The sequence below is a fragment of the Leopardus geoffroyi genome, chromosome B2 (assembly GCF_018350155.1).
Source record: "Leopardus geoffroyi isolate Oge1 chromosome B2, O.geoffroyi_Oge1_pat1.0, whole genome shotgun sequence".
Classification (NCBI taxonomy): Eukaryota; Metazoa; Chordata; class Mammalia; order Carnivora; family Felidae; genus Leopardus; species Leopardus geoffroyi.
In genome coordinates this window covers 20,048,698-20,120,786 of record NC_059332.1, presented here as the reverse complement: position 1 = coordinate 20,120,786, position 72,089 = coordinate 20,048,698, and the positions used below count along the sequence as shown (strand labels likewise).

General features: G+C 36.7%; 1 long non-coding RNA gene across 2 annotated transcripts; it reads left to right on the top strand.

Annotated features, from left to right (window-relative positions):
- Positions 1-36,666: 36,666 nt before the first annotated feature.
- On the top strand, positions 36,667-70,386 carry LOC123609702. 2 transcript variants are annotated; one of them, XR_006717912.1, is made up of 3 exons: positions 36,667-36,875; positions 38,079-38,213; positions 69,960-70,386. It is a non-coding gene; the product is annotated as an uncharacterized LOC123609702 (long non-coding RNA). The 2 variants fall into 2 exon arrangements; XR_006717913.1 differs by lacking the exon at positions 69,960-70,386 and adding an exon at positions 39,498-39,905.
- Positions 70,387-72,089: the final 1,703 nt, after the last annotated feature.

The following is a 72,089-nucleotide window of genomic DNA, read 5'->3' as shown; positions in this document are numbered from 1 at the left end:
AGACTTTCTTTCCAGTAGCAGTCTAAAAAATAATGCTGGATTTCTAATATATTATTGTAATTACCATTTCCAAAGAGGAAAGAGTGAGAAAACTCAGGCAAGCAAGCATTAAGGCATCTATTCTCCATATAGCTGATGAAATCCCACAAGTTCTGGACCTAGAACAATGCAAAAAAATCATTCTTTCTGAATCACAAGATTTTTGGTCACAACAAGAAGTAATAGATAAATTTATAAGACATATACTAAAAAAAAAGATTGTGTTCATAAACATCCTAAATAATTTTCGTTAATTTATTGTTTGATATTGAACTTTGTTTCTGAGGCCTTGAAAGAGTCTTCCAGTTTTAGAAATACTAATTTCTAGCATTTATTGTTGGGCACCATGATAAGTACTTTATGTATGTTATTTATTTAAATCTTATAGGGGCGCCTGGGTGGCGCAGTCGGTTAAGCGTCCGACTTCAGCCAGGTCACGATCTCGCGGTCCGTGAGTTCGAGCCCCACGTCAGGCTCTGGGCTGATGGCTCAGAGCCTGGAGCCTGTTTCCGACTCTGTGTCTCCCTCTCTCTCTGCCCCTCCCCCGTTCATGCTCTGTCTCTCTCTGTCCCAAAAATAAATAAACGTTGAAAAAAAAAATTTAAATCTTATATATGCTTTCATGGAGATTGGGAAATGAAGCTTAGAGAGATTAAATAATAGCTATTCAGTGGAAGAGGTTAGGTTCAAACCTAACTCTATTTACTCTTTATATCAGAGGGATATTAAAAGCAGATATTTACTTCTGATGAATTTGGAGTAACAAGGACCTTTCACCTAAAAAAAAAATCTTGCTAACCCATCAAAAGAAAAAAAAAAGACAAAATATATGAAAGAAAAATCTAAAACATTGGACATAAGGCCAATCAGAACAGCGATCCCTGAGAGAAGGGGGAAAAAAAAGAAAGTAAGTCCTACAATTGCCCTGGTGTACTACTTGGGGAGAGTGTTTAGGCCACAACACAGTTAGGCAGCAGGCCCAGTGGTCAGACTTGGCTCTGTCTCCCTTGAAAGGTCAAAGTTGGGAGGAAGGAGAAGCAATAACAGGTAGCAGAGAAGATATACCAGGCTGATGACAGCTGCCAGGAGAAAGAGATACAGACATCTTCACAGGTTTCCTCTTTAGAGGACAACTGCTATATCCAGGTGGAGAACTTCTTTGAGGCCAGTGAAAGAACCACCTGAAAAGATTAGAGGCAACAATCTCCGGCACTTATACAGGTTCAGTAATAGTACCTGTTCCCACCAGCCAGAGTGGTAAGAAAACAACAACAACAACAACAACAAAAGCCACAAAAACAAAACAAAACAAAAAGTATAGTAGATGGGACATCAAATAGGGTGCTTGGAAGGGTGTTACCTCTTCCATAAGAAAAGTTAGTCCTAGACTAAATGCTGCTTCCGTCTCGTCTTACAAAGCTTAAAAGTGTGCCTCAGGGGGCGCCTGGGTGGCGCAGTCGGTTAAGCGTCCGACTTCAGCCAGGTCATGATCTCTCGGCCCGTGAGTTCGAGCCCCGCGTCAGGCTCTGGGCTGATGGCTCAGAGCCTGGAGCCTGTTTCCGATTCTGTGTCTCCCTCTCTCTCTGCCCCTCCCCCGTTCATGCTCTGTCTCTCTCTGTCCCAAAAATAAATAAAAAAAAGGTTGAAAAAAAAATTAAAAAAAAAAAAAAAGAGCAAGACCCAACTATACGTTGTTTATAAGAAATAAATAAATTAAAGGGAAAAGAATGGAAAAGATATATCAAGGTAGCGCTAATCAGAAGGATGAAGTAGCTATATTAATCTCATACAAAGTAGATTTCAGAATGCATAACAATCCAAAATATTTATGCACTGCATAACAGAGTAAATAAAGAAAATGAAGGAAAAGCTTACAGAAAAGCAAGAAGAAATAGAAAATCCACAATTAGATTCAGAGATTTTAACACCCCTTCTCAATAATTATAGAGATGGAGAAACAATTAGAAGAAAAATTCATAGGGCATAGAATATTTGAACAATAGTATCAACCAATTTGATCTTACATTTATAAAACACTACACCCAACAAGTGTAAGATATACAATGTACTTAGCACATTGATCGACACAAACCATATTTTAGACTGTAAAACAAGTTTCATTAAGTTTGAAAGAATTCAACTCTTATAAAGTATGTTTTATGAAAATAGAATTAAATTGGAAATCAATAACCAAAGAATGTTAGAAAATTACCAAAATTTGAAAACTAAATAACATAATTCTACATATTCCATGGGTTAAAGAAAAAAATCAAAAGTAAAATTAGGATGAAAATAAAAATACCATATATTAAATTTTGTGTGACATAGCTAAAGTAGTTCTGAGGGAAAAAATTATAGCCATAAATGCCCATTAAAAATAAGAAAAGTCAAAATCCTAGGGGCATCTGAGTGGCTCAGTCTGTTCAGCATCCGGATTCAGCTTGGGTCATGATCTCATGGTTTGTGGGTTCGAGCCCTATGTCCAGCTCTGTGCTGAAAGTTCAGAGCCTGGAACCTGCTTCGGATTCTGTGTTTCCTTCTCTTTGTGCTCCTCCCCTAATCATGCTCTGCTTCTCTCCTTTCTCAAAAATAAATAAACATAAAAAAAAAAATTAAAAAAAAAAAGAAAAGTAAAAATCCTTGACCTCTGCTTCTGTTTTCAGAGACTAAAAGAAGTGCAAACTAAAACCAGTATTTGCAGATGTAAGGAAGTAATAAATATAGGGACAGAAATCAATAAAATAAAATAAAAAACTCAAAGAACAAATTAATAAGACCAAAAGCTGTTTCTCTGAGTAGGTTTAAAAAAAATGATTGATTAAAAAAAAGATATAACACCAATTATCAATATTAGGAGTTATACAACTGACAGGTATAGATTCTACCTATGTTTTTAAAAAGAATGAATATTATGAACAACTTTTTGCCAAAAATTTGACAGTTTAGAGTAAATTGACAAATTTTGTAAAAACCATAAACCACCAAAAGTCACTCCAGAATAGAGAACTAGAATAGCGTTATATCTATAAAAGAAATTGACTTAGTAGTTTAAAATCTTTCTACCAAGCTGGGACACCTGAATGGCTCAGTCAGTTAAGCGTCCAATGCTTGCTTTTGGCTCAGGTCATGATCTCATGGTTGAGAGATCAGCATGGAGTGTGGAGTCTGATTGGGATTCTCTCTGTCTTCCTCTCTCTCTCCCCCTGTCTCTATCCCTCTGCCCCTCTGCTGCTCATGTTCTATCTATTTATCTGTGAAAATAAAATAAAATAAAATAAAATAAAATAAAATAAACTTTAGAAAAAATAAAATCTTTCCGGGGCCCCTGGGTGGCTCAGTCAGTTGAGCGTCCGACTTCAGCTCAGGTCATGATCTCATGGTTTGTGAGTTCGAGCCCTGCGTCGGGCTCTGTGCTGACAGTTCAGAGCCTGGAACCTGCTTCGGATTCTGTGTCTACCTCTCTCTCTTCCCCTCCCCCGCTCATGCTGTGTCTCTGTCTCTCCGTCAAAAATAAATAAACATTAAAAAAAATAATAATAAAATCTTTTCACAAAGCTTCAGGTTGAGTTAACTTCACTAGGGTATTTTCCAAATTTTTGAAGAAGAAAAAATACCAAGTCTACACAAACACTTCCAGAAAATTGAACAGGATAAAACACTCAAAAATTCATTCTATGAGAGCAGTGTTAACCAAATACCAAAGCCAGAAAAAGATATTAGAAGAAAAAAAGTATAGACCATTAATCTTCATAAACACAGATGCAAAAATAATAAAAAAAAAATCTTATAGAATCCATTAGTATTTAAAAAATGATAATATGACATGACCAAGTGGAGTCAATTCTGGGAATTCAAGACTGGTTTGACAATTGAAAATCAATTGATGTAATTCATCATATTCACATACCAAAACAAAACAAAAGAACATGATCATCTGAGTAGATGCTGGAAAAGTCATTGCCCAAATTAAATATTTATTCCTGATAACATTTCTCAGCAAACTATGAATAAAAGGGAAATTCCTCAATCTGATAAAAAAAAAAGTCTGTTAAAAACCTGCAGTTAACACATAGATCAGTGGAATAGAATAGAAAATCCAGAAGTAAATTATATGGTCAATTAATCTTCAACAAAGCAGGAAAGAATATCCAATGGGAAAAAGATAGTCTCTGAACAAATCGTATTAGGAAAATAGGACAGCAACATGCAAAAGAATGAAACTGGACCACTTTCGTACACCAGACACAAAAATAAATTCAAAATGGATTAAAGACCTAAATATGAGACCTGAAACCATAAAAATCCTAAAAGAGAACACAGGCAGCAACTTCTTTGACATTGGCCATAGCAACTTCTTTCTCGATATGCCTTTTCAGGCAAGGGAAATAAAAGCAAAAATAAACTATTGGCACATCATCAAAAAGAACATTTCTGCACAGCAAAGGAAACAATAACAAGACTAAAAGGCAACCTATGGAATGGGAGAAGATATTTGCAAATGACATATCCAATAAAGGAAGAGTATCCAACAGATTTAAAGAATTGATACAACTCAACATCCAAAACCAAATAATCCAATTCAAAAATGGTCAGAAGAGAGACACAAACATTTTTCCAAAAAAGACATATAGATGACTGTCAGTCACATGAACAGATGTTCATCATTTATCATCAGAGAAATGCAGATCAAAAGTACAATGAGATACCACCTCATATCTGTCAGAATGGCTAAAATCAACAACAAAAGAAACAACAAGTGTTGGCGAGGATGTGAAGAAAAAGGAATTCTTGTGCACTGTTGGTGCAAATGCAAACTGGTGTAGCTACTGTGGAAAACAGTATGAATGTTCTTCAAAAAGTTAAAAATAGAACTACCTTATGATCCAGCAATGGCACTACTGGGTATTTCCCCAAAGAATACAACAACACTAATTCAAAGGGATATATGCACCCCTATGTTCATAGGGTTCATTATTTACAATGGCCAAGCTATGAAAGCAGCCTGTGTCCATTAATTGGTGAATGGATAAAGAAGGTGTGGTAGTTAAACACAATGGAATATTATTCAGCCATAAAAAAGAATGGAATTTTGCCATTTGCAGTGACACGAATGGAGCTAGAGAGGAAAATGCCAGGCAAAATAAGTCAGAGAAAGACAAATACAATACGATTTCAGTCATATGTGGAATTAAAGAAACAAAACAAATGCTCCGAGGGAAAAAGAGAAATAGACTCTTAACTTTAGACAACAAATGGATAATTGCCAGAGGGAAGGTGGGTGTGGGGAATGAGTGAAACAGGTAGTGGAGATTAAGGAGGGCATTTGCTGTGATGAGCGTGCATTGGTGTATGGAAGTGTGGAATCACTATATTGCACACCCACAACTAATAACACACTGTATGCTAACTAAGTGGAATTCAAATGAAAACTGGAATGAATGAATGAAGGAAGGAAGGAATGAAAGAAAAAGCCCTACAGCTAACATCATCCTTAATGAGGAAAGTCCAAAAGATGAAGATAAAAATAGCCTTTTAGTATTTTTATTCAGCATAGTGCTGGAATTGCAGCACTGCTGTAAGGTGAGGCAAAATAAAAGACATCAGAGTTGGAACGGAAGTAAGTAAATGCTATTAGTATTCACAGATAACAAGACTGTCTATGTGGAACATCCTCCAGAATCTACAGAAAATTTTCTAGAAACAAAAAGTGAGGTTAACAGTGTGGTAGGATAAAAGCCAATAATCAACATTCAGCTTTAGCACTGGGTGTCATACGGAAGGGATGAATCACTGGGTTCTACTCCTGAGGCCAAGACTACCCTGTATGTTAATTAACTTGGAAATAAAAAAAAATTAAAAATCAGCTTTATTTTCATATACTAGCAGTGAGCAAATCGAAGTTGAGATGAAAATAATACCATTTTAAAAAGCATCAGAAATGAAATATTTAGAGCAAATTTCATGACAAATGTGTAAGATGTACATAAAAAGCCATCACACATTGTTGATACAAACTTTACAAACGTAAAAGGTTTGGGAAAGTTGAACATCCTTTTCTTGGTTAGGAAAATTCAATATTCTTAAGATGACACTTTAAATTGATCTATAGTTTCAATTAAATCTCAACGAAAATCCCAGTGAGTATTTTGATAGAATTAAACAAACTGACTTTTAAATTTATGTAGAAACAAAAATGACCTAGAATAGTCACAAGTAACTAAGAAAAGAGAGAACGAACTTGGAGGATTTACAGTATCTGTTTTTAGATGGTTGTTTTGTTGTTGTATTACTCATTACATGAGTCAAACAATGTGGCATTGGCACAAAGATAGAGAAATAAATCAAGGGAAAAGAATAAAGAAACCAGAAATAAGCTCAAACATACACAACCAAATGATTTTCAACAAGGACAATTCAATGGAGAGAGAATCGTCATTCCAAAAAAAAAAAAAAAAAAAAAAAAAAAATGGCACTGGAACAATTAGTTCTACCCAAAGTAGTGAAACTTGACCCATATGCTGAGACATATACAAATTAACTGAAAATGGTCCATAGACCCACATATAAAACCTATAAAATGACTGGAAGCAAATTTAGAATCTTTGTGATCTTGGGTTAAGCAATGATTTCTTAAACACAGAATCAACAATATAATCCCCCCCTCCAAAAAAAAAAAAAAAAAAAAAAAAGAAGAAAAAATATACTGGTCTTTACTGAAATTAAGAAATTCATTTATTTTGGGGCACCTGGGTGGCTCAGTTGGTTAGGCGACCAACTTCGACCCAGGTCATGATCTCGCAGTTTGTGAGTTCGAGCCATGCGTCAGGCTCTGTGCTGATAGCTCTGAGCCTGGAGCCTAGTTCGGATTCTGTGTCTCCCCCTGTCTCTACCCCTCTCCTGCTCACGCTCTGTGTCTCTCTGTCTCTCAATAATAAATAAATGTTAACAAAAAAAAAGAAATTCATTTATTTGAAAGGCACTATGAAAATAAAGCAAAATCAAGCCATAGATTGGGCAAATGTATTCTCTAAAAAGAAAAAAAATTAAAACGTTTATATCCAGAATATGGAAAGAACTCTCAAAATATAATAACACAACACATGACTCAATTACAAATGGGCAAAAGATTTGAACAAAATCGTTCACCAAAAAGATATACGGATGGCAAATAAGCATACAGAAAGATGCTCGATGTCTTTAATCATTAGGGTACATGGAAACCCACAATGAGAAACTACTACCTTCTACTGGAATAGAGTTGGTAAGTATACGGTATACTGGTATCCTGGTATACTGCTCGTGGGATTGGAAGTGGGAAAACAGTTTGGCAGTTTCCTGCAAGTTTAAACATTCACTTAGAATAAGTTTCAGATATTCCACTGAGAGAAGTAAAGGTCTCTGCACAAGGACTTTTACATGAATATTTGGAGCAACTTTATTTGGAACAGGTAAAAACTGGAAACAACACACGTATTCATCTCCAGGTAAATGGCTAACCAATTCGTGGCATATCCTTATAATGAAATACTACTCAGCAGCAACAGTATGGATAAATATCAGAATCGTTATGTTAAATGGGAGAAGATAGGCTGATAAAAGTAGTACACACGGGATGATTCCGTGTGTTATATAACATTGTAGAAAATTCCAGTCTACTGACAGAAAGCAGTTCAACGGGTGCCTCTCTATAGGCAATGCAGTGGGCCACCAGGAAACTCTGGGGGTGGTGGCCGTGTTCACTGCCTTGATATGGTGCGTGTACAAGGATTAAAGTATTAAATTATAGTATTAAATTAACGTATAAATTACACTTCAAATTTGTGATGTTTATTGTACATTAATTATATCAAATAAATCTACCAATCAACATGTAAGAAACAAATATGTGTTATTCTAATTTGAGAATCTCGAATTATAACCTTGGTCTGTCTAACTTGACTTCTCTTGTGTCATTAACCACCACTGTTTGAAATGTTATTAAAAACACTAGACTGACCAATCAGCTAACAATAACCCTCACGACTATCAGTACAAAGGTAAGGATGTTTAAGAACATATTCAGTTGTTTAGGTAGCTGTTTTTTAGTTTATTAAAGTTATTAGTGCCTGTCCTTATGCAAAATTATGCTTTGGATCATAATTATCATTTATTAATAATTAAGGAACCTAAGATATCTTTTAAATAACACTTCAGGAAGTACCCTATGTTTTACAGTCATAGTTACTCACTCAATATGGACATGATACAAATTTGAGCTCTCATTCTATAAAAATTTTTTTTTAAAGAATCTTCTCAGGGAGGATAAGAATTGTAAGATGATTTTTTTTTCTTCTGTCAGAGAGGATGAATTTTGCTTCTGGTACTCATGGTAGTTCGGCTTCTCCCTCTGACTTGAGGTATGACCATGGGCAAGTTTGTTTGATCTCTGCAAAACACACTAAGCCCTTGTATTGCCTCCATCCTGAACAAATTAACCACGGTGGATGGAAAAACTGCAGACTGTGATTGAGAAATGTGCTTCTGGATCTACTGAACCCATTTTTTGCAAAGGACTATTACACAATGGCAAAAATTACAAAAAAAAAAAAAACTAAAAAAGGGACTAACATGTTCTTACGTTAAAACTGAGTATGGGGCTGTCTTGTTCCCAGGATTTCCTGAGATGAGGGAAAAATCAGATTCACAATTGCTTTTTGATGATTATTAAATTTAAAATGTAGAGCCTCAGCTGATACCTGTCGCCACTATAATACTTGAATGTGAGGAACTTGCCGGAGACCACGCTGTTGGTTGGTCTCAGCAGAAAGGTCCTGCAGTAAAATTGCCTACACCCACGAGGCTCCTATCAACTGCCGTGGGTGAGTATGACAGCAGTGGTGTTATCTTAGAGCGCTGCTTCTCAAAACTTCCATGTGCACATTTCAGGAATCATCATTCAGGAATCCTGATTATATGCAGAATCAGGTTTGGTAGGGAGAGCCCTGAGATTTGGGGTTTTGATTGGTTGCTGCCATTGCTCGTGGTCAGTGAGTCGCGCGTTGGTAACAAGGTCTTAGACTCTCATTGGGCCTGTGACTGGGGTGTGACGATTTGCTATTCTATCTCAGAATAGCTGCTAGAAAATTCGTGGACCTGAAATTTTCCGAACCAGTTAGGATTAGGATTGAGTACACGTGCCTAATAGTGGCTTACACAAGATAATTTCTTTTTCATGTAGAAGTCCTGAGGTAAGCTGTCTAAGGCTGGTATTGCGGCTCCACTGTGTCAAAGACCAATGTTTCTTCCATCTTGTTACTCGACCGTCTTTAGTACATCACTTCAGGGTCCAAGATGGCTACACGAGTTGCAACTGTTTAGGTTGGAACCAGCCAGAAATAGCAAGATCCTAGAAAAGGCTATGCCTTATGCCTCTAATAGTATTTCTTGGCATTCACATGAAATTTTTCCATTTACATAGTAGAAACTTCGTTTACATAGGCCAAACGGTCTCATTGTCCCACTCAGGTGCAAGGGAGTCTGGGCAGGAATGTGCCTGTCGAAAATGGGATTCTGGGTTAAGACAGGGGAAGCTGGGTTTGGGAAGCAACTAGCAGTTCCTGCCACAGTATCACTGTACTGATTTTGATTGGAGGAGTTGCATTTCTCAGTGCATTAAAGTTCAGCCCATCAATTAGCTATGTCACCTAGAACTTAACCTATACAGATCTTAGGGTTTTTTTTTGCCTGTAAAATGAGAGGCGGGGACCAGGTGACTGAAATAGCAGGAATGTCCTAGAAGGAGGGGTTAAGTGGAACTGCCACCCGTGGTGAAGACATACTGGATGAACTCACTGGCCTGTTCGGCAGGCCACAGTAACATCAACTTCCACATACACTCAGGTAGAGCTTGCTCTTTTGTAATACAGCCCTCTCGTATTCTTCCATCCAGCCTGCCCTCAACACGCCATGTGGTTAACTGTGGGAATGACACCCCATTATTCCCCTCTGTCCCTTCCTCCATAGGGATAGCACTTTCACAGTCTTTACTAGGTAGTCGTGAAAGAGTAACATCTAAAATTTGAAATAAAATGCTATTTACTTAGAAGTTATTGCTGATGTTTAAAGTAGGGTCCTTGTTTCCAATCCCAACTTTAATATTTTCCTCAGAAAGAATGAAGGTCATATGTGCACAGCTTTGGAGGAATATAGCAGTGTGCATATGTGTTTTTGTCCGATGGCATTATCTCTTCTGGTAAAGTAGAAGAAAAAAGTTGACACGTACTGAAGATCACATTTAACTCTGGAAACTTAGAGGGGGTTTTGTAAGAATATATGTGTTGTACAATTTAAAGAGCTCTTTTAAGAATAGAAAAAATCACAGGCCTATGAAGATGTATTGTATGTTTTGCATTAAACCATATAATATTCCATAAGATTCATGTGGTTTATGAAATACCATATTCTAACTAGAAAGCACCCATACCTAATACTGCTTAAGCTACTATCACTGAGTGTGTATGTCTCTGATGGGTTATACATATGTGCAACTCTGTGCAGGGAGTATGTAATAATCTACATGAGGGCATTTTATGAATCAATTTTTATCCTCTGTTATAAAGCAAATTAGACTCCAGGGACTTGTGTATTTATTAAATTCAGCTTCCCTCACTTGCTTATAAAAAATAAATTTGTCCTTCTTTTTAAAACAATCCCCTTGTATAAAACTAGAAACTAAGAAACCCTATTTTTTAGAGTTTAGATTTTCTGTTTTTTTTTATGTTGGCATTTTAAAAAAGGAAAAAATCTCAACATTACAAGAACTCTCAAAACTTTACAAAATTGAGATATAGATATTACTGTAACTTGAAGTAATATCATATATGCTTTTAATTTTTATAAAGTGAGTCCTTTTTTAAAAAGTCTCTAGGGACACCTGGGTGGCTCAGTCGATTAAGCCTCTGACTCTTGGTTTTGGTTTAGGTCACGATCTCATGGTTTCATGAGTTCGAGCCCTGTGTCGGGCTCTGTGCTACAGTGCGAAGCCTGCTTGGGATTCTCTCTCTCCCCTGCTCTCTGCCCCTCCCCCACTCATGCTGTCTCTCTGAAAATAAATAAATAAACTTAAAAAATATGTATAAAATACAAAATAAAAAAGTCTCTATATCATTCAGGGTTCAGCCAGAAGACAAAACCAAAAAACAAAAACACAACACACAGTAACTCAAGCAGGTAAAGTTTACTATAAACAATTGTTAATTGGTAACTAGGGGTTAGATACTAAGAGGTAAAGAGGACTCAAGGAAGATAGAGTAGTTACTGACTCTATGGCTAAGGCAGGGTCCACAAGAAAGGGACATATTTGGAGAAGGCGTGCCACAGCCCACTGGGCAGGTGGAGAAGCTCGCTTTGGTGCTTCAGACTGGCAAGCGAGAAAGCTGCCGTTGTGATCCCAGTGACACTCACTGGGAATCAGCCAGAGCACAAGGGGAACATTCTGGGAAGTTGTCTGCTAGACATCTTCCAGACTATCTGGGATCCTGACTGGGGAACCAGCCAAACTTTCTAGGAGGCTGCTGAGGTGTGCTGCTGAAACTTGCCAGGTAACTGAGTGCCCCTGGGTACCCCCAGGTGCTGGCCTACACCGCAGGGGCAGAAGAGAGGAGAGCATACTGTGAATGGAGGAAGAGACTCTTTTCTCCCCCAGCATCCCTCTGTCACCCTCTACTGACAAAGCTTAGCATGAAGACCAGTAGACGAAGAAATGTTTGGAGGACCCATCTTCAGAGTCACAAGGCAGAGTAATGAAGGGTGAACTTGGACCGGAAAAGTAATAAATTGACAACTGATACAATCACTCCATTTTTTTCTTTTCTTTTTTCTTTTCTTTTCTTTTTTCTTTTCCTTTCCTTTCCTTTCTTTTCCTTTCTTTTCTCTTCTTTTTTTTTTTTTCAACGTTTATTTATTTTTGGAACAGAGAGAGACAGAGCATGAACGGGGGAGGGGCAGCAAGAGAGGGAGACACAGAATCGGAAACAGGCTCCAGGCTCTGAGCCATCAGCCCAGAGCCTGACGCGGGGCTCGAACTCCCGGACCGCGAGATTGTGACGTGGCTGAAGTCCGACGCTTAACCGACTGCGCCACCCAGGCGCCCCTTTTCTTTTCTTTTTTATATTTTAGTCACTGAACACAAATATGAATTGTTAAAAATGGAAAAAATAGGCCATCTTTTGCCACTGTGATCTGAAAATTATCCATAACCAGTCATGTAGGGAAGTAATATTCATCTAAGCAAATTCATGGAAACATACCATAATTTATTTATTTATATTATTTTATTAAGTTTATTTAATTTGAGAGAGAGAGAGTGAGCACGAGCAGAGGAGGGGTAGAGAGAGAGAGGGAGAGAGAGAGGATCCCAAGCAGTCTCCATGCTGTCAGCATAGAACCTGGCGTGGGGCTCGAGCCCATGAACTGTGAGGTCATGACGTGAGCCAAAACCAAAAGTCGGAGACTTAACTGACTGAGCTACCCAGGTGACCCAAAACATATTGTAATTTAGAAAGGGTGGTCTATAGGGTCAAATTAAAGCATTTAAATCAAATTGAAGCATTTAACAATATAACAAATATATATATATATATATATATATATATATAACAAATATATATATAACAATATAACAAATATATAACAATATAACAAATATATATATAACAATATATACACACATATATGTATATTTAATGTTTATTTATTTTTGAGAGAGAGAGCATAAACATGGGAGGGGCAGAGAGAGAGGGAGAGACAGAATCTGAAGCAGGCTCCAGGCTCCCTGTCAGAATAGAGCCTGATGTGGGGCTTGAACTCATGAACTGTGAGATCATGACCTGAGCTGTGAGATCACAACCTGAGCCGAAGTTGGATGCTTAAGCAACTGAGCCACCCAGGTGCCCCTGAAATTGAAGTATTTTAATCTGAAATATCTGAGAGATTACTTAGCCCAATTCCCTCATTCATAAAACTGGGGGGAGCCTAAAACCCAGAAGAATTCAATGACTTTAGCCTTGGGGCTGAAGAGTTAGGGAAAATGATCATTCAATGAATATTTCTTTAGTAAATATTTATTTAGTAAATACAGGTGTCAGGTGTGGTTCTAGGTGCTGGTGAACAAAATACATCCTGAGTTCACAGAGTTATACTTAAGTTGAGAGAGTCACACAACAGATGGATGAACAAATGAATCCATAATAATTTAGGTATTAGACAAGTGCTATGACAAAAGAGCTGGGAAGGAAGATAGAAAATAATATAAGTGGGAAGGGAAGGGGGAGGTTCTGCTGTTTATGTTTATATTTATTTATATTTATATTTATATTTATATTTATATTTATATTTATATTTATATTTATGCCATTTGAACAGATCCTTGAAAGGAGTTCCCCATCTCCCAATTCAAAATATTCAAATAAACAATGACTTTTAGCAAATTAAATATATTTTCTAGTTATGTCATATCTTTTGTATTTCTATTCATGTTTTTTTTTTTTTTTAATTTTTTTTTTCAACCTTTATTTATTTTTGGGACAGAGAGAGACAGAGCATGAACGGGGGAGGGGCAGAGAGAGAGGGAGACACAGAATCAGAAACAGGCTCCAGGCTCTGAGCCATCAGCCCAGAGCCTGACGCGGGGCTCGAACTCACGGACCGCGAGATCATGACCTGGCTGAAGTCGGACGCTTAACCGACTGCGCCACCCAGGCGCCCCTCTATTCGTGTTTTTAATGGTAGAATACATATGAATCCATTTAGATATCAAGGTTGAATAATGTCATAGTTTCTCTTCTCCTGTCTTTGTTATGAAGGGACCTCAGGTTATCTGTTTGCACATTGTATGAGTTGATAACACTTTAGGAAACTGTAGGCAGATGTAGCTTGCAGGAATATGGACTACAATGGACACAAACTACACCTCCAAAACTCAGACTGACCACATATTTTGACAAGTTTCAACAAGGTTACTGGATTTCTGGCTGTTTAGATATTATACATGTCTTAAGGGCAATGTTAAAATTGCTGAAAATCATTCAACAGTCAGTGTCCTACATAAGATGATATTTCAGCACCAAGATATTTCTTAATTATATGTATTTCCACTGTGTGTGTAAGCAGGGGATAAAAGTTGCTGAAATACCACGAACAATGGCTGATGAAATTTTGCACCGCTCTATGCACAGAAAGGGAGTTGAACATTTGATGGTTAGTGTGCGATCAGGCTATTTCCTGACAAGTATAGCTGACTTTTAAAATCAGCATAACTGATCCCACTGTCAGGCTCTAAAAACTTCATCTTAGGTAGGCAATGCAGCCACAGATATACAGTTAAGTTTTGGAAACTAAAAGAAAAAAATGTTCATGATTCTTCTGAAAATGTCATCAAATTTTAATTTGATTTCAACTGGACCTTGTGCAATACAACCTGACTAATCTTTATTTCTCTATAACTGGCCATTCATCCTGTTCTGGCGTTTTTGGTTTGTGACTCTGTTAATCAATGTAAACTGAATTGCATTAATGTTCTGGTTTGTCAAAATGTTCTTTCAAAGGAGATTCTATTAAAATTCTATAGTTGTTGAAAGAAAATAATTTTCTTTTAAGATAACTCGTTGGTTATTTTTTTGGCAATTCATTGGTTATTAAAATCACTTTGTTGAATTCCTGTTTAACAGCATTTGAATGAAAGTATCTTGTGGAATTTAGTCAAAATTGCAATACAAATGGAGATCTTTGAAATGTGTTTATTACCTTGTTTAGATTTCTATTTTAGAGATTTTGTCATTAATTCAGCCCACTCTGTGTAAGGGTGTTAAACTCTGAGACCAAATCACTACAAAATTCGAAACGTTCTATGACGGAAATACTAACTAAAAATCCTAAAATTCTCGTATATCTTTTAACTCATGTGAACGTGATAGTTGAGTTAATGCATCTCAGGGCTTACCTTACAATGATCAAAAAACCAAAAACTCAGATGAGAAAAATTATTTCCTTTCCTGATTAAAAAAAAAAAAAAAGAGAGAGAGTGAGAAACATGTACAGTGTAATAAAAAGAGCATTGAGACTACCAGAAAACTGCCAATTATAATTTTCTCTTAGATCTCGTCCTAATAAGTTTTTAGTTTGTTTTCTAAGCAAATCGGGTGATAATTAAATGTGCCTGGAGGCCTCCTAGAAACATCCAATTACTCCCCTCGTGGAAATCTTCTCCTCAGTTACAGGATGATAGACAACCGCTGGGGCATGGAGTTATGTTGGCCACATTAAAGGGAAAAAAAATATTTTGTAAAGAGCAATGAATGAGAAGGGACAAAAGTTTTAAACAGGTTCCTCATGTCTTGTTACTTCTCAGATACATACCTTATGTTGAATAGCCAGATCATTTTATTATTGCAAATGCCACGGTTGTAATCTTTTATTGCTTGCAGTAGAGGCCTACAGCATTAAGTTAGTATAAAATTACATATAGTTTAATATATCTGTACAACACCTTTAAACAAGCTTCTCTAGGCAAGAAGGTTATCCGTCTTATAAATCTATTATTCCATTGTACATCTTGATAGCCTAGCATTGCTTCTAGCCATGTTTAAGCATTAAATAGTGCATTATTATTTCACATAAATCAACCAGAGATGTGTGAATTCATAAATTTTGCATTTGCACAGACAGTATTTTAAACGTTTTACTGCTTCGTGGGAACGCAGAGCACAAGCCTGTACACAAATCAGGACCTGAGAAATTTCAATAAAATTTAATATCACAATTACATCTTCTCACAGTCAAGGCATGCATATTTTAGAAGTATTTTAACTAAGTCCAAAAATAAAAGTAAAATTTGAAAGGTGGCTTTTTTGTTGGAGTTAGTCAGCTATTGTCATAATAAGCTAATGAGCACTTTGGTTTTTTATTCTTTGCAGCAAAATGGTGTAAAGAGGATAAAGCCTTATAAAAATTTGAAATGAAAGAAGAAATACAATAAAACCAGAAATCGTGGTAATTGTTTGTAATTGGCAAAATAATGCAGATAGAAGGCAGTCCAGAATTGATATGCTTGTATTATAATTAATATACAGCTTTATAGTTTGAGGCTGAAATAAATTTTAAAAAAGTCATAGCCTAGGCTGTAAGTCATGGAAGGGTAAGAATGAAGACTTTTCTAGGTGTTTTTAGGTGATTCTTTCTGGTTTGGAAGAGGGATACTTTCTTTTTCTTATTTCTAGGCACTTTTTTTTTTTTTTTGGTGTGCTGATATTTACTGTTTTTTCAGTGTTTTCATTATTTTTCCCAGAAAATGTTCCTTTTAAGGTTTTGTTTAGTAGGAAATGTCTATAAGATTTCATGTGCTGGAGTTTGGGGTCCTAGGAAGATTTCTGCTTTAGCATGTGTGTGGTGAAAATTACATTCCTGTTGAAATAATTCCTAATGCATATAATTAACGGAACAAATGCCACACTAATTTGAAAATGACATATTTATCACCTAGAAACAGGTAATGTAGAAAGATAAATTGCTGTGAACATAGAACTCGCTTGCAATCCTCATCAAATTCTGGGCAGAAAGCTGATAGGAAAGAAAGGAAAAGAAAAGAAACATCCTCATGAATTTTTTGGACCGCTTAACTGAGACACTTTGAGTTGCCGGTAGGTGATTCCTGGGGAAGTAAGTGACAAAAGGATAGATACAAATAATATCTTACCATGGACCTTTCCTTTTGTAGTGAGTGTTTTTTTATGATGAGGATTTATTACAACAGGAAACCAGTTTCTGCTTTCCTTTATAAACTTTAGATTTTTTCTCTGCCATTCTGAATCTGCCCTTTCTTTCTTGATGGGCTAAAAGTTCAAACCTAAGGTTAACAGGACCAGAAGATCATTGTTTGGAGATTAATCTCTTTAGGGCGATAAGCAAAAGACAGACACAGGGAGTCTTTAGAACCCTACAGCTACTCAGAGTAATGACAAGCATTACCATACCCAGGCAGGCTTTGGAATGTTAAAGAAAGCAGATCTAGTTACCATCCATAAAAAAAACTAATGGAAACTTCTCTCTTACTCTGATGAATGTTGAAAATGGAGTGGCTTAAATAAAAAATCACTTCCCTTATTATGATGTTTGACTATTTAGCATTCATTGGTTTGGGGTCCATTTAGTTTTTGATGGTATTACTCCTTCTCGCTTCTTTTTACTGTGTGAAAGTTTCATCTTATTGTCTGGGTCTAGACTATCAAGGATATAAGGGAAAAAAATGATTCATTATAGAAATTACATTTTCTGAGCTAAGCCAGAAGGCACTGTCTTTACTTTAGCTCTTGTATAAGCAAGACTTAGTGTTATGTATATATTTTATGTGTATATAATGTTTACTTAGCAATATATATATTTATACCACACAAGTGGCCCATGCTACCATTACGCAAATCCCTCTATTTTTCAAAGGCTATATGGAAACAATTGATGGCTGAGGAAGGAGCATGTATAAACAAACATGTTTAAAAATTCTCAGTGTGTGTCAACACCATTTAAATAAATATATGTGCTTTTTTTTTTCATAACACTACCATTAACTGGTTAGAGGGGAAATTAGAAGGAAGGGATGGACAGTGAATATGTTGAATTCTAAAGCAGAATGAATTTGCTTCATCTCTCTCTCTCTTTCTTTAAAAATCTGGTTGCAAACATGGTTGTCTCTATTTGAAACACAAATGGATTCTTTTGTTTACCTGACTCATGGATTCAATTTCCGCTGGAGACACCACAATTAAATTTTGACAAATAAACTTTAGCACATCATCAACAGCACGGTCTCTGTGTTATATTGTTCTATCTTCTGTTTGTATGTTTATTAATTCGCCTCAAATAAAATGTTCAGGTTTAAGGAGAAATGAAGACAGTGGGCCACAAACAGATCAAGAATTGATCGGTCTTAATTTTCATAAATTTTTGCCTCTCCCTATCTATTTTGTTAGACATGTTCATTAAAGATGTATTGTAAGCTGTTATATTGAAAAGTGCGATGTCTTTTACACTATTCATCTCCTCAAATGAGCTCTATATTAATAATCCTTAGATTTTTATTAGAATCTGTGCAGCTAGGTAATAGGAATATGATATTGCCTTTTATTAAGAACAAAGCACCATATTTTCTAAATAAAACTGACCACCACAGGAAGGTAGGCAACATGATTTTGTTTTGTTCTGTTTTCTCTTTGTGATCAGTTGTTACTGACTATTTATATCTGCTGAGAGGCAATGTAGTGTAGTAGAGAGGGCACAGCTTTAGTATCACAGTACCTTGGTTAAAGGACTGAGTCTATCATTTAATGAACATTTCCTGGTAGACATGAATAACTGTCCACCAAGCTTTCATACTGTAGAGGGATGGCTGGCAAGGATATACCCTGCCAGAGCACATGTCATAGTGTCACCCCACCCCTTGCATATAAGTGCAAATGTACATTTGGGATTCAAACCTGGTTCAGCTTGACTCCAATGACATGGAACATACCACCGTGTCTCCACCTACAAAGTGATAAATGTAGTTTGCCCCTTGAATACAAAGGGATGAACACATCAAAGACCCTGTCTTAGCCCACATTCTTCAGAAAACAGAGTGTGAGACAAGGGTTATGGTGCAGGTGCCTGATTTGAAAGATACAAACTCAGAGCAAAAAAAAAAAAAAAAAGACGAATGTGGGAGTAAGGGTTGGGGAGAGAAACAAAGCAAAGTGATGTGGCATGTCCTTGCACTGGCTTTTGCTTGGACAGAGCTCAGAGCTCAGAGCAAGCCACAAAGACGCCCTGTAGGTTGCTTGGCAGGTGTGTTTGCCTAGCACAAAGGATTTCTCTGCAACTTGCAGGGAATCCATATCGCTGAGTAGTTGTGGGAGTAAGGAAGAACAGGAATGTAGCTGCCTGCACACTCCCTCCCACTCTTATTGTGTATTGTTCCAAGTTCCTCACTAGAGATGAGTTAACTTCTCTGACCTTTGGGATTGCATCATTTGGCCCATTGGATGGACCCTCAGGATGCCAGATCACACGGTGTGTGTGGTCAGTGTTCCATCTAAGTCTGGAAATGACTTCTAGGCATGGCTGTCCAGTGGAAACTAAAGGATAGGGCCCAGCATCCCCAGGGCTGATGGTTGGAAGACCCAAGCATAGAATTGCAGGGCTTGACTGGACAAAGATGATGAGGGTTTAGAAGGCAGACAGCAGAAAGGAAATAAGAAAAAACACAAGAGATCTCTATCTGACACAGAGCCTTCAATTGATTCATTCAGCTACTGTTTATCAAATGCCAACTGTGAGGGGCATCTGGCTAGCTCAGTCAGTAGAGCATGTATGTGACTCTTGATCTTAGTGGCATGAGTTCAAGCCCCACATTGGGTGTAGAACTTACTTGGGTACCAGCCACTGATAAAGAAACAGCAATAGAAGAAAAAAAAAGTTAAAAATTTTCTGCCTTTATGAAAATGCATTCCAGGAAAGGACAAAGAAAAAAGTGAGATAAATGAGTATAATAAATGACATCTTGGAAGAAGACCAAGATGGAAATGTGGATATAAAGTGTTTGTAAGCAGGCGTAGTCAAGAGACTCCTGAGAGGATGACTTTTGAATAAAGACCTAAAAGAAGTGTGGAGCAACCATGACAATATCTGAGCATGAGTAAATACAAAGGTTCTGATCTGGGAAAGTGTTGCTATATTCATACAAGAGTGAGGAGGTCAACGGGGCTGGAGAGAAGTGAGAAATCAGAGTAATATGAGATAAAGTCTAGATCATGTTGAGTCATAGAGGTCATTGTAAGGAGTCCATCTTACTTATCATTCAAACATTTTAACCTGTTGTCTCACTTGTTCATCACAACAGCACTGACAGATAGGCAGTCTTATCCCCATTTTATGGAGGAGCAAACTGAGCCTCACAATGGTCGGGTGAATTGTACAAGGTCATAGTTAGTAAAAGCTCACATTGGGATTGCTGGGATCTTCACTAGTAGGAGAAATAAACACACCTGAGCAAACAAAAGCCATATCAGCTCTACTTAGCTTTCAGAACCAAAATACTGAAGTGTTACCAAGCATTGTGAATAATGACAGGCCATAGCCTTTATGAGAAGCTATCCTCATTTATTCCTCAAATAACCCTCTGAGGTAGGCACTATTTTTTTTTTTTTTGGTTTTGCAGATGAGGAAATCAGATAATCTTAGTCACTTACCCAAAGTGACACAATTGGAAAGTGATAAATCAGGAGTTGAACATATTCATTGTTTTGTTTTAGAACCTGTGCTGTTAATTAGGATGACACATTCCCTCTACAAATACTTCAGTTATTATTGTTATGTGTCATATTTTCTTTCTCATAGTCCTTGTCTTTCTTCCTCTTCAATGTTGAAATATAACCATATTATCCTTTGTCCCTTTCAGATAATTCATTTGTGGTCTATACTTTTCTATTTTGAAGACAATGAAATAATAATAATTAACAACTTCTTTTGCTTCCTGGACTATTTTTTATTGCTACCTTTAGAGTTGTGCCAAAATATTTTCATCTCAGTGTTTCTTTTTTCCTAATTTTTATCAACATTGTTGTTCTTTGCTCTTTATTTCTTACTGAATTACATCTTTTGTAAATGTTTCAGCATGTATCAGTCAGCGAATAGAAAACACTCAAAGTTTATCTTCATGTGAATTCATATTTATTTTGCTTTTGTTTTTGAGTTATAATTTAGGCAGGTGTAGACTTTTACATTTACAGCTCTTCCTCCCTTGTTTTCTGTCATCTATTTTTACTAATGAGAATATTACTCATCATTCAATTTTTCTTTTTTGTATTCATGCTCTCTGGATTTTCTTTCTGTTTTTTTTTTTTTTTTGAACTGTACAGTTTCATTACAATGTTTTGATATAGATTAAAAAAAAAACTAATCTGCTCAAATTTCTGTTTCCTTCTTCAGTATAAAGGTTTATTACTTGCTTTTTTTCTAGAAAGTTCACAGTCATTACTTCTTTGGATATTACCTTTGCCTTCCCTCTATTCCTGTGGAACTATTACTAAATATACATTATTGGATATTCTTTTACTATTTTCTAAGTCTCTTAGCTTTCTTTTTATATTGTCCATATTTTATCTTTCTGATCTTTCATCAATTCCCTCATCATTTGTGCCTAATCTGCTATTTAACTGAGCTACTGAATTTTATTTTATTTTATTTTATTTTTATTTTATTTATTTTTATGCGAGAGAGAAGGAGAGGGTGAGTGGGGGAAAGGGGCAGAGGGAGAGAGAGAGAATCCTAAGTGGTCTCCATCCTTAGCACTGAGCCCGACGTGGGGCTCAATCCCACAACCTTGAGAACATGACCTGAACTGAAATCAAAAGTTGACACTCAACTGACTGAGCCACCCAGGCGCCCCACCCATATACTGAAAATTTTTAAGTCAAATTTATTGAGGTCAAATTTACATACCACAAAATTCATAGATTTTAAGTATAAATCTTGATGAGTTTTGAGAAATGTATACACCTGTATAGCCATCTCTCCACTAGTCAAGATGTAGAATATTTTCATCATTCCAGTAAGTCCCCTGGGTTCCTTTGCAGTGATTTCCTTCCGTGGCCTGTCCCAGGCAACAACTTACTTATATCACAAAATTGACTTTGCCTGTTGTGAAACTTCATAAAAATAATCACATATAGGATTTATATACTTGCATATAGTTACTTTCAACTCAAAATGATGTTTTTGAGTTTCATTTGTATTAAATTTATCAAAAACTCCTTCTATTTTTGTGCTTTGTGGATATTCTATTTTATGAATATGCTACAGTTTGAATGGTGGATGCCTAATTTTATTCCTCTTCATACACCCCTCCCCCAGAAAACCCTATAACAAACTAGATTTGCAAATTCAACTATACATGACTCACATTTTCAGCATTATGGAATAGAAAAACATCAACTTTCAAATTATTTTAAGTAGAATAATAAACCAAATTCTAGAATGTTCTTGCTGTCTGACAGAGAGGGAGGAAGGTTCATAAGTCTCCACAAAGAAAAGTGTAGGTCAAACACATAAATCACTCCCAGAAGAAAAAAAAAGTCACAGGGGAGGAGACAAAATACTGAACAGAGAGCTGGAATTTGGTAGTCTGCTCTACTGTCTAGAGGGAAGGGCCTTCAAAGTGAGTGGGACCGGAAATAACATCCTTGAGGAATCATTGTTTTCAGGATAAATCAGATATATAGACAAGGAATGGTATCCTTTGGAGATGTGACAACGAGGCAAAGAAGAAATAAGAGAAAAGAAATTAAGAATTCCGAAACAAATTGTGAAAAATTGGTAATGCCTTACCCACTCATTATTATCCATCAGAGTGTCTGTATTTTATTAAAATAACAGAAGAGGGCACTCTTGAACTAGTAACCCCATCCACGAATAGAATAAAAATAGAAAAAAAAAAAAGCAGATTGTAATCTGCTACTTTACATAAAAGTACTGCAAAATGATAACAGAAAATCTAAATCAGACAATTTCAACTGTTGAATATTCTCCCCACCCAAAAAACCACAAGCAGAAAAGTGTAACATGATTCCTCAAACTGAAATAAATACTCTCCAGGCATTTGGAAATATTAAAAAAAATCCTTAAATCAAAAGTTCAAAATCTAATAATATAAATGTATAAAAAATCAGTAAAAAATTAAATAAGAGTCGAATTAGATAGAATTAAAAAGAAGAAAATTATATCAGAAATGGAGACTACATTACAAGGTATCCAAGGGACAATAAATTCAAATAAACATTTAAAATTAAAAGTATTGCTTCCATCCTAACACTGACAGAAAACCAGAGACTCTATAAAAGTTTTCAGGCTTATTCTGTGAGGGCAGCTGAGACTGGAAGTGGTGACAGGAAGAGAACAAATATATACAGTAGCTGAGTTGACTGAAAGATAGGAGTAAAAAAACACTTATTCGTGGAGGGGGTGAGTGGGAGATAGGAAAATTCTTTGCCCAGGGTTTTATACCATTTTTATACCTATACTGATACCATTACAGGCCTGCTATTTCTAAAGGAGGGGAAATTCCTGCCTAAGATACAAGTCAGAGTTTTGCTGTGACAAAGAGTGAGTGGAAACCCCACCTCTGAGACCCTGGCATCCAGAGAACTCTTTCCATTTCCCAAGAAGAGCATGGAGAATAAACGAAAACAATATGCCACTAGAGGAAGCACAAGAGGGTGGAAAAAGGGCAACTATATAGTGGAGCGTACAGAGAGATGACTGAAAGCTGAGTTGGAGCAGCAGTACTAGGGAAAACTTCTGGAACCCAAGCCCAAAGTACAAGAGAATGTACCCCACCACTAGAAGAACTGAAGCATATGATATAAGAAAGGTAACTGTAGCAGTAGCGACATCAAAACCCAAATCCTGCTCAACCCATGGCTAGTTTTTCTCAAATCCTGACCCTAATGCCTATGACAAAAGAATAAATATCATAAGTGATACTTATTTCATTATGTACTCTTCTACACATAATGTTCTACATACTATGTTACTACGGTTCTGTACATAGTGTTCAATAAAAAGGTAGAAGGTACACAGAAAGCAAGAAAAAACAATGATTTGTCAATAGATACCTCAATCAATAGTACCCCATTCAGAGATGATCACGATATTGGAACTATCTGAGATGTAAAAATAACGATGGTTCACATGTTAAAAGATTTAGCAGAAAAAGTGGATCACATGTATTAACATATGAAAATTGTTCATAGAGAGTCGGAAACTATAGTAATGCAATGAAAAAGAAATGCTAGAATTATATCCACATCCGCATAGCACAGACACCATTGCGCATAAAAAATGCCTTTGGACAGTTCAGAAAATAACCTGATACAGCCGAAGAAGGCATCAGTGAGAAAAATATCAGGAATGTATCATTCCTAAAATGATCAAAACTGACATATATAGAGAAAAAAAAGTGAGATAAAAGGAACAGAGCATCCAGGAGCTGTACAACAATATTAAATGGTCTAACATATCTTTAATTGGATCTTAGAAAGAAAAGACTGAAAGATAGAAAATAGGTAGAAGAACTATTTGAAAATATAATGGATGAGAATATTCCAAAAAGAATGAAAGATATCAAACCACAGATCCAAGAAACTTTAAGAAGCCTAAATAGGACACACACATGCGTGCACAAACACACACACACACACACACACACACACACACACACACACGTCAAATCATTACAAACAGCTATTAACCAAAGATAAAATAAAATATTAAAGGAAGCAAGAGAGAAAAAAGATCAATTATGTAAAAGGAACAAACTGTTTTATAAATGTCAGAAACTATGCAATAATATAGAAACTGGCAAATCAATTCTAAAATGTTTATAAAAATGCAAATGATATGGAATAGTCAAAACATTTTTTTGAAAGTGTCAGTGTTGGTGTACTCTCACAACCCAATTTTAAGACTGAATGCGTACAGACATAGATTAATAGAATGAATAGAAAGAAAACAGACTTACATATATACGATCGATTGAATTTTGATTAGATAATTAGTGGTAAAAGGATATTATTTTTTAAATATGATACTGGAAAAATTGGATATTTGTATATAAAAAAAGAAACAAGCCTACACAAAACAGAAATCCTCAACCTATGCTTCATACCAAATACAAAAATGAATTTGAAATGGAAAATATACCTAATGTAAAACTCAGAACTATAAAACTCCATAAGATTCTAAGCCTGAAACCATAAACTAGATCCATGTGACCTTGGATTAAGGAAAGATTTCTTAGGCAGAATACAGAAAGCTGAAATCATAAAATCTACAAGGAAAGAAATTACAAAATACATAATAAAAAAACCCAGCTTTCTCCGGAATATTTAAAGAATTTTTACAACTCAATCATTAGAAAATAAAGAACCTACTTTTAAAAGTACGCATAAGATTTAAGCAAATACGGATTGCAAGTAACTACTGTGGAAATACGGATTGCAAGTAACAATATGAAAAGATGCTCAATAATATATCACATTAGAGTAATGCAAATTAGACCTACAATAACATACCAGAACACATCTATTAAGACAGCTAAAATTAAAACAAAACAAACATCTATTAAGACAGCTAAAATTAAAACAAAACAAACTAGCTGAAAATACTAGAATCTGCAATGGATAAGACAAACTATAACTCTCAACACATTGCTGGTGTCAATGAAAATGGTATAGCCACTTTGAAAAACTGTTTGATGGTTTCATATAAACTTAAGTTATACTTAGCAACAACCCAACAGTCCTAGACCTAGGTACTTACAAAAGATGGAAGAACACACACACACACACACACACACACACACACACACACACACCTATATCTGAATGCTTATGGTAGCTTATTCACAATTCCTAAAAATTGGAAACCACACAAATGTTCATAACCTGGTTAATGTGTATAAAGAATCTTCTGTTCTCTTCCTACTTCTTTTCATCAATGTATCAACTAAATAGCAAAAGTAACAGCAGCAACTGTTTTTTGACATATTTTTCCCTTTTCTCTTTTATACTATAACAGCATAAAAAGGATAAAAAAGAAATTTTGTCACAAAGTATGGTCCTCAATTTTCCATTTCACTGTGTAGGTTTAACTATATGTATGTGTATATATATATATATATATATATATATATATATACATATACATATATATATATATATATACATATACATATATATATATATAGTTGACCCTTGAACAATGCAGGTTCACAGGCATGAACTGCATGGGTTCATTCTAATGTGGAGTTTTTCAATAATTACAACACAGTATTGTAAATCTATTTTTGTCTTCCTTACATTTTTCTTAATAAAATTTTTTCCAGCTTACTTTATTGTAAGAATACAGTTCATAATACACATACCATACAACATATGTGTTAATCAACTTGCCCTTGCCCTTACTGACAAGGCTTCCGGTCGTCAGTAAGCTATTATTAATAGTTAAATTTTTGAGGAGTCAAAACTTATATGTGGATTTTTCAACTGTGTGGGGGGTCAGTGCCCCAAATCTTGTGTTGTTCAAGTGTCAACTGTATTTGCAGAACTTGTTAAGAACCTGGAAATCTCTCATAATAAAATCCAAGAAGCTAAATCACATCAATTATAACATGAAAATGACTGAAATTTTGCTATCAGTTAAAAAAACTGATTACAGAAAGTTGAGACTTTTATGCTGAATTCTGAGTATTGCATTTCTGTGTATTTTTTAAATCATCAAAAGCATGTTACAAATCATGTCAAAAAATACAAATACTCCAGCCCTTTGGGATGGCAAATGACACAGAGGGTGTCTCTGTATCCCAGAGAGTGGTCTAGTGCACGTGAGAAGGAGTGGCCGGTCACCCAGCCCCTTGTGCCCCACTTCCCGGAGTGGAACCAGGATGAAGTTTGCCCCTGACCCGCTGCACCCAAGTTTCTGCCCAGGGGCTGAGTTTGCCTCTGAACACCTACAGTTCCTGCTTGCATTTCTATGACTATTCCTTTCAGCTACTCCCAGTAAGCGCATACTGGCTCGTGAACAGTCATGGACAATGACATAGGTGGAAAAGTGGAGGCAGGAGAGGGTTGGCAGAATCTCCCTAGTTCATGGAAACTGACCCTTGGGCTAGACTTCGTAGCAGGACCTTTATGATAGACATTTTTTATGTCAGATACTCTTCCCTGATCCCAATATTTTCTAACATTTCCTTTAAAATTTGCACAAATTACAGGTTACAATGAATCAGAAAAACAATTATGCTTCCAAGTTATTCCTACTTTTATTTACTTATTTTTTTTAATGTTTGTTTATTTTTGAGAGAGAGACAGAGAGAGACAGAGAGAGAGGGAGAGAGAGGGAGAGCACAAGCGGGAGAGGGAGAGGGATAGGGGGAGAGAGAGAGAGAGAGAGAGAGAGAGAGAGAGAGACATGCAGAATCCAAAGACTCCAGGCTCTGAGCTGTCAGCACAGAGCCTGATGCAGGGCTCAAACTCTCAAACCCTGAGATCATGACCTGAGCCAAAGTTGGATGCTCAACAAATGAGCCACCCAGGAGCCCCCATTTCTACTTTTAAATTAGAGTACACTTCAGTATTTTAAACTTCCTTAAAATTATACCCATGTGTTAGTATGACTTCATTTCAAATACCTAGCTGGGATCAGCTGTGCTGGGTTGGATGCTTGAGGGCAGGGGTTGGTAAATTGGAGATCAGGGCAGGCCTGGATAGGTGGTTATTTTGAGAATATCTGACCAACAGGAAGGAGATACTGAATGTCTGTTCTATAGATGAAGCTTTGGGATATTGAGAAAGTCATTTGATTTTTCCCTCCTTTCTCCTTTATTAATATTTCCGGCTTCTTACCAATGCCTCCAGAACACTGAATTCAAATCAGCCTATTAAATAACAAGAGACAGAGAAGTGAAACAAACATCAGTTGAACCCCTAGATTCCATAAAAAAGAATGACTATATTAGACTATATACTCAAAATCTGATTATGTGCTTTTTATCATCTTACATAATCTTCACAAAAACTCCCACACACAAGAAATATGAGGTTTACTTGTATTGTGAGCTAAATAGGCTTGGCATGGTAACCTAACAATGGTAAATGTTGTACTGTTTCTTTTCTGGGAATATGCTTTTTGGATTCTGAATAACAAACCTTTGGAAAAAGAAGTATTTGAGATGGCCTGGAGTTGCATTTTATGTTATATGCAAAATTTAAACAAGCACCTTGTGTAATAATTTTCTTAGAAGAACCACCGTGTTCCAGGGAACAATAGTAAAAACTACCTTTGGGACCATATGTCCAACACTTGCTTTTCCATAGTCTCCTTACTCTTTAAATATCCTCAAGTTAAAGCATGCAAATAAATAGAAAACAGCTCCTCTTATTTATAATCTCCAAATATCATCCATAGATTGCATATAACTTTTTGAAATGCTAATCATCAACTATACCTGTGCATAATATCTGCTGAGGTTCACATCTATTTATTTCATCAACCAGTTAATAAGACATCTTGGATGTAAAGTCATTTAGAATTGTGATACATGGAATCATACGGAAGCTGGCTTATAAAACAAAAGTATGCTTCCTATTTTCTTGACAGACTGCTCAAGGAACCTCAGAAAACTGAAAACTTCCATAAAGAATAACACTTGTTTCAAGATAAAAGTCTTTTACTGGGATAAATGTTTAGTTATAAACCTCGTATAATTGCAAAAATGCGGTTTCCTTACGTGTTAATAAGAGGTAAATAGATAACTCATTTTCCAATATATTTTTTTTTTTAATTTTTTTTTTTAACATTTATTTATTTTTGAGACAGAGAGACAGAGCATGAACGGGAGAGGGGCAGAGAGAGAGGGAGACACAGAACGGAAGCAGGCTCCAGGCTCTGAGCCATCAGCCCAGAGCCTGACGTGGGGCTCGAACTCACGGACTGCGAGATCGTGACCTGAGCTGAAGTCGGACGCTTAACCGACTGAGCCACCCAGGCGCCCCTTCCAATATTTTTTATGAAAAAAAAATTCAGATTAGAAGCTAGGATATAATTTCCCATACTTTCATATTGAAAATTATAGCACATGACTACATTTTGAAAACGTAAGTAGTTTGGGAGTCATATCTCTACCCATATTTAACAGGAGAGGGGAAAATGTACTTAGTGCTTTAACAGATAGTGAGATATTATCGTTTTTCATTCAAAATGTTTCAAAAACAGTTTTCATTCTCCTAATCTTAATAGCATCCAGGAGTTTGAGTGTATTTCATAAGGATTTTGAAATGTAGCTAATTTGGTGTTTAGTTAATTGAATATCTTAAAGTAATGAGTTCAAAGACAGAATGGAGGCTCATCTGTTTTCAATATGTGAGGATTACAAGTGAAGATACATTCTCCACCCTCCCAAGTATGTTCACATGGACAGAACCAGCAGGGTGTATTTCTGTGGAAGTGGTTGGTTAAACTCCAGAAATAAACAGGAAGCATGAACAGAATGAGGAGAACTGAGAAGATATCAGTTCAGGCTACAAAGACTGAGGAGTCAAGGCCAGCCACTGCAGAGGCCAGAATCTTGGAAAGCTCATAGAAAACACTATTTTTCTGAAGGGCTGTAGGTAGATTATTCCCTTCACTGTCACCCTTCTGCCTACACCCTCTAATCTCAAACTGTATTTGTGTAACTATGGGCCCATTTAATTGGCCTTTTTCTCATTTCAGGGCTGTGATTTTTTGATCTGCTCCTTTCAGCTGGTCAGACCTTCATATCAGAACTTTGACTTTCTACCAGCCTTTGGCGATCAAATTTTCCTAACTCTCTACTCTTCAGCCAGCTTTCCTGTTAAAGGACCCAGCAACTCTGCCTTAAATACCTTTCTCTTCCTCTTCTGGTAAATTCCTATCAGGTTCAGGATCCATATCAAATGTAAGTTGTCTACATTTGATCCAATCCCATGGATTGGTCTTCTGATATGACAGTTATGTTCATACCTATGCCCCACTCTACTCAGCCCTGCACCACTTTGTAGCACTTACCACAACTAATGGATTAATTACCTGTGCAATTATTTACCGTCTGCTTCCCTTGTTAGAACTTAAGCTCCCACGGTCAGTAACTGTGTTTCTCTCCTCATTCCTATGCCTAAACTGCCACAGTGACTTGCCATTGTAGGCGCTCAATAAATGTTCATTGAATGGGTGAATAAAGGGACATTTCTCCTTCAGAAAGATCACCCTCATTTATACCAACTGGTAGAGCTATCACTAGTCTGAAGGAGAAATTTTTCTTGGGTCCTGTGCTGTGTAGACTTATTCATTCTTAGCATCTCCATCTATTAGCTTTGTTTAACTTTTGAAATACAAACCTGAACAAAGACCAAGGCTCTAACATGTGCTTACCGTCCTGTTTCTGTAAGTTACAATTTACATTTATTACATTAATCTGAGATCATTCTGAGTGAAGTAGGATTATTCAATCTATATTTACTGTGATACAAGGTATATAGCCTGTGTTTGGTAACTCCTAGACATTTAAAGATAGTTTGCAATGTTTAATAAAATATGCTATCTAGAATTCTCACTTATAAATTCAGATTTACATGCCATATTAAATATATAATTAAGATATTCATTACTGAAATGTTTTATTTCTCATAACCTCAATATTTGAAATATGAAATATTTTCTTTAAAGTGTATTTATGTATTTATTTCTGTATTTATTTATTTATTTCTGAGAGAGAGAGAGAGAGAGAGAGAGAGCACAGAGGAGGGTTAGAGAGAGAGAGAGAGAGAGAGAAAGAGAGAATCCCAAGCAGGCTTCCCACTGTCAGTGCAGAGCTCAACGTAAGGCTTGATCTCATGAACCATGAGATCATGACCTGAATCAAAACCAAGAGTTGGACGCTTAGCTGACTGAGCCACCCAGGTGCCCCAATATGAAATATGGTCTAAAAGCTTTTCTGGAAGGTGTTTCTGTTCAATGCTGTGGTTCAAACCTCTTTACAATCCTTAGTTTTTAGTTGGTATTGATTATGTTTTGGTATTAAATAATTTACAGATCCATTTGACAATTGACATCTAACAATATTAGAAAAAACAACTGCATTTATTTTTGGTAAAAATATGCATGTTTCAGGTGCCTCGGTGGCTTAGTTGGTTAAGCATCTGACTTCAGCTCAGGTCATGATTTCGCGGTTCGTGGGTTTGAGCCACATGTCGGGCTCTGTGCTGACAGCTCAGAGCCTGGAGCCTGCTTAAGAGTCTGTGGTTCCCTCTCTCTCTGCCTCTCCACACTCACAGTCTGCCTCTCTCTGTCTCTCAAAAAGTAAATAAACATTAAAAAAAATTTTTTTTAACATGCATGTTTCCTAGTGAGAAAAAGACCACTTGATTGGGATTCAGGAGCCTGGGATTTCAGTGGGAGTTTTGCTAATAAATGACTGGGTGGCCATGGGTGAGATAGAACGACCTCTTGAGCCTCAGTTTCCTGGTCTATAAAATGTGACATATTTTAGTGTTTCCTAAACTGCATTGCTCTGGATACCAGTTCTGCAAGATGTTAGTATTCCATGCTAAAACTGCGATAAAATAAACTTGGGAAAATTTGAGATAAATGAAGTTAGTAGGATTTTTTTTCCTCTGAGATTTCTTAGTACTTTTTCTATACAATCTCCAGAATTAGGAAGTTTATGTATGATCTCCAAAGTGATTTGGCCATGGAACTCTGTTTAAAGAATTATCTATTGACAAAATTATTGGTAGTCATTATACTTTATAAAATCCTTAAGGTTCTAGTAGAAATTTAATTCATGGCTATAAAAGTACTTTTTAAGTTAAAACAACAAAAAAAGGAAAGATTAGTAATGAGGAGGAGAAGATGAGATTCAGATATTAAAGAAAATTTTATTGAGTACTTTTGTTCCTATTTTTAATTTTTAGATTAATTTGAGATGGAGGTTTATATGTCTTATGGATTAAATCCATCAGATACAATATTTTAATTTTATTTAAGATATTTTTATGGTTTACTTATTTTTGAGAGAGAGAGAAAGAGGGAGAGATAGAGACAGAGTGCAGGTGGGGGAGGGGCAGAGAGAGAGAGGGAGACACAGAATCCGAAGCAGGCTCCAGGCTCTGAGCTGTCAGCACAGAGCCTGACACAGGGCTTGAACTCATGAACCATGAGGTCATGACCTGAGCCAAAGTCAGACACTTAACTGACTGAGCCACCCAGGTGCCCCAGATACAATATTTTTAAATTATTTCTCTCTTTATAAATTTTAGAAGCATAGAGAATGACAAAGAAAATGTGAGAACAGACAATTATAAGGGAAAAGAACCCAGAAGAGTAGAAACGTTCTTGAGAGTAGTAGAAAAGTTCTTGTCCCTTCTTGTCGACATAAGGTAGAGTTGTACTGGCAAACACTGGCATATGTATCTCCTCTGGGTGCGTAGGAATGTCTCTATGGTCTGCCCAAATCCTTTTAATCTGGATCCAACCTGTTTCATCCTAAGACTCCCAACACTTAGTGTTAACTCATGAGAAATTATCAGCCCGACATCAAGTAGATGACAATAACAATCACAAATCCCATGTATCATATACATGCTACTGAAGGAATTTAATTACAGAAGAAAATCTTTTCAATTGGCAAAGTGAAATAATGATATAAAAATGGAATTTGGAGGTCGATCAAAGAGATACAACCTTGTGCTTTATGATAGACTTGAGGACAAAGAATTTAGTTGCTTTCAGTGGAGGCACATTTTGTGAATACTGACTCTATTGCTTGACCTGCTGGTGTCAGCTCTGACCACTACAAGGATCCTGCCACGAACTTGAGTGTCCTCAGTTATGGCCACCATTTGTCAGTGGTGATGCGTATAAGGCCCAAAGAATGTGTTTAGAGTGGAGAAAGATCTGACTAGTGTGTTAGGCCCCTCTACTGGAGAAAGTGAAAGGCAGGGATAAAATAAGTCTCTGAAATAAACACACACACCATGACCGTATTTTGTTTTGAAACTTTTGTCTAGACTTTTCTTTCATTTCCTCCCAGGTATAGCTTGGCTTATCCTCGTAGTCCTAAATTAGGTAATTAATTCACTTGAATTAACACCAAAATGAGGCATTCTGGATAATATCCAACTTGGCTCTTAGGTTTTACTACCTATTACTGGTTAAAATTGACACTTATATCCTATGAAAATATTGTAATGTTTTGTTAAAAATTATGTATTTCATTTTTTTGGATATGGAAGGTACAAAGTAAGTCCAGGGGGCATACAAAGCTATCTTCAAATTTAGGAATATTTTTTCAGGTAATGAGTAGATGATTTTGGTTTATCCCAGCATGCAGCATTTAATTTCTAGGTGATTCCAATATAATGAAAGATTTCATTCTGGACAATTATTTAATTCTTTTTGATAAAAGTTATTAATTCACTAATCTATACTAAAGGAAGTAATTTGATCCATGGATTGTTTATTAAAGTATGATGAGTGGTTATACCAGAAAAATAAAAGTCACCCAAACCTATTTCTTAATAGAAAAAGAAAGGAGAAACAAAAACAATTCATGAGAGGCCAAGTTCCAAAAATTCCCTTTCCCTCAAATATTTTAGTAATAAGAATATATTTTGAGTATTTCCATTAAGAAGCAACACTAGGTGAAACCTGACCTAATAGTCATGAGATTCATTTCATGTAATACCTATCAAAATCAGGGGTGCCTGGGTGGCTCAATAGGTTAAGCATCGAACTCTTGATCTCAGCTTAGGTCTTGACCTCAGGGTCATGAGTTCAAGCCTTGCATTGGGCTCTGCACGGAGCATGAAGCCTACTTAAAAAAAAAAACAAAAAAAAAAAACAAAACAAAAAACAAAACAAAAAGAAAAACAAAAAACCAACAACAACAACAAAAAAAACACTCCACCACACTGAGCATGAAGCCTGCTTAAGATTCTCTCCCTGTCTCTCTCCCTCTGCTCCTCCCTCACTTGAGCTCACTCACTCACACTCTTTCTCTCTCCCTCTCAAAAAATAAAATAAATAAAATAAATTGTAGTAATCCTCTTGGATACGGACAACACGTGCCATGTTCCTTTGACTCTTTTCACCTTGTTTTTCTAGGATAACTCGCAGGAAAAATTAAAGACATCGCCTTTATGAAGACACTGTTCGGTGAACATACTGTGTCCTAAACACATCTACCTTCCTTTTTCTTTAATGATGGTGCCATTCGTAGTTCCGTTCGTGTAATCTGCAGTTCATATTTGTAATCTAGAATAAAATTTAAGCCTCTTAATAATTTTAATTTTTTTTAACATTTATTCATTTTTGAAAGGCAGAGAGAGACAAAGCGCGAATGGGGGAGGGGCAGAGACAGAGGGAGACCCAGGAACAGAAGCAGACTCAGAGCTGTCAGCACAGAGCCCTATGCGGGGCTCGAACCTACGACCGTGAGATCTTGACATAAACGAAACTGGCCGCTTAACTGGCTGAGCCACACAGGCGCCCCAAGCCTCTGAATAATTTTAAACAAAGCATCTTGGGGGGAAATTTTTAAAAAGAACTTGGCACACCAGCTCCAGTTGCTTTTGTTAGCAGTGGAGTAGGCAGCTATTAAACTTTCATTTTGGTATTTATTATGACTTTATAAAGTCACTTACCAGATTATCATTTAGCAGGATGAGGAAGCCAATTCTACATAGTCCAGGTTATATTATCTTTGGAATAAATTATTCAGATGATCAATCTGATTCTTTAATTATGTAGGCTTGGCCAAGAAGTTACTTCCTTAAATGAAATTCAAGCAATACGAAAAAAGAAAGTTAACTATACAGAGGAAGCGCCTTTTTGTTTATTTCTGTTGAAAAATAAACTTGGTGGCTCTTGTTACTTGAAATTCAGTCTAACTTTCAAAGAAAACTTCGTTTTGTGTCAGAAAAACATCTCCCTATAGGCTAATTGCATATATTGTAAAGGAACTTAATCTTTTTTCATTCTTTAAATTACAACTCATTTATTTAAAGGAATACTTGTCAAAAGAAAGCTTTAAGTAGTGAGTTAAAAAAGCAGTGTTAAATAATTGAATTGACTGTGATAAAATTGCCTTAGTTTAAATAGACTAGTCTGTTTAATGAATTGTGCTTTTATAGGGTGAGATAAATCTAATGTGAACTCAAGTGGCTACACCAGAAACACTGAATTTGGATAGATTGTAAGAAAGCCAAGATGAGGCATTTATAATATTGCAGTTACATGTGATTTTAGTAAAATTGTCGTTGACTACAGAACAGTATTTTTGTCAAGGTTAATAATAATGAACTTAAAAATATTATCAAGAATCTTACATACATATTAAACAATTCAGATCACCTGAAGAGGAGGGACTATATTTGTTATTATTTTTTCTCCTGTAAAAATAATAACTTGAGTCTTAATTAGGAACATAGCACTCAACTTTCAATTTTTAGGAAGAGATTTAGCTTACAAACTTTCAGCATTGCAAGAAATCATTTTGGCAATGAGATCGTGGCAGGAAATTAATTTTGCATTTTAAAGTAAATTTGGCAGGTTTACTTTCCTGTTTAATGTTGAAAAGGGTTTTTATAACGTACCATTAAGCTACCATGTAGTCAGCCTGTGTAGCAATGCTTGGTTATCACTTCAAAAGAGAACCTTCGCTGGAACATTTTGTAGCCCTTGATTATACTTCTTGTGTTGTTAAGTGTTGAAATACATTTTATGTGCTTAAAAACAGAGAAGCAACTTAAGGAGAAAAAAAAACTAGCCTAAAACAAGTACAAACATACGGATCTGTTCTCATCAAAAAAGAATCATGAACTAAGACTGGATCATGTACTAGGTTGGCAATTCATGTTCAAATTGGCGGAATGGTGGAGACCAAATTCTTTGTTGCATAGGTCAAGGCTAAAAGGAAAGAGTAGGGCAAGATATTATCAGTTCACACATACCATTGAACCATTCCGCAATTTAAGAGCTATCTCTTCTTTTTATCTGACCCATGAAATTCCTATTTTAGTACTTATTATCTGAGAAGTAGCTTGTTAACTTAAGGCAAAATTCCTTTCACCATCCACACAGAGACTTCCTGCGTGGTATGTAGATTCTTACTCTGAGGAGTTTCTAATGATTGCCGTGAAAAAAATTTGAGAAACTCAACAGATGAACATGGGGGAAGGGAAGGAAAAATAAGATAAAAACAGAGAGGGAGGCAAATCATACAAGACTTAAATACCGAGAACAAACTGAGGGTTGCTAGAAGGGAGGTGGCTAGGGGGATGGGCTAAACGGGTGACACGCATTAAGAAGGGCATTTTTGGGGGGATGTCTGCTGGGGTCTTATGTAGGAGATGAATCACTGGGTTCTACTCCTGAAGCCAAGACTACATTGTATGTTAACTAACTTGAAAATAAATTAATAAAACAAACCAAACCAAAACAAAACAAAATAAAACAAATCCTTTCAACAAGCAACAATAAAAAATATGAAGTCAAATTCAAGTTTAAAATGTGTGACGAGGTTTCAACATGTAAAACCCTGATTTCAAAGTCACGGTCTAGTTTATATTAGCAAGCAAATTGGGGTGTTGATATAACCTGAATAATACGAGTACATTCCCAAACTTAATTTTCTTTAATTTTAGAATATTTCATATCAACTTTTTTTATAATTAGATTTTTTTGTTTTTTTATTACAGAAATTATGCACGCTTGCTACAAAAACTTATAATGACAAGAGAGGAAAATAAATAATACTCATAATTTTATCCATTTATCCTATGCTCTGTAACAATTTGAGTACCTAATACGTACAATACATATTTTGTGCCTTTATGGAGTTTATAGAATATCAGAGGTAACAGATATTAAACAGAGAATCACAAAAGGACTCTATGATTGCAACAGACTCCAATGCTATGAAAACAGAGTCCAAGGTTCTCTTAGGATGCATGACATGGGGACCTATTGTAGACTAGGGGAAGGGGTGAATATTGTGACAATGTGTTTCAGTCTGAAGTTTGAGCAGAGCCTGGGTAAGAGGGTAGGAGTGGTGAATGGGAGAAGAACATTCTAGATGGAAGGAACTGTGAGTGGCCAGGCCCTGAGGATGGAAGGCCATTGGCAAGTTCCCAGAGGCCCAAATGCCTGGGGAGTGGTGAGCAAAAAGGAAGGTGGCAGAGACAAAGCTGGAACAGCAGGTCAGAACCAGATCATGTGGCACCTTTGAAGGAACTCAACTTTTCTAAAAACAATGAGAGAGAAAAAATATTAATAGCTTGGGCCAACTTGTTCTTTCTCTTTCATTAATTCTTAGAGGATCAGCCATTGTACGCTGTTTGTAACTTGCATCTGTATTCATTAAATGTTCTTCCACAACAATTTTGTTTCTGCTAATTAGTTTCATTATACGGATTTTTCATAGTGTACTTCACCACACTCCTATTTTATACCTTTGGATTTTTGGTTGTTTTAGCTATTATTAACACTGATGCAATGAATATCATTGTGGAGACATATTTGTACACATTCGTAACTGTTTCTTTGGGAAAAATTCACAAACAGCACAACAGGATTTCGTTGTCAAAGGATAAGGACATTTGCAAGCTTTTAATATGAACTGCCAAATTGCCTTCCAGAAAGATTGGAACAATTATTTCCATGGTAGTGTAAAAGACCATCTGTGACAAATCTACTTTTTGAGCCTAAGTTATAGAGATGACTGGGGGAAATTTTCAGGTTCTATGAGATAGTCTTAAATAGCTATTTGCAAAACTGGAATTTGCTTGGAGATTCTTAGTTGATAATTAAATCTGAGCCATGTGCCTGGAAATCTATAAAATTCCTGTCTTCCAATCTGATAGGTTTCAGTTAAGAATGAATCGCGTGCTCTGATTACTAAAATATGTTGTCAGCTTCAACGTCTGTAGGTGACATGTCGTTTTTTTACATTTGTACAGGTAGTGAAAAACTTTAACTTATACGTAGGACACATAGAAACTCTGCATTTCAAAAATTTGAATTTGGGGCAAATTATTGAAATTCATGATTAACCCATGAGGCTGGGTCCCCCCAAATACAAACACATTCAAAAACAGATTTCAAAAGTGCCAAGAAATATTAGAAAAGTATCCTTTACTCAGTATGATTAAGTCTACCTCAGATTCTCCAAGCTATTTTTAAGCAATTGTTTGAAATTTTCAACACCAGAGCTGATACGCTATCACTGGGTTTCTCACTAATTCCAGCTCTCACTCTTGGCAATACACCCCAGCTTTGATGTGCCTCCGGCTCTTTGGCTTCCACATTCAGATTTTGTTCTCTCTGGCTTTTACTCATTGCTTTTCTTAATGGATTTTGGCTTCTTCTAACGTTCTGGGTTTTCTTACTCTGTACAACCTCAGATGGGCAGACCTTTGTTACCCTCATGCCCAGCTCACCTCACTATGGCTGTCTGGAACACACGCCCCTGTGAACTGTCAATGAGACCCCCCCTGGCCTTGTCATCTTTGAGTTGAGGCAGATATTTGAACAAAAAGGTATGTATTTTCTTAACTGTTCAAATAATTGTGTAAACATCCCAAAAAGCCATAAGGTATTTATGAAAAGTTTCTTTCATGTAATTTTTGCAAAAATATAAAAATAAATGACACTTTTCCTATTTCCATGACAGTTACAGTTAATGCTTATAATGACATGTAACTTTGAACTAAGAAATTAATATTTTACTTGAATTAATAAGTGGTGATACAGTATTTTATAGCACAATCACCCTGAGAGTGACACAGACTTGTGTGTTGCAGACATACATAATTAAGTGCTAACTTAGGTGGCTAATTCAGCAAGGGCTCTAGGACTTCAAGGAGGGAGAGGGGGCTCAGTCCCTGTTTGAGTAGTTAGGGAAAGTTTCTTGGATAAAGTGGGCCTTCGAGAGTAAATATTATTTAGGTAAGCAGAAAGGAGAAGACAGAGCACAGAGGAAGGGACTCATTTTGGCAAAATGAAGGAAATGCATGAAGCATGGCATGACTTGAAATGACAGAAACATTTCAATGACGTGTTCAAGTTTTGCCATACTTTGTGCTGTGATCATTGACAAAGTGGTTTTCTTCAGACATAAAATTAATGCACTTGACTGACCCACCTTTGTCGGGGTACGTACTTTTTTTAAAAAATTTTTTAATGTTTATTTTTGAGAGAGAAAGAGAGACAGAGCATGAGCAGGGAAGGGGCAGCGAGAGAGGGAGACACAGAATCTGAAGCAGGCTCCAGGCTCTGAGTTGTCAGCACAGAGCCCGACGCGGGGCTTGAACTCGCAAACCACGAGATCATGACCTGAGCCGAAGTCGGATGCTTAACCGACTGAGCCACACAGGCGCCCCTGTACCTTTTAACTGTATTTCCTAATAATGACATTGGCTCTATTCTGCCATTCATCCTGTTTTATTCTTACTCAAGAGCATGTGAAGCTCATAGAACAAGCACTTGGAAAATTATTTCTAAGCGAAGCAAATGGAATATAAGCAAATTGAATGGAGCAAATAGTTATTTAACACTCCCATTTCTTCAGCCTCTCAGTTGTTCTTTTACCTTTCCTCTCTCTTGCATACCACAATCAAATGCTCATCACAAACATTTTTTTTTTTTTTTTTGCATTCACATTCTTCAGTCTTCCCTTCAGCAACTTGTACAGGTCCCTCCGAATTCAAACATAGTATAGAATAATATTCCCTCAATTGGTGCCTCTGGTATCATTTCTCTCTACTCCACTTTCCAGACAGACTGGTAATTCGACTACTTAAAAAATACTGCTTTTATTTCAGGACATTTCCTGATCCAAACCCCTACACTGGTTTTCCATCATCACCTGAAAGGCAGAGTTCTCCACACCACCCAGCCTACTGCATCTCCTGCTAGTGCCCCAAAGGTCATTCTTCAAAAACTCGCTGGTTTTTGTTTCATTCCCCACTGTGGAATATTTCTACCTCTCCCTTCTGAATTCACCATGGCCAGTTTCAATGTTACACATACCTTTGTTTCATTCCCCACTGTGGAATATTTCCACCTCTGCCTTCTGAATTCACCATGGCCGGTTTCAATGTTTACTTCCTTCTTCACTAAGCAAACGGGCCTGTATAGATCCTACTGGCCGGCTGACTCCTTTTCTGATCAATCCTGTGTACAGAGCTTTCTTCCATTATGTCCAAAATGAATTAAAACTTAGGTGGCACCTACAATTGATCAATCTTGTATTGTTATTTTATATTCTTCCATATTATATGGTTATTCCAAGTAACGGACAACCTCTTTGAAGATGGTGACAGGCTTTCCATTACCCCACCCCCACAGACTAGGCCTTACTTATGGCATTTATAAGTCCTGGATTACACTCTGTTTGTTTTTTAAGTAACCTTTAAAGGTATGTATCTCACTGGTAATAGGAAAAGAAAAACAGGAAGGAGTGAGGGAGATCTGCTTTTCATAGACAGGATGCTCAACTTTTCAGCATTTCTTTAGGAAGTTCATGCTGTTCAACTGTTGCATTCACCTTGGTCTCTTCCATAGCATTTCACAGGTTAATAAAACTTAACACTTATCCAGTAGTCGCTACATGCCAGGCATTATACCAAGTGTTTTACATGAATTCTCTCATTTAACATTCATGCTATTCCTATGAGATAGACATTATTGTACACATTTTGCTGAGGAGGAACTAGAAGCTTCCAGATCAGTATCAGAACAAGTAAATGGTAAGACCAAGATTTTTATTCAACTGGATTCAATGCTTTTTCTTTCTTCTCCACATTTCTCTTCTTAAAGAAGATTCCTCAGTGAACCAAAGTGGAAATCAAGAACTTTTGTAAAGCTGAAAGAGAAGTATAATGTGGATGATTGGGAAGAATATTTTTCTTTTTGTAGGGAAGCATGATTCCTTGATTACACAAGGTGACAGGAGGTAGATGAAAAGCTGTTCCTTAAACCAGTGTAAGCATTTGTCCTGGTCAGGTAGAATATTGAAAGGTGATTGGCTTTTATAGCTAGACATGACATTTGCTGGCACGTTGCTCTGTTACTTCCAAGAATAGTTGTTATCTCCCTGATCTTAGCCATAAGATTATTGATTTCCATGGAAGATGTGGGAAGACACTGGATGTAGAATGCAGACGATTAGAAATGGATCTGAAAGGATGAAACATTTTAGAAAACTGATGGAACAAAAAAGATTTTCATTATCCTGCTTCTTCTTATTCTGTCACCATGAACTTTTCCCCCTGTAAAGGAATCTATCTTCCCAAGTGGGGAAAAATGATTTTTAAAAAGATAAGCCTGAAAAAATTAATTTAAACTTAGCCATATTAGGGTGGCATTAAGGCACTCCCGGGTATATTTTATTGGTCCATTAATATAGGCCCCGAGTGGTTGAATACACCTAAGGCATGTACTGTATTAATGAACCAATAAAACATGCCCTGGAGTGCCTTAATGATATATTACAACCATTTCTATTACATACATAAATGCACTATTTGCTGGCTGTCTTGCATAGTTTTAAAGAAAATCTTCAATTAACCAAAAATATTGCATCAAGAACTCTTACCCACAATAAAAAAAAAAAAAAAAAAAGCAACAAAGAATCCTGTAATTAACTTACTGGGCTCGTTACCCATGAGGTGATTCTGGATTGATTTAATCTTTGGAGCTTTTTCACTCCACGACTTAGGAAGAACTAGTTCTTTGGATTTACAATTGGATACTTTTAGGAAAGGAAACAGATGAAAGCTGACAGAATTCATGCGTTCCTTTCTTACTTCAAATATCCCACCCCGGCTTCTGGTTATAAAATTAAATAGATTTTAATGACTGGATCCAAATGTTAGCCTTCTGTGTTCACATTGAAAGAATATCTTTTAGGAATTTGGGGAAAATTTTTTTGCAGAGCAATAAAGAATGCTATACACTCATAGGCAAACATGACAGAATTGCGAACAGTACGTGGGATCTGGTAAAAATGTCTTCTCCTGACCAACGTGGTGTCCCACTTATTTAACTCAGTGTTAGCGCCGCTGTTTTTTCACTGGAGCCATCAACCCAGACACATTTCTATGAGTGGGAGTGGGTGAAAGAGGGAATGGAAAGAAGGAGATATAATGATGATGAGAGTGGAGATGACTTCTTTAGAAATTATTAGACACGAGACAATGTTTTAATTATTTTTAGATCTATTATCTGTGGAGCAACCTTATGAGGGGGCTACTGTTCAATTTGTTGCATCGATGGGATATCCAAAGTAAAACCAGAAACTCTTCCACAGGTAGGGCTTGGGTTTGATCCCGGCCATCTGAATTCAAAGCCCATACTCAAGTGGGTAAAGTTTGGTGTGGCCACTCTGAGAAAAACAGAGAACTATTAAGTTAATGCTTTCTTTGGATTGCAAGCACCTTTAGAGTAGGAGTCATTTCTAAAGTCTATACATCAACATTACATTTTACATAACATTCTTTCTCTCCGCTCCCTCTTTCGAGGGGCACACTGGTAGTGGAGAGACAGCTGGTAGACATGAAGGAGCCTCTCAGCAGGGGCTTCAAGGATGCAAGGTGACTTGCATGGAGCAATGATCCAAGACCTGGTGGGAATGGGGAGATTGCAATACTAGATACCAATGGCGAGAAAGAAGATAAGGTGTGAATGTCTCAACATTTGACCATGGTGAGAAGGTGGTGGTTGAGAGCCAGACATCCTTCCATTCCCACTGATGCTGTGATACTAAGTAGATCCCTTGACACTGAGATGCCACCTCTGGGATAATGAATGAGTACAGAAAACCTTCAGGTTAGTCATAGCTGGAGAAAACACTGCACTGACTGATTAATCCTGAATTTGACCATGAGACTGACTGGGGGTGCATACTAGTAATGAGTTGCTAAAGAAAATATAAAATGAGAAAACTTTGTATACACATGTTTGAAGCCTGAGATTACTATCCTCAGTTGTTTTATTCATGGACATTTTAATTGCTACAGATTTGCAACCTAAGAGAACCTGACTATGAAATGTAAAAAGTCACTGAAGTGACTGCAGTTATTGTTTGTGGTAGAGTCACAGGTTAGCCATCATGTAATAAAACTTGCCTTTTCAAGGAATTGCATTTGAGCTTAATTTCTTCTTTAAAAAGATCTGTAAAACACTAGGAATTTCACTATTTTTTTCAGCTTTTCCAGAGCCAGTTTCCCTAAGTGGATTTTATAGTCCTGGAAAACAGTTGCTTATGGGTCTTCTCTGACTCCTTTTGATTTTTACTCATAGTTTATATTTGCCTTGCATGTTTTGTACTCAAGTGATATAATTCTACTGGCTTCATTTACAGAAGGGCTTAATCCATGTGTTGAAAGACATACTGCAGTGTTGTTCACTCAACCATTAGGACGCAAGAAAGTTGGTAAAAACCTTTACTGCATTAAAAAATTCTGAGAAATCTACCAAACAGGTTATGCAACAATATCTTTAAAAATCCCACATATATTGAGAAGTAATTGATCCCTCTTTATTTAAAGATGTTACTGAAGATTACTTTTTAAAGACAATTAAGTTGGTGCTATTTATAATGAAATAGTAATTTAATGCCAGACAGTAAATCTACCATACAATTTCACTAGATAAATCCCTGCATCATGCAAGGTCACTGAGTTTGTTAAGTGACTCATGTGTTGGTTTATGTTCAATTTGGGAACCAGGACACAAGCTCTTCTGCAAAGTTGGCTGGATGAGTGAGCTCAATGTAGTCAGTTTCTTATAATAAAGCAGCATCAACGTGTAGAACATAATAGTGATGGCTGGACATTTACAGTGAGTAATGTAATGGATGAATAATCTCACTATTCTTACTTTTAAAAAATTTAATGCTGGTTTTGCTGATGGAGGCATCTTTGTTGACTCTAATAACAGCAACCTAAGTGTGTGCTGCTTTAAACATTTCTGAAGCGCTTTCTCAGGCAGTATATCTTGTTGGATACTTTCTATGCCCTGAGACATAGATGTGGACAATATCATCCTCATTTTCAGGTAAGGAAATTATTACTCAGAGAAAATAAGTGGTTTACTTAAGGTAATTCACCTGCTAAGTGGCAAAATGCATTAGAATCAGGTCTTCTTATGTGTAGTCAAGTATCTTCGTCATTCTCTTCCCCACACCGACACTTGGATATCAGTAGGTCAAGGCAGTGGGTCCAGAGTCCAAGGTGGTAGGTTGGGCATGAATGCTGAGAGGCAAACAGAGGAGAGGAAACAGTGTTGAAATAATGAGCCAAATCTATATTTGGGGCATACATATTGCCTTTTAACTTTCTATAACACCGTAAGATAAACTGAAAATGCTTTATAGACCAGAAATTCAATTGAATCTAAAATAAAAATGGAGCTATCATTTGAAGATCAGATGAGATTATTAGCCCGTAACTTATTCAGAAAACTTTAGATATCCTGGAATTCTCATTCAATAAATATTGATTCTACCTTATTGACATAAAATGCTTTATAGTGGAATATAGGTGATGACCCACACTAATCGAAGTAGGAGGACGTCATGGGACAAAGGGGAGCACATTTGATATAGTGCTAGGTTTGAGTTTAACACCAAATTCTTCTGCCTCGCTTGGGCGAATCATTTAGCTTCTTTGTGGCTTAATCTTTTCAGTTGAAAAATGGGAATAACAAAACCTATCTCATAGAAGTGTTGTGAGGATTAACTTATAAATTACAGGAGTTATTCACCATTGCATGGATTTTAGGAAATCAATGAACCTTCCATAATTGCAATGCAGTAGTATATGTATATAGGCCCATGAACAGAACTCTAGAGAGAGTGCTTATTATTGCCATTAGATGCTCAAAGGACTGTTAGATGAACCAGCATTGTATGTGAAAAGGATTTTAAATTGTGAAACACTATGTAAATAGTGGCATTCAAGGGTAAAGAAGCAATGCTCAGGAGGGAAAAACAAAATGGTAATTTTCAGTAGGAGAAAAAAAATATCCATTTGTCTTTAACAAACTTGGACTAGAATTCTATAAGATGATTCGGTAAGTCTAATTTACATACAACATAAATTACCTGTAATGGCAAAATTACTTTCACTTATAATAATTTTAAATATAGGCTTGTTAAACAGTGCGTTTGAACATATTCCATAGATGATAATCTCTAATTTACTAGTTTCTGTTTCTTTTTGAAATTGTAATGCATATATTTGAGATCCTTTTATAATTTTCCTTAGGTGATGTTGTTGAACACTTAAGTGTGGGATAAAACAAGTCTTCCCTGGTTCCAAGTAGTTAAATAATCTGTTCAATTCTTACCTTGACTTAATGAATTGATTTATAACACTTGAAGCATGTCAGTCCTTACCTCCTACTAAGATCCACTATTTGGAATTACTAATCAATTCTCAACAAATATGACTTTTATGAAAATTGTCCTTTCCACACGTAAAACAAAAACAGACTCAACCTGGGGTAGAGTTGAGGGAGTAACATGGGGAAGAAGAAATAATATCAAAGATCTTACATTAGAAACCTTCCCTAAAGTACTAAAGAATCAGTACTGCATTTAAAAAATAGGTTGGGGTTGGTCAATGGAGCAATAGATATGCAATTTGGATGGAACACTTGCTCTCTCAGATATAAAGACATCATTGTCTGCGGAAAGAGTTCTATTGCATAAATAATGTTGAGATGACAGTGGAATTTAGATCTCCCAGTCTCTTCCTTGATTTTGGCAAGGTTGAATGCAGTGGAAACCACAGTGGTTCAGGAAGAATGCCATCATGATGTGATGTTTTATTACAGAAAAACAAAACCAGATGGTATAGGTTAGAATAATGTATCAGTTGATGTCCCAGCAGGAAATAGATGATTCATTCCAAAGAATATTTCAAGGAGTATTTAATAAAGGGGCCATTTGTGAAAATGTAGGTGGGATATAGGAGAACCATCAAGGAGAAGTACCCCAATACTAGTCACTCAGAGCCAATTTCCACCTATAGATCTGAAGAGGTAAATTACCTGGAAGGAGAGTCTTGTGGAGGCATCACCTTGTGAAGAGCCATGATCTTTATGGGGAGGAACCAGCAACTCACAGTGACCCACAGAGAGGGAGTTAAGGGATTATGAATACTCTGTTCCCACTCTCTTCTCTCCCTCTAATCTCCTGCCAGGTCTCTAGTGGTTGAACTCACGCAGAAGCCAGAGGGCAAGACAGCTCATTGGTATACTCTTTACAGGCTGGCTTCCTGCAGCAGAGGAGGGTGGAGAATTTAACTGAAGGGGTAAATGGAAGATATCTGTTACAGTTAAGCTGCAGGGGCAAGAAGTCCCCCAACTTGGTGGTTTGCAATCCCAAAGTCTTCTCACTCAGGCTGAATGTTCAATGTTTGCTCTATTCACTATGGAATTTGGCAGGGAAAGAACACAGAGTAAGTTAGAAGCAGCTAAGCTTAAAGTATCTGAAACTACTTTCCTATCAGCATTCCTAGTGGTACTCAGAAAATATTATCAGTTAACCTCCTATCTAGGACTTATTCCCAGACGACTTTGCCTTTCACAATTCAGATAAAATGAAGAATAGTTTCTTTCTACCAAAATATTAGCAAAGTAGCATCATGCTGTATATCAAAATAGACTCAATATCCAGCTTCCAAAACAACTCATAACATAATAACTTTTCCTTAGTATAGATGAGATTACCATCACCTTGCCCCTCACCAGTTATGTATTAATTTGGTTTGGCTTCTAGTTGCTGGCAACTGCTTCCCTTTGCCTGAGGGCATTCTCTGGCCCATGGAGTCTGCTCTGCCTGGGCATGCAACAGCCTCAGAGTACTGGGAAGATGCTGCCATGAAGGAGCGTCCTCAGTGAGACCCAGAGGAATTCTCTCATCCATGGATGGGATGGCAGTGAGGTGCACATTCTAGAGGATCTCTTAGTTTCCTAAGGCCATAAGACTGTAGCCATTCAAGGGCAAATTACTTGATAAAGCACCTTTTATCGGCTTCCTTCCCTTCCTTTTCTCACTTCCCCTTTCTCTCACAGTATCTCCTGGGTTCACCTTCCAAATAAACTCTGAGGACTCAAATCTTTATCTCAGGGTCTGCTTGGAGGGGGTAAGGGGGTAGGGGCAGGGGCAGGGGCTGACATAAACTAACACAGTGGACTATTTCTTCAGCTACAGGCTTCCTTTTATTTATACTGAATTGTGGGACCTGGAAGGACATTAGGAAGTCTTTGGACAAATATCATTGGTAGGTAAAGAGGTTATAGGCAGAGACAAGGAAAGTAGCCTAAAGTAGTTTAATGAAGACCTTGATTATAAAGCCTTTCACTAAGGAGGATGTGAAAATATTACAGATCTTAAGACTTGGAAATTCCTGAATTAGATATCGTTTAGACATTAACTATATATATATATATATATATATATATATATATATATATATTTCATGTTTTGCTTGAATCATTTAATCTATAAAGATTGCGAATGATTTATTAGATGGCTAAATTAGTTGCAAGGTTTCTGTCTCCTCCACTTTAGCCAATGTGCATGGTGGAATAGAGACAGGATGACTGTAATAAATAGCCCATTCAGAAAACAGAAAATTGCATTATACGTAGTAATTGCCGTCCACGGTAATGATGAAATCCTTTTGGACAGCTGTTATGAAGTCCTGGCTGTGAGTGACATTCCTTGCTTAGAACTCAATTTTGCTTTCGGAGAGGAACTTCCTTGTCCTCTGTGGTCTCTGGTTCTGCCATCTGGGGCTTGTCGCTGGTCCATGACGTGACATGGCCACATTTGTAGTGGGAGTTGAGGGCTCCAGAGTTTTTTGCTGCGTACTTCCTGTCTGTATGAGTTGGGTGGCTTAAGAGTTGTTTTAATTCTCCGCCAAGGGCTTTAAAAAGAAAGTATATTTTCTGTTTTTGCTATTTCATCATACATGATCATTCAGAGAAGGAAAGGAGCCTATGTCTAGGCTTAAACTTCAAATGTCACCAAGAGAAGAAAACAAATCCAATAATAATAATAATATTCCCATCATGAATATTTTTATGTCTAGCAATGTTTCTGCTTTGCAGGTGGGGGCAAAGGAAAAAAGGTTTAAAGATACAAATTCACAAATAGACATCATTTATATGGATTTACAGTAAAAAATATGTGATACATATTTTGGCCAATAGGAAATTCAAAATCATTTACATCAAGAATTTGTCATATAGGTGATATGTCTAAATAAACATTAACTCTTAAATTTCAAAGGATTTCAGGGTATTTTTTCAAAAAACCACATCAATAAACTAATAAACAAATGAATAGAAAACTAATCAGCCAAAGACTTTTAAGTTTTAACTCATAGCTGTTTTGGCAATATAATTTCCTTTAAAGTTACTAAGACTTTCCTCTCTTTGCTTGTAGTTAGTTCAATATGCTGGTACTCACAGCTACAATTCTTTGTTAGACATGATTCTTAAATCCAATTAATTTATTTTCTTTTTCATCACAATTTTTTTTTCTCTAGTCAATGACATTTACCTTAGGGACATCAGCCTTGGGTTGAGGGCCCAGCTCAATCTAAACTTTGTCACATAATTATATTATCAGATCCTTAATGATTCAATTAAAAAAATCTTATTCTCTAATCTTTGGAATCTAATCTTTGAGATAAGCATGCCCAAATTTTCAAAGATTTAAATTTTTGGAGGCTTCCTTTCTACTCTCTCTCTCTCTATATATATACATACATACACACACACTCATACTATATATATATATATATGTATATATATATATATATACATATATATATATATAAAAGATTTCTCTATATATTTTTATATATTTATAAATTTATATATATTTGTAAAAGATTTAATGCTTTTCTTTAATCTCTTGTTTATTTTTATTTACTTTTAAGTCAACTCTATGCCCAACGTGGGACTTGAACTCTCAACCCTAAGGATGATCTACTGAGTCAGCCAGGCACTCCTACTTTAATCTTTTAATATGCAAAGACTGCCAATTCTTTATTAGATGGCCAAATTAGTTGCAAGTGTTTTCTGTGGTCATTTCTTCTTCTAATAGCTTGCTACATAAAGTTACTAATATCTAATGCATGCTAATGTAATTCTGTTTTCCAATCTCTACTAGAGCCACAGGCTAGGAAGGTGTGTGGTTTGCCTCTGCAAATATCATCAGCATCATTGTAACTGAATATTTTCCCACTGCCTAACTTGATAATTCACTTGCCTAGCTTCTGATATTAGTTTCCTAGTTTTCTTCTGCCAGTAACACAGATTTTATATTTTTTGTTACTACCAACTCTGACTGAAATTTCTATGTAAGATAACACTAATTATAGTAGCAGGTAAACCTTGAAATATAAATGACTTAATCTAACAAGATGTTTGGTTTTTGCTCATGTAAAATCCAATAGTTGGAGGGGCTGTGGGTTCTGCTTTATAAATTCATCTAGCAGTCCAAAGTAGCAATACTCTGTTGTTTTAAATATATACTTTTCAAGGCACTGACACTTAGCCAGCAGATATGGAAGGGATAATGCAGATTTGTTTATGGGAGGTTTAATTGTTTTATTTTTTTCTCTCTCATTATCTTTATTGATACTAAGAATCAAAAACAAGCAAAGTTTGGGGTGCCTGGGTGGCTTAGTCGGTTAAGCATCTGACTTCGGCTCAGGTCATGATCTCACAGTTTGTGGGTTTGAGCCTGGAGCCTGCTTCAGATTCTGTGTCTCCCTCTCTCTCTGCCCCTCCCCAGCTTGTACTCTCTCTCACAAAAATTAATAAAAACACTAAAAAAAATAAGCAAAGTTTGGTCTCATCTGCTCCTAGAAGGTTTTCTTCCTTCTTAGAGTGCAGCTTATGGGAGGTTTTTATAGCCCAGCTTGGAAGCAGTACAGATCACTTCTGTCACGTTGCATTGGCTCGAAATCAGGCACTTGGCCATACTTAACTATAAGGTAGCTGTGGGCCCAGGAAGCTGTGACAACATGTAGATTTTGATAAACCCATAACATTTTAGTATTCTTTACTACACTGACTGACTATTATTATTTTTGAAATTATCTTTTGATTCAGAGGGCTCTATTATTTATACATAACGGTTGTGAAGATCATATTCCAAAAAGAACTATGATTTTTTAATTTCCCACACTATGATATTTAGTCTTAAATAAAACGAATAACTTTAATTTTATGCATGCTCCTAGTAGCACAAAACATGACCTGAAAATTAAAAGACTAAACTTTTTATTTGAAGCCTGGTACGGTCTGGCTGTTTTTTCTCGGGCAAATTACTTATCTTCTTTAAATTTCATTTCCTTGTTTATACACTGAAAGAACAGCACAAGGTGAGTAGTTTTCAACATTTTCTATGACAAAACTTTGGTTATCTTCCCTCCCTCCCCCATCATTAATTACCATCACTTACAATGTTAAGTGATTATTTATTGGATAGCAATTTTAATTAATCAAAGATACAGGTAACTACCAACACAGATCTTCAAATCAGCATGATTTGCCATCATTATCACAATGACAGACGTGGCTATTTTGGCAGGATAGATGATGAGAGGTAATTAGTTATTCAAGAGGTATTACCTATGGGTTTATGTTCAAATAGACAAGCTATTTTCTGGAATTTTGAGAAATTTAAAGTTAAATAGTGTACACGTTATCATCTATGGTTACCATAATTAAGTAGTCTTTCCAAATTCGATAAAAATATCTAGCTTCTTATTGTGTATTAAGATATAACTATCCTGCATCAATTTCCAGGTACACATTGTACATTTCAATATATGGATTCAAATTTCTTATGAAGAAGAAAGTTTTCTTGGATTGTAATTTTAGTATTTGTTAATTCCATGGTTTTGATTTTCTTCAACAGGACCTCCAATTATACTCATGCTAGGTCTTCTTTGTCCTATGTTTATCTCAAATTATTTTTAATCTCTTTGTTTACTTTTTTTAGTTCTATTTTTTCTTTTTTCTTTCTCTTTTCCTAACATTGCTTCTTGAGTCGTCTCTCTACTTTTATATTAGTTTCCATTGAGTCTTCATTTCTAAACCTATTACTTTTATTTCTAATTCTTTTATGTGGTCTTTTTGTTCTCATCTTTCACTATATATGTATTTATTTCTTTAAGGTTATTTAGTCTACACATTTATTTAATATTAAATTAATATTTAATATTTAATATAATAATATTTAATTTAATATTAAATTAAATAATATTTAATTCTTTTCTGTTGTTCATATTGGAGTGAGCTGGGTACCTCTATACTTCAAAGAAGAGATTCCTGTGTAGGGGATAGAAGTGGGTCAAGCCAGATTTTTTTCTAGAATTTGGTTCTTCTTTTGTACTCCTCTCTGATTTTGTATCCTGTTGTTGGTACAGAGTATTAAAAAATATGGTCTCTCCATATAGCCAAGCATCCAGTATTTTCTGATATCTGTCTGGTGCCCTCTGCCAATTGTATCTGAATTTTCTCTTCTTCTTTACTCCCTTAGTTTCTGACCTAACAAATTTATGTTTATTCCAAGAAGTTTTACCTCAGTCCAGGGTTCTATTTTGTTTTTTTGCTGGGTATTTCTAATACCCCTGAGAAGAGTCTTTTAAAACAAAGACCATAACAAAAGACAAAGAAGCACATTGCATAAGATAAAGGAGTCAATCCAACAAGAGGATATCACTTTTGCAAACACTTATGCACCCAAAATAAGAGAATCTAGACATAAAAATCAAATATTAATAGAAATAAAGGGAGAATTAGATAGCAATGACAGTAGGAAACTTTAATATCCCACTTACGTCAATGGATACATTATCAAAATATAAAATAAATGAGGAAACAGTGACCTTAACCAACATATTATACCAGATGGACTTAATATATACAGAGAATTCCACCCCAAAACAGCAGAATACACATTTAGAAAAAATACACATGGAATATTCTCCAGAGTAGATCACATGTCAGGCCACAAAACAAGTCTCAAGAAATTCAAGAAAATTTAAACCATACCAAGTATCTTTTCCAACCACAACGGCATAAAACCAAAAATCAATTACTAGAAAAAAACTGGAAGAAAACCCCCACAAACAAGTGTAGAGAAGAACATATTAGTAAACAATCAATGGGTCAATAAAAGAATCAAAGAAGAAATAAAAAAAATATTTTCAGACAAATGAAGATGGAAACACAACATTCCAAAATCTTTGGGACACAGCAGAAGAATTCTTAACAGGGAAGTTCATACAATACAGGTCTACCTCAAGAAACAGGAAAAATCTCAAATAAATAATTTACCCTTATACCTGAGGAAACTAGAAAAAGAACAAAGTCCAAAGTAAGAAAGTAGGAAATGATAAAGATCAGGGTGGAAATAAATAAAATACAGACTGGAAAAAAAAAAAAAAAAAAAACTAAAGCAAAAGATCAATGAAGCTAAGAACTGATTCTTTGATTGTCGTTGAAAATTCAACAAGTTTCTAGCCAGAATCATTAAGAAAAAAAGAGAGATGACCCAAATAAATAAAATAAAAAAATAGAAGAAGAGAAATTACAGCCAATAACACAGCAATATAAAGGATCACAAGAATGCTGTAAAAAATTACATGCCAACAAATTAGACAACCTAGAAGAAATGGATAATTTTCTAAAAGCATATAATCTTTCAAGACTGAAATCATGAAGAATTAGAAAATCTCCACAAATCAATTAGCGGTAATGGAACTGAATCAGTAATCAAAAAAGTCACAATAAACAAAGTCCACTTCAGAGGTTAATTCTACTACACTTTTAAAGAAGAGTTAATATCTACCCTCCTCAAATTATCTCCAAAAGTTGAAAATGAAAGAACACTTCTGAATTTATTTTATAGGGTCAGGGTTACCCTGATACCAAGACCAGACAAAGATATTATAAAATAAAAGAAAAAAAAGAAAAAAGAAAATCGCAGGCCAGGGTTACTAATGAAGATAGATGTAAAAATCCTCAACAAAATATTAGCAAACAAAATTTAACAATAAATTAAAAGGATCATATACCATGACCAAGTGGACCCATTCCAGGGATTCAAGGATGATTTGACATCACAAATCAATCAACATGACATACCCCATAAAAAAACAAAAGATAAAATTCTTATGATCATCTCAATAGAGGCAGAAAATGCATTTGACAAAATTCAACTTCCATTTATGATAAAAACTCTCAAAAAAGTGGATAGAGGAATACACCTCGACAAGGTAAAGGCCATATATGACAAACCCACAGCTAATGTCATACTCAAAGGTAAAAAACTGAAAGTTTTTTCCTCTAAGATTAGGAACAAGACAAGGATGCTCACTATTGCCACTTTTATTTAACATAGAATTGGAAGTTCATATAGTAAAGAATGAAATCTCGCTATTCATGACAACATGGATGGACCTAAGGTGTATTATGCTAAATGAAATAAGTCAGAGAAAGATGAATACCATGTGATTTACTTACATGTGGAATTTAAAATAAAAACAAAAAAATTTTTTAAAAAGCACAAAAAAAACAGAATCAGACTCACAGATACAGAAAATAATCTAGTGGTTGCCAAAGGGGAGCTGGGTGTGGATGGGCAAAATAGGTGAAGGAAATTAAAAGATATAAATTTCCAGTTATAAAATAAATAACTCACAGAGATATAATATACAGCATAGGGAATAAAGTCAATATTTGCATAATTTTGTGTAGTGACAGAACTATTGAGGTGATTCTTTCATAATGTAAAAAATGTTAAATCACTATGCTGTATACATGAAACTGTTGTAATATTGCATGTTAATTTAATTCAATAAAATATAAGTTATAAATGCATGACACTCTTTACTCAAATTTATTTACTTCCATTTTATACAACAGAGCAAAAATTTGTGCTCACCTCCACTCCTATATATTATTCATTGATTATTCAAACAATATCTGAGCTAATGGTCTACACCAATCATTGGTCTGGTGCTGGGTATATAGAGACAAAAACATTTGTTTTTATTTTTTAGGGCCTTGTAGTCTTTTTGAAAAGACAGCCATCACACATGAAACTTCCAATGGAATCAACTTTAACAGTTACAAAGAAAATGGAACTGAAGTTAAAAGGATAAATAACCACATGAAATGTTTCAAGTCTGCTTGGAAGAGACAACATTTGAATTGAGTCTTAAAAGATGAGGGGTATTTGTAAGAATAGGTGAATATAAGAAAGGACCTTCCAGAAGAGATAGTATGCTTATTATTATGGTAGGTCTATTGTGCTTAGCAAATGGTGATGACTTTAGTAAAATGACTTTAGAGGCATGTTAATGGCTTGGAGGAAGTGGACAAGAGTTTACACGGAGTTGGCAAAGGAACACTAGGCCAGAACTGTGGTAGAAGGGACTTCAGAGCTAAAATAAGAAATTTGACTCTAATTCTATAAGCAATAGGAAGCAAGAGAGGTTTTTAAGCAAGTGAATGACATGAATAGACTTAATTATTAGGAAAATAGCTAGAGTCACTCAACATTACCAGCTTGGTCAAGGGGTTCTGAGCCAAAAAGTTGTTCTAAGAACCTAGGCAAAAGATTATAAAGTTCAGAATTAGTCAAAAAAGATGGAGCAGAGGACTGGATTTAAGGTATTTCTGCTACAGATCCCACAATAAAAAGAGTGTTTAGACTTTAAAATGCTTTTAGAAGGAAGCAAAGTAAAATCATAATATGTGAATTTCATACGAAGATCTTTCAATTGAATCTTAGCTTTTACCAAAGAAGCATATATTAGAAGCATATATTAAATAGTCTCAATTTTTGGTCTGCCAGGTTATTTTTACATGATAAGAGTTTTCAAGAAAGAAGAATCTTTCCTTTCCAAAGAGTGATAATGTCCACTTTGACACCTCTCTAAATATCTCCAACATGAGCCAGTTGTATAGACAAATCCAGGTCTTCAACAGCCATGGGAGCTTTTGATGCAAGACAAAAACAGTCCAATACGGAAGTGTCTGTTCCCATAGTGCTTGCCAAAGTCAAGGCTCAGCACAAGCTGCAGTTATTTTCCTGGGTTTTATGTGTTCAAGGGTATGATAATAAAAAAGAAAAACAAGTTCTCTGGTAAACCACATTTATAGGCTCCTGGACTGCAAAGTTCACAGCAAGGGTCTTTCTCTTTTGAAGTCAGCATATTTCTTGAGAAACAGAAGAGTACAAGGTCTGTGGAAGACAGGAAGGAGGGTAAGAGAGCATGTGAAGTGTTCTGCACCTGGGGCTCATGGCTCTGTGGAGTACATGGAACTTCAAGCCCAGATGCAGGCTACAGAAGGCCTTCTAACTCTCTGAAATTACGGAACAACCATGGTGGATGCATGGATTTTTGATGGGGAAAGTGTTCGTTGCTTTCATCAGATTCTCCAGCTTTAAAGAGCTGACCTTTGAAGATAAGACTGGACACGAACTATGACAAGATAGATCAGTTTATGATAAGAACCAAAAGAGTGATTTACATCATAAGGTTTTGCTACTTCAGAAGATGTAATTAGTTTGTCTCAATGGACTTAGAGTCATCTCTTTAGTTATGTATATTTATAAAGTTTGTTTAAACAGCCACACAACTTTGGGCACATTTGCCTCTCTGAGCCACAGTTTTTTCCATTACTACCTCCTAGGTTTGTTGTGATAATTTATATAGAACAGTTTGCACAATCCTTGGGAACGTTTTAATTACATATTTATGACAAATGCGGGTATGACATTTGTTATGCATGTGTATGCATAGTAGCTATAAATACAAAACTGAAGCTTAGTGAATTGTTGAGGATTAGTCATATTTTATTTATGATCATCTCTTGGAAGCTGAAGAAAGAAGATCAAGTAGCAAGAATGTTTATGTTTTGCAAGTACTGATTTTAAGAAGGCAAACGTTAGGTTCTGATGTTAACCACCTGTTGCCAAGCCATGAATGAAGAAGAATTTGAGTAAATGACAATCCCTAGTTGAGGAAATGACAATCTTTAGAGAGAGTGAGTCAAAGTGACAATTTTTAGGAGAATGTACAACCAATAAGGATCAGACCCCACTTCTGATGGCAAGGATTATAAAAACATTCCATAAAAAAATTGAATCCTGGTCAAACCCAGGCTGCTGTTTGTCATATCCTGCTTGCTGAGTGATCCTGGAAAGTTAATCTGATTCTTCAATTTCTCCCAACATAAGTAATTGAATTGTGGGTCAGGTGGGGCCCTGTGTCAGCAAGCTATAATCAGGGAGTTTGGTCACTCCATGGCTTCCTTAACCAGCACACCAATCTGATTAAGGAGCCCAGTCTACAAAAGGGCCTTGCTTTAGGACACAGGCAACTTCTTTGTCCACTGACCTCCAATGATTAGGCCTCTGACTCAAGAGCTTGAGTTTTGAAGACTTAATGTAATTGGACGACCACGATGGGTCCCCTTTCTTTCTCCCAGTCTACCTCATCCCTCCATTATTTCCGTGGCTAGCTTACAGGTTACCTAGAACACTTAATAATCCTTTTATTTGATTCCTTTGTACTGGTGTATGTATATTTTCTCAGACAGCCTTTCCCTCTGACAGAAAAATATTTTGGTAAACCAAAACAAAGCAACTCACCCACCAGACAAAGTGATTACTAAGATAGAGATCTCGTTGGAAGATATTAGCCAGCCGTGAAGCAGAGACATATTTTTCTCCATGCTTTTTCATAATAGTGTTCATAAAGTCATATGTAAGTTGGATGGTGTGTGGTTAGAGCAGTGAGGAAGGAGAGAAAATGTGCTGGAAGGGAAAGAGCACCGGGCTGTGCTGTCAACAGACCAGGGCTGAGAGCCGGGCCACGGGTTACTTACTTGCTGTTATCATGGCGGACAATTTACTTCCTAGAAATGTCCTCTCTGTGAAACATGGATGATGATGCCTGACAGGGCAATTCTACGGGTTAAAGGTAAAGTGGGTAAAGTGCTTGGCACCAGTGAACACAAGCACATTAAACGTGTTTTATTGTTTTGCTCATGTTCAATTCGTGTTCTACCTTAATGAAACTCCATATCAAGTACTTTATTTTTATGTAGGCAGCACATTTGCGTTAATCATTTGGTATGTGCCTAGTGGTAGGTGCTGGGACACAAGGGAATAAAGCAGAACCCCTACATTCAAAGGCATAACAGTCTAATTGTTTGGGGGGTGTTTGTGTACATGTTCAAAGAGTAGAGCATAATGAGTCCTTGCCTTGTTGAAAATATTATCTAAATGAAATGAAATCAGTGAGGTGGTATTTTCACTGTGCCTGGAGGACACAAAAATACATAGATAGCTCATAGTTAGGAATGGCGGTTATGGGAATTCTAAGAGGTGAATATTGAACTCTGAAATATACCATGGGGAACAAAAGTGATGAGCTGTGTTTGTGTGGTTAGTTTCCTCGTGGTATTCTCCTTCACTTTTTCAGCAATAACTTAAAATTTGTCACGTTGGATTCTTCCTGAAGTCAATCTGACTTGAATTTTAGACCCAGGATCTCCCTTTTCACTTATTTCTTTTCAAAATACCAAGTTCCCCAAAAGATTGACAAGTTTTTAAAAAGATATAATCAGATTTTTTCACAACAGGTTTGCTGCCAGAATACAGGTGTCATGAAAACCCCTGCTTAACCTAACCCAAATGGGGAAGGAAAAGACTCATATCAATATCATCGTCACGGACAAACAGATTTGGACAAATCTGCCACTTCTGGTCATCTGATCTACAAATGTGGTTGACAAAAGAACTATCAAAAAATTTGAGATGGAGGCTGCTGAGATGGGAAAGGGTCCTCTCAGGGAGGCCTGGGTCCTGGATAAACTGAAAGCTGAACATGGACACATATCACCGTTGACATTTCCCTGTGGAAATTCGAGGCCAGCAAGTGTTATGTGACCACCGTCGTTGCCTCAGGACACAGAGACTTCATCAAGAACATTATTACTGCACATCTCAAGCTGACTGTGCTGTCCTGATTGTTGCTGCTCATGTTGGTGAATTTGAAGCAGGCATCTCCAAGAATGGGCAGACCCGTGAACATGTCCTTCTGGCTTACACTGGGTGTGAAACAACTCATTGTTGGTGTTCACAAAGTGAATTCCACTGAGCCACCCTCCAGCCAGAAGAGAGATGAGGAAATCGTTAGGAAGCCAGCACTTACCTTAAAAAAATTTGGCTACAATCCCAACATAGCGGAATTTGTGCCGATTTCTGGTTGAAACGGTGACAATATGCTGGAGCTAAGTGCTAACATGCCTTGGTTCAGAGGATGGAAAGTCACCTATAAAGATGGCAATGCCAATGGAACCATGCTCCTTGAAAGTCTGTATTGGATCCTGCCACCAACTCGTGCAAATGATAAGCCCTTGCGTCTCTCCCTCTAGGATATCTACAAATTTGGGGGCGTTGGTACCGTCCTTATGGGCGAAATGGAGACTGGTGTTCTTAAATCCAGCATGGTGGTCCCCTTTGCTCGAGTCCATGTTATAACCGCAGTAAAGTCTGTGGAAATGTACCGTGAAGCTTTGCATGAGGCTGTTCCTGGGGACGGCGTGGGCTTCAATGTCAAGAACACATCTGTCAAAGATCTTATCATGCAATGTGGCTGGTGACAGCAAGCAGCTGGCTTCACAGCTCAGGTGATTATCCTGAACCATCCAGCCAAATCAGGGCTGGACATGCACGTGTGCTGCATCGTCACCCAGCTCACGTTGCTTGGAAGCTGGCTGAGCTGAAAGAGAATATTGACCGTAGTTCTCGAAAAAGTCTGGAAGATGCCCCAAGTTCATGAAATCCGGTGACGCTGCCATTGTTGATATTGTGCTTGGCAAGCCTGTGCATGTTGAGAGCTCCTCTGACTATCCTCTGGGCTAATTTGCTGTTTGTGACACGAGACAGATGGTTTCTGGGGGTGTCATCAAAGAGTGGACAAGAAGGCAGCTGAAGCTGGCAAGGTCACCAAGCCTGCCTAGAAAGCTCAGAAGGCTAAATGAATATCATTGCCACCACCTGCCACCCCAGTCTTAATCAGCGGTGGAAGAACAGTCTCAGAACTCTTTGTGCCAATTGGCCATTTAAGTTTAGTAGTAAAAGACTAGTTAGTGATAGCAATGCACCGTGAAACCTTCAGAAGGAAAGGAGGATGTTTTGGGGATCCATTAAGTTTGTGTGTGTGTGGCAGTTTTAAGTTATTAATTTCTCAAATCAGTACTTTTTAATGGAAACAAGTTGACCAAAAGTGTGTCACAGAATTTTGAGACCCATTAAAACAAAAGTGTAATGAGAGAAAAAATTAAAAAATAAAAGATATAATCAAATTTTGCTCTGCATCCCTCTTTTGCTTGCCCCCCCCCCCCATCTCCAGGAAACTTTTTGACATCCACTTCATAAAATAAGCAAGTAATTATCTGTTTGGGGGATGGAAAACAGAGGAGGTGGGAAGTGAAATGACTGGCCTACACTCCTGTTATTTAGGCATGGAAATTATTTGTTTAGTGATTTTGTCACAATCATAAAACAGTTTTTGCATTGTCTTGGCCTCTTTGTGTGCTTTGAAAGAGAAGAGTGCACTTAAAACATTCTGTTAATTCTTGGGAATTACGTGTATATTTGGGGAGGGTGTAAAAGAGGCATTCTTGAAAGAAAAATGTTTTAAGCACAACTGGGAAGACATGTTAACACAGAAAAAGGAAAATGAATAAAAAATTTTACTTTAGAATTGAAAGAGATTTTAGAGCTTATCTTGTTTAACTTCCATGTGTACAGATGAATGGCCTGGGTTTAAATGTCTTGCTCATAGAAGGTCACACAAACTGAGATGTCCTGACTTCTAGAATAGGGCTTTGCTCCCCTCCGTTATTATGAGATGACATGGCAGGACGGTCTAATAAATATTGTCATGTTGCTGTGACTGCTTGTGAGGGCAGGTTGTTTGTACAAACAAAGTTTACATAATACCTGATACAGAAATCCTAGTGCCCTGATGTAACTTTAATGATGATGCCTTTGCTCTCTAGTTTCATTTATTTTTTAATTTTTTTTAAGTTTATTTATTTATTTTGAGACAGAGAGAGAAAGCATGCATGAGCACAGGGTGGAAGGCAGAGAGAGAAAGAGAGGGAGAGAGAGAGAGAGAGAGAGACAGAGAGACAGAGAGAATCCCAAGTAGGCTCCATGCTGTCAGCACAGATGCTGATGTGGGAATAGATCCCACAAACCGTGAGATCATGACCTGAGCCAAAGTCAAGAGTTAGATGCTTAACTGACTTAGCCACCCTGGTGCCCCTGTAGCTCCATTTCATAAAAGGTCTCCTTGAGGGCACTAAATCCTGCTCTTCTGGAAGAGCTCATCCACCTCCCATGGGTAAACAATTCGCTTCTTTACAAATTTTGTTTACTCACAATCCATAAACACAATAAATCCTGTTTTGTGTGATTGCTGTTACCACAAAATTAGACAGACTTCACTTGAATGAACAGTGGTAGACTGTTGCTAACATGGGCATCAGCTCTACATAGTGTCATAGAAAGGAAAAAAAGTTTGACCGAACATATTGGATTTACAGTTAAGTGACTATAATTATTTAATTGTGGTTACTCTGAATACTTCTGCAGTGTTGGAAAGCTAGTGGTCACTATGGTTGGTTTAAAAATCAAGTAACCCATTCCATAGTTTATAGGTGAATGTTTCTGAGTTTTAAAAAAGTTTATCAGATAGAACAATTTGCATTGGTTTTACCATTATATTCACCAAAGCCATATTCTCTCTATCTATACTCCAATACCTTCCTCAGCATTTGATCTTTAACTTCTCCAGAGACTGAATTTCAAGGTAAATTATACAAAAGTAAGTTTTGAAAGAAGCCAGTCAAGACCTAGATTTTGCTGTTTCTCAAACAAACTTTTCTTATTACTGTAGTTGAGGCTGGTGAGATTAGTGACTCTATTTTTAAAATATTTTTATAATTCAAGTTGTTTGGATTTATTCTTTTTTTGGAGGGTTTCTTTTCTTTTCCTTCCTTCCTTCCTTCCTTCCTTCCTTCCTTTTCAAACACAATATATGTGAAGAAGAAATAGTAATTGATGACCATTTACACCCACTTGCTTCACTCTGGAGAATTCTCTCACCTCCTCATCCATGCCCTTACCAAAAGCGGCAGATGAAAGGAAATTTCCAACTGTATGTAAAATTTTGGGAATATTGCAACATACTGATGGATCTTCTATAAGTTTGAAGCGTCAGCTCTTTATTAAGACCAATTTATTAATATTTTTCTCTTAGGTCATATTTATGAGAGCAGATCTGCTTTTAATGATATTACCAATATATACAAGGTACAGCTATATCACATCATCACATTGCACATCAGAAACACAAAACACACAACTCATTTGCATCTTCTCCAGGCCTCAGTTTCCTCATTTGTAAAGGAATGTGAGAAGGTGGAATGATTTTTTTTAAGTTTATTTATTTTGAGAGAGAGAGAGAGAGAGAGAGAGAGAGAGGATGTGCACATGACCAGAGGAGGGGCAGAGAGAGAGGGAGAGAATCCCAACCAGGCTCCATGCCACCAGCACAGAGCCCCATGCAGGACTTGAACTCACAAATTGTGAGATCATGACCTGAGTCGAAATCAAGACTCAGGCACCTAACTCACTAAGCCACCCAGGTGTCCTAGGGTGGAATGATTTCTAAGGTGATTTCCTGCATAAACTTTTTATGAATGTATTCTTAACACATGAACTTCCTAGCAATCCTGACAGCAAAGAACACTCTTACCAGATTATTCCCAAATGTAACACTTTTTTTGTGGTTTATAATTTAAATCTAAAAATGTGGATGATGTACATTCAGAAAGATTTAGGTTAACTTAGAAAATTATGGATGGATCTGCCATTTCCTATTTTAAATCCTTAACACAGGCAATCCACTGTGTGTTGTTTATTTCACGAAATGCCTTAATCCTTAAAGATCATAAGAGAATCAGAATATTCTTGTAATATTACTCTTCACAATTTAAAAACTTTGATTATGACTAGCTTTGTTCTTGTCTTTTAAGATTAAAGGGTCACAGATTTTTTTTTTTTTTTATAATGTTTGCTTATTTTTGAGAGAGAGAGACAGAGTGCAAGCAGGGGAGGGGCAGAGAAAGAGAGAAACACAGAATCTGAAGCAGGCTTAGGGCTGTCTGCACAGAGCCCAACACGGGGGTCTAACTCACAAACCGTGAGATCATGACCTGAACCAAAGTTGGACGCCTAACCGACTGAGCCACCCAGGCGCCCCTGAAGGGTTGTATTTTTTTTAAATGCCCTCACTATGCTGCACTCTTGCTGTCATGTGAGTACGATCTGGGGTGTTTCCATGGCCCTCCTCCAGCTTCATAATGGCCTTTTTTACAGATATGCAAGAAATTATTAGATTAATTTCCAGGCCTGGAGATGGTTCTGTATATTTTGAATTTTATGACCGTAAGATGTTTGATGGACCTCCTATTCTATTTTCGTTGGCAACAGATGCAGTACATTGGGGTGCTGGATAACTTAGAAGAAAAGCATCACATAGAAATACGCACTGAAACTAAAGCAGCGGCGATTTTAAAACAAATAGAACTCAATCCCTCTGTAGTTACTGTTTTAGAACTGATAAAACCTTTCATTTTGAAAATGAAGAGGAAAGTGAGGACATAAAGTATATTATGTGTACAAAATAAGTGAAATTTCCTTACTGCTAATCAGATAACTTGGAGTTTCTCCGACACCACGCCTTCCTTGTCAATTACCCCCTGACACTGATCAGCCTCTGTTTTTACATCTCCATGTTAAATACAAAGAGTTTCCAGCCTCTACTTTTTTTTTTTTTTTTTTTCTTATCGGTGAAAATTCTAAGCAGACGTTGTCACAGTTGTTTGGATGCTTATTTATCTAAGCTCTCCTAAAACCCATGAAGGCAGAATTTGTTTCTTTCTTTCTGCTTTCTTCTTTGTATTCTTAATCCTAGCAAAGTGTCTGGCATGCAGCAGGAACTCAGGGCGGATCTAGTAAATATTTGCAGCGAGAAGTACTGTGCGCCCTGAACACTAACCGCCACTGACGTCTTTCATGTCAGGTTTGCTGGAAGGAAAGCTCACGTGCTAAGAATTGGGTTCATAAAAAGTTTGCGCAGGAAATCATCTTAGGAACTATTCCATCCTCTCACGCTATTTTACAGACAAGGAAACTGAGGCCTGGGAGAAGATGACAATGAGTTGTCTTTTTTGTGTTTCTGATCTACGCATTTAAAATTTAAAAAAATATAACGTTGACTTATTTTTGAGAGAGCGAGAGAGCGCGGGGGAAGGGCAGAGAGAGAGGGAGACACAGAATCTGAAGCCGGCTCCAGGCTCCGAGCTGTCAGCACAGAGCCCGACGCGGGGGTCGAATTCACCAACGGTGAGATCACAACCTGAGCTTAAGTCAGACGCTCAACCGACTGAGCCACCGAGGTGCTCCTGATCTGTACATTTTAACAGAGCATAAACAGTAATATTAACATATAACAAATTATATTCACAACAGAGGCGGATGATATAATTTCTCACATTTTCCCCAGCTTTCATGACGCATAATTCACAAATAATACTCTTATATACATAAGGTGTACAATTTGATGATTTGATATAGCTGTACATTGTGAAATGATGCCCACCATCAAGCTAATTAACACATCCATCGTCTCATATCGTTGAGCACGAACCGTATGGCTACTTACAAATCAGAACATTTTGCCGTTTAATAGCTTTGTTGTGATATCTGTTGGGTTGTCTCTGAGTGCTCAGGGTTGGGCTGGCTCGCAGATGGGAGTTATGATACAGCAGCCTCCGGGGGCTGTGGTGGTGGGGATGGAAAGGCTCAAGAGCCTTGAGCAACATGGCCAGTGGGAGCAGAGGTCCTTGTCTTCAGTGTCCTCCAAAATGAGGTGGATCTGAGGGGAAAACTGACCTGGAGACGGCAAACAGGTGGATCCTTGCAGGCTTGCGGCATGGAGACAGTTTCTATTTTTCTCTTCTGATCTGATATTTGCAGATAAGATGGAAACCAGAATATACTGGAATATCTAAGAAACCCAGCCAGACACAGGCCTGTTGTTTGTTCTGTCTGCAGAACAACACAGGTTGTTTGTTCTGTCTGCAAGAGTCTCATTTGTGTGTGTATATATATATATATATATGCAGAAAAATACATTGGGCTGGTTTGTGAATATTCTTTCTATTCTTACTGTTAGGATTAGAGATAGAAATGTGAAGGTGAAGACAAATTGAATTAAAATTTCCAAAGTCTCTGGGAGAAGTGAATGTGTACCATGTTGAAAACAGATATTCAAATAAGATTCTAAAATATCTTCCCCAGAGCTAAGAAAACAAAAACAAAATGAAACCACCCCCCCCCCCAAAACCCCCAGTCTTATTCCTAAAAGACTCTTTTGAAGCAGGTGTTTTTGTCAAATAGTAAATCTATAACTAAATATTTCAAGGATATGAAGATTCAGAAACATAGATATATTCTAAGAACTTTTTTTATTTGATTAGGTTCTGTCACAGCTCAGTTTTTGTTTTTGGCTACCATTTTATTCAGCAAATATATTCCAGAGTAACATAAAATATGTCCATTTAGTTCATGAGTTTCTTGAAACAGTTGGTGTCTAAATAACTTTATTCTTGGCAGAAGCAACTTCCTGTTTTAAAAGAAAATAAGTTAAAAGGTCTTATAAGGAAGGCTCATGCGTCTTCTTGGAAATCAAGTGTTTCTTACAAAACATTTTGATGTGTTTAGTACAGAGGAATTAGGAACATATGGGTCACATTTTCCTTAAAATGCACATGGTTTTTAAAAATTAAAGGGTAATGTTCTTGGTAAAATAGGTTTTGCCAAACCCAAACTGCTTAAAAAATTGTTCAAGATGTGTAGCAAGGCCAAAGGGCCCCAGGCTTCCACAGTCCTAATAATAGAATCAATCAGGAAAACCAGAATGAAGTCACTAAAGTCATTTTAACAATCTCTTGAAAAAAACCAACAAAAATAAATCTCAATGTAGTAACAATCACAAGCAATTAGAATACAATAACTTTTATGCTCATACCGAATAAAACCCCAAGCTGGTAGTTAAAATCGTGCTAGGAATTCTGGAAAGTTGGCAGTGTACTTTGCTTGACTGAAATAATTGATTACATCTATAAAAATGGCGAAGAGACTAGAAGGGATTGCACAGATAAAGTACTTACCAGAAACGATTTAAGAATTTTACTGTGGTTGCTTAAGGAATAGAGGTTTATATGATTGTTTAAAACCCACACATTCTTTAGTAGAAAGATGTATGAAGAGGCAATGACCACAAAAATTTCATTAACCTGGTATTGAGTACTACTTGTCTTGTCTGGAACAGAGTCTATTAAATCGCCTAGTGATGATCCCAGGGATGATGGGATAAAACGACTCCAGGACGTCAGACCTGAGGCTGTATATGTATATGGCCAGAATCAATTTGGTGTCCCATCAACTGTCAGCAAACAAATCTAAAAAGAATCCAAGTCTCTGCGCGTCAATATTTGCTTCTCTTAACTACTTATTTTGATGTGATATCTTGGTCTCGCACATAGTAGGGATCTGTTAGAAATGTGCCGATTGGATTTGGTTTCTTTGCATGAGAATACCTCGCATCCTTTTTCAAGGTCTTCATTTTCCCTGCATGATCTGCCTCTGGGTATTATGAGTAAACCCTCAGGGTTTTCCTCTGCTGGTTGACTCATTGGTGTTTTAAGAAAAAAAAATACTACAAGGCCTTAGAATAATAATAAAAAAAAATCTTATTCTTCTCCAACTCAGACTGAATATAATCACCTCCAGCAAACGACAGAAACATTATGTTTACCAGTTGGGCAAGTTGAGCCAATAGTGCAAAGGTTCTGGAATCCTTCCAGTTTCCTCTTCTCTGCTCAAGATGCATGGCATTGTCTCCTGCTGAGAAGAATTCTAATTACTAGACAACGTGGGAACAGGGCAGACCGTATCAGCAGACATTTGCATGGGACGTAGAGTTTGCAGAGACACAAAGTGCTCATAGAAATAATGCCAGTGTTCCTCTTTTTTTGTTTTACCAGTTCTCTAGGAAACTATATGTTTTGAAAGGGAACAGGACTGATGCATTTTAAGTCACAGGGAAGGATTTGGAAGGGTGTCTAGGTTGAGCCATAGGGGTTATGGTTGTGAGTATTATTGTGTGTATGCAGGGTGGAGGGTGTTACACTGACTTTCATCTAGATCTAAGTGTGTAAGGAATTGTGTAAATGTTTCAGTGTGTGTGTGTGTGTCGGGAGGGGACTTTGGCTTTATCAGAATTACTGGGTGATGTCAGGGAAAAGGTTATCTCAAAGGGCACTAAAAGATACATATCAAGGCTATGGATTCATTACTAAAAAAGTGATTTAAGAGAAGTGATCTAGTTCAGTTGATTAAGATTTCTAAGGGGAATGAATCTTCAGATGTCAAAGAAAAAATATTTTAATTAGAATATTTCCAGAAGTCCCTCTCAGTGACATTGACACAAGCGTTTCATTTACTCTCCCACCCTTCCTGCTCTATTGCATCTGACTCTAGCCTCCTTTATCTTATTCAGTTTAAATCTTGGTCATAGCTCCCGAAAATGATTTCATTCTTACCAATGTGTCTTCATCCACTGTTTGCAAAACATTTCTCTGTGAAGCTTTCCTTGATAATTCCAGCCCACTGGTGCCTCCCTCAGTTGTCTAAACTCATAATACTTTTATCATTTCTATGGTTTATTTGATGCATGCCAATATATTACATTTAATTTGTCTCCTTGTCCTCAATCGGGTAAGAGAATGCATGTTGTGTATTTCTCTGCATTTCTTATAATGTCTAGCACCTTCTGCATTAGAAGTACTCAATGAATATTTGTTGAGTGGATTAATCAGGTTCATGCATAAAAATGTGCACATATAACCCTTGTAGGAAGGGACAAAAAAATAACAGAAGGCTTTAAAACTTATGAACCGGTTTTTTGTTCTGTTGCCCTAGCAACATTTTGTTGAAATTCTTCATATTGAGTCTAGTCATATTGTTTCTTGATTTCTTAGGGAAGTCCTGGCTTTCCAGTGGGTATGAATCCTTATCAACAGCTACCAACAGTGCACGAGATACACAATAGTCCTTCTATTCCACAAATGATTTTGATTTAATTTTGAGGGCCAGTCTCAACACGGCAACAGAGTTCATTGCAGTTAGTTTGGGATTTCCCTACATTCATTTTTCCCTGGAGTCGTATATGACTCTGAAGACGTTAAATAGTTCTATGGGTGTGAGCAGAAATGGCTCTTGGCTATTAATTTGGGGGTGTCATGGCTGAGATATCTTTGTTTACCCTGTCTCATTGGGTCTTGGGATCTTTCTCTTAAGTCTGTGCTGTTTTTAGGGTCAAAGTTTTACTCTGCTGTTTCTTCTCACGCTAGGTCACAGAAATCTCTAAGAGACTGATCCAATCTCATCACTCTATATTTGTTACGGTTTCCATCTCTGGGGTTTTGCCTTCCTAAGGAAAAGGATCCTGGGATTCTTTCTGGAATGTCTTCTTTAACAATTCCCCTGAGAACTGTCTCCCTTTCTCTCATGTATGTAGAGACATATAAACCAATTTTATTATTTGTGAATATGGGATCAGAGCAGAATCTATTTTATTAAGTTTACTTTATTTATTTTTGAAAAAGAGAGTGTATGTACACACAAACTAGGGAGGGGCAGAGAGAGAGAGAGAGAGGGAGACATAGAATCTCAAGCAGGCTCTGGATGTAAGTGCAGAGCTCAAATGCATGAACCATGAAATCATGATCGGAACTCAGATCAAGAGTTAGATGCTTAACCGACTGAGCCACCCAGGCACCCCTCAGAGTAGAATCTTATTCTACTCAAATCTTTTGCTGTGATTATAACATTTCATCCTGGATTTCATAGCATTGGTCTCAGGAGTTTTTGTTTTTGTTTTTTAAAAAGTTCAGAGGCAGGAAATAACATATACTTAATGGTCTAAATTCTTGAAGAGGAGTAGGAATAAGAGTGGGTTAGATTTGCAAACTATTATGAGAATATATTGATTAGTATCTCAAAAGTGTGAATCCATTAAGTTTAATGGAATCCATTAAATTTAGGAAAGGGAAATAAGAGGTTTACTCAAGCTGTTTCTACCCATGCAAAATCATGGAGACAGAATCAATGGTCTCTCCTAGGGCACTTAAAGAAACTGAAGGAATCGTTGGCTTGAAAGAGATGTCTATACTAAAGGTATTGCCATGACCCAGGTAGCAGAGTAGAGTAGAGCAATCTGATGACTGACAGCAGATTAAGTGTGGTTAATGAGGCAATGTCTATTAGGACAACCAAGGTTAAGTAAGATGTGACCCTGACTTCCTTGGCCTCTTAGAGAATGGTAAGGATGCTTCTATAGCCAGTATATTTATAAAGGTTTTATAAAGAAAAAGAGGTTCAATTAAGAGCACGCAAGTTGACATATAAGAATATTGAGGCTGTAACTGAGACCTTGTGTTTGGCAACTCACGACCACATTTTACCTGATCCTGGTGAGAAAGGTTTGGTATTCATTAAGAATTGTATCTGTGTTGGGGGTGCTCAGTCAGTGGCTCAGTCAGTTGAACACCCGACTCTTGATTTGGGCTCAGGTCATGATCCCAAGGTCATGGCATGGAGCTTGTGTCAGGCTCCACACTAAGCATGGAGCCTGCTTGGGATTCTCTCTCTCTCTCTCTCTCTCTCTCTCTGCCCCTCTCCCTGGCTCACATATGAACTCCCTCTCTCTCTAAAGAATAAACAAAATAATAAATAATTGTATCTGTGTTATACATAGCTTAACTGGTTTCATAATAGTGTATGTGTAACATATAGATCCATACATTTGCTAGGTCTTACTGATTGAACTGGATAGATTTGTTCATGCACTGAAAACCAGTTCATGAGCAATGTTTATATGCATGATAAACTTGTGGTATTGGAGAAGAACCATGACAGGCAACATTTTTGTAGCCTTCATGGAGCTAACATTTCGGAGCTAGTCTCTACGGCATTCTTTTGGCTTTGCTATATTAATTTCCTCCTTTTCAAGCTTCATTGGAAGATTTTAGTAGACATATCTGGACCCAAGTTTGGACACTTGTTCATGATATTGGTGATTAGCCAGGGAATACCCTGACCCAATACATAAATAGGAGATGCTTTTAATTGGGTGCTTTCTGGTATCCAGTCCAAAGGTATGAACCAACTGAAAACACCCAAATCTGACATTTACCAGCTGCCTGGTTTGAGCCTCTTCTTCCTATTTGATAGAGACCCTTCTCTTTGACTAAATCTCTTGGACCTATTTTGTAGGATCTCTGGGGTGGGGGGGGGCAGATTGAGATCATTTCGAAACTAGAAGGAGCTACATAAATATAAGATACGGTTACATGTTAATATAATGTAATAATATCTTTTCATAAGCAACAATTGCTAACTAAAATTATTTAAAGTAAGATGACAGCTTCTTTTTAAAATCACTTTTGCTTTTTATGGCCTCTGATAGAATTAACCTCAGAATTATCTCAAACTTATGTGCTCGGAAATATTCAAAATATAAAAACATGTGGTAGGATGCCTGAGTCATGTCTGTTAAGTTTACTATGCGGTGTACTAATTTCTCCGTTCAAGCTGCTACACATAATGATATCAAATCACATTATGATAGGAGATCCCAGAGCAGTGACTCTGCAAATGGTGATGGGGAGGGGATAAGGAAAGCAACAATGTCCTGAATACTAAAAAGTTTCCCATTACCAGGCATTTGAGATGATGTAGACGAAACTTGGTTGGATGCATAACTAGAATTAAAAATAACTATGTTTCTTCGATTAAAGACATTAAAGACATTAAAACATTGTAGACTTGTTGAAATCATAACCTTAGAGGTTTCTGACTTCTTACCTTTCTCCAAATATACTTTTAGGAAAAAAATCCTAAAATATGATATGGTCAAAATATTCACATTTCCTGACATCAGCGCTGTAACAAGGTTCCTAAACCCTCCTATTTGACTGAATTACTGAAGCCTTTCACTTTTTTTTTTTTTTTTTTTTGTCAGCTTCACAGATACCTTGGATATGCCTGTCCTCTCCTGCTTGTGTTTGGGCTAACCAATCTGCTAACGGGAAGAAATCAGAAATATTGCTCAGCTTTTGTTGTGTATATTTGAAGGCTTTTCTAGGATGTTCAAGAGACAGAAATGCCATCCCAGAAAGTGGACCCTGGGAAAGCTGTGAGAAAAGGTGGGATTTAGGTTGAGAAAACTTTAAGAGTTCAGAACGTGAAGCCCCAGTTGCTTAAACCTATAATGTTTGCTGCCTCTATTTAAATGGATAATTAGATCAAGGGACAAAGTCAAAGATTCCTGCTATGTTCTAGTTCAATTCTCTGCTGTTTGATATTAGTTAAAAGTCTTTTAGCTGCAAGGGAATAAAACCCAACTGCTGCTGATTTAAGTAAAAACAAAGTAAAAGCAGGGTGTGGTGGTGAGGGGGGGCTCATTGGCACATGTCACCTCAACGCCAAGGCTAGTCTGTAGAGATGGCTGGATCCAAAGATGTGGGCAATATTAAAAGCATCAGTGGCTCTCTCCACTGAACTTTCTTGTGTGGTTTCATTTTTTTCCAACACGGTCTCCTTATAAAATGGCTACTCTCAACTCATACCCTTTAAGCTTAGTAAAGCCTAGCAGAAGAAGAAAATCTCTTTCATGATAGGTCCAGTGAAAGTTCTAGGGTTCAGTTTGGAATGAATTCATTCTGTGCTTCTCTCCAAACCCCTGTGGACAAAGAGATAGACTCTATTGGTTGGATCTGGGTCATGTTTTCACCTAGCTGGTGGGAAAGAAAAGTAAGGATGGCGGTGGTGGGGGTTGGGAGGAGGGGGTTTAGATGCCCAGAACCGCATGAACTGAGAGAAAAATCTAGGTACTGATATCAGGAGGAAGGATGGCTGGATAGCCAAAGATAAGAAATGCCCCTTTGGGTGTGTTTATAAATTACATGAAAAACCCACACTGTCCTCATGAATTGACCATCTTCACATTTCTATTAATAAAAAAAAAAAAAATCACAAAGAGACAAAAGACCAGAATCCAAGGGCCAGTGCTATTCCTTGAACAGTTGCTACAAAACTGAAATCTGCTTCGAAAACCATAAAGTGCTATATTCGTTCAAGCTACATACATAAAAGTGCTTTTAGTTGTTCATCTGCTATTAATTTTTATATGTACTTATAATAAATTCAAGTAATCATGAGATAATGCCTCTCTCATGATTATCTGATACTTTACAGAATTTTAAAGGAGACATATAATGAATCCTAGAGCACTGAATTACCTCATACCTTGCAATATCTTGCAAGGAAAAAAAGTCTTGCTCTTCAAAATATCCTTCTGTCTTATTCTGTGACTGAGACTTATAGTCACCTGTGTAAATATGCCATTTGCTGCTTTAACAGTATGTGAAACACATGTATAAATACATAAATATAGCAAATGAACACAGAACAACATATTGTTGAATTTCAGCTATGTAGAGCATGTCACATTTCTGTCAAATCTGGAAAATAGAGCATTAGCTTTGGAAGAAAATATATTTTGCTTGATTTTTTGTTACCAGTTTTTTATATATGTATAAAAAAACTGATTGTGGCCCACTCTGTCGCTGGTTAGTTGTCACCTTGAATTTAGTCATTTAATATCCTTGGGCTGAGTTTCCTAATCTGGAAATTTAAGAAATTTAATTGGATGCTATGTAAGGCTGCCACTAGCCCTAACATTTTATAATTCATGCAATCTCTGAAAATGCGAAATAATAAAACGTGTGCTTTGGAAGTGAACTAGTTAGATTGCCAAGGGCAGTGGCACATTTTTTTTTTTTTAAACCTGGGTCCCTAGGGGTGCTTGGGTGTTTCAGTTGGTTTAAGTCACGTCATGATCTGGTTGGTGGGTTCCAACCCTGGGGGGCTCTGAAGCTGGCAGCAGGGAAGCCTGCTTGGGATTCTCTCTCTCTCTCTCTCTCTCTCTCTCTCTCTGTCCCCTCTCCTCTCAGGCTGTCTCTGTCTCTGTCTCCCTACAATAAATAAATAAACTTAAAAAAAAAAAACTGGATCTCTGCAACTCATGTGGTTACTTGATTCTGTCCAAACGGTTGTGAGAAACCCAGGGTCATTGTGTGCATACTTCTGT